General features: G+C 36.3%; 2 protein-coding genes across 3 annotated transcripts in view; both read right to left on the bottom strand.

Moving 5' to 3' along the window:
• Window positions 1–11,301: 11,301 nt before the first annotated feature.
• Window positions 11,302–52,832, bottom strand: LOC138698860 (trypsin alpha-4-like). Its single transcript, XM_069825070.1, has 6 exons — window positions 52,779–52,832; window positions 47,502–47,593; window positions 40,213–40,319; window positions 22,096–22,190; window positions 12,929–13,064; window positions 11,302–12,349 (listed from the first exon to the last, which is right to left on the bottom strand). Exons 1-6 carry the CDS (start codon window positions 52,808–52,810, stop codon window positions 11,951–11,953), a joined length of 861 nt encoding a protein of 286 aa, XP_069681171.1. The 5' UTR covers window positions 52,811–52,832; the 3' UTR covers window positions 11,302–11,950.
• Window positions 52,833–69,797: 16,965 nt separating this feature from the next.
• Window positions 69,798–72,089, bottom strand: part of LOC138698108 (trypsin-7-like) — a 17,913-nt gene continuing 15,621 nt past the window's right edge. For both annotated transcript variants that reach the window (XM_069823838.1, XM_069823839.1), the window contains one exon: window positions 69,798–70,304. In XM_069823838.1, the coding sequence (XP_069679939.1) occupies window positions 69,897–70,304 (408 nt within the window). In that variant the 3' untranslated portion in view covers window positions 69,798–69,896. The remainder of the gene's footprint in view (window positions 70,305–72,089) is intronic.

The raw sequence follows: 72,089 nt of genomic DNA on the forward strand, positions 1-72,089 counted from the left end.
ATAAAGAGTGGTGACAAAACATGCCAAGTCCCCGAATGTGTTGTGTGTGGTAAAAAAAACACAGCATTGCTGCTATGGTTCCCAGTACATTGAAATATTATGTTGACAAAACATTTCTTTCTCTCGAACAAAGATGTCAATATTTTCGTCGGTTATTGAAGCAAAATAAAAGAACAAATGATGCTAATGACGTGGTCCGTACATGTTTCGCAAAAAGTACAGGAAGCTGGCTATAAGAAAGGCGAACTTTTCGTAAAGGCCAAAAAACACAGATAAAACGTAGCTGAAACTTTGTTAAAGAAATTGTGAAAATAATCCTGGGTTCAGAAGCTGCTAGTAAAATTAAAAAAATTCCTCTCTCTGCTGACACAATGAGCCGCCGAATTAGTAACATTTCCAGCCACTGATATCGAAGGCATTATGAAGGAGAAAATAAAGAGCACTCAGAGTTCTCACTTCAGATTGACAAGTCCACCGATATTATCGGTCACGCAAAACTTCTTTCTTACATTCGGTACATTATGATGATGATCAAACTGGACGTATATCAAACACAAATAAATAATTAAATTAACAAAAACAAACAATTTTTTAATATATTTAAAAAAAGGCTGTGGTGGGGACTAGTATCTACTCCACAAACCATCTGTGTCCACAAATGCCCTCATTCTGCGCGGCATAGTGTCCACAAGATTATGGAACAGATTCTTGGCCATCTCCTCCCACGCATCTGGAACTCTGTCCCACAATTCCTCAGGTGTCCGAGGGTGGTTGTTCTGCCCAATTAGAGCGTAGGATTCTTTTGACTGCAGCTCACAAATTTTGAATCGGATTCGTATCTGGTGAATTTGGAGGCCAGTCGACTGGGTCGACATCACGCCTCCTCGTAAACTATCTTTGAATCCGATTGGCGGTGTGTATCGGATGTTTATCCTGCTGGAAGAAAAGTGTTCTTTCTGGATATCGTTTTCGGGCGGAAGGGATCATTACATTTGCCAAAATGTGTTCGTAGACTTCTGCCGTAAACCGCCCGTGGATGCGTTCCAGAAGTTCCAGAATGCCCCATCGTATGACATCCACCCCAAACACGCGACCCTCATGCAACCCGACTTGTTAATTCGTTTCACGAAGCGTTCATCGTATCGGTGCCCATTCATACAATTAACTAGGGCAGTAGTATCGTTGCTATTGGAGACAATTACCTATCGGAGTCCTATCGGAGAGTAGTATACGCAGAATAACGCATCGAACCAGGGCAATGAGTTATTGATTCTGTGCCATCTTCAAGCGTAATGACGAGACAGAACGTTGTATTAACAGATAGCAGTATTGCTTGAAGGAAAGAGGGAGGTTTAATATTTATTAGATTTTGGGCATATTCTAAGAAATATCGCCACATAATTATAGCTTTGCGAGACACATATGATGGCAAATTTGTAATTAAAAAAAGAAGAATGGGGGAGATCGAACCTTGAGCTACTACTATCAACTTATTCAATAGACTAATGCTTTAACGACTTTCGCTACTGTGACTGTTAATATCGGTTCGTCATAATACGTGGTTTTCCTGTTCATGTTCACTCAGGTTGATTTTTTATTTATCAATTTTATTATTATTTCACCCTGATGTATCTAGAATCAACTCGCCATCAGATTTTATTTCATATTTTAGACTCTTAAAAAAAATACAGCAAATTTAAATGGTTTAATTATGTGTTACCTGGTGAACTACGGCTTTGACGAGACGAGCATGCGCAATGTAATGTCTCTGGAACTTAGAAATTGTCATCGGCTCATTCTTTTTGCGACTAAGTCTACATTAATGTCTGTTTTAATAAGCGGTAGACAGTTGTGGAAGTCATGGTTGTTATGAGCACAACACTGTATTTTGCGTCCTGTCAGGTTTGAAATATTTATGGTACTACGCAGTTTTTTTGGTTGTCTGGTGTGTGAAATTGTGTGTTTGCCAGTATTTTGTGAAAAACATGGCTTACTTACAAGATGGCGAATTGGAGGAACTAGTGGGCATTTCACGTAATGATGAGGTTCCTTCAGAATACCAGATAATGCCCCTGAACAAAATCAAGCTCTAAGAGTTGTGCTGGGTTTATCTCGTGACCTGAACAGACATAACATAACTTGCGACAAATTTTTCACCTCCTATGAATTGGGACAAATGCTGTTGAAGACAAATATCACTATAATTGAAACATTACGATAAAACAAGCCTTCCATTCCACCAAAATTATTGCAAACAAAGAGACTCCTAAATTACACGTCAACGTTTGCTTTTACGAAGGACACGACACTTGTATATACATTCCTAAAGAAAACAAATTTTTTGTTGTACAAAGTACTCTGCACAACGACGGGACAGTCAGTGAAGGTACCGAAACAAAACATTAAGTTATGTTGGGCTATAACACTACTAAAGGATCTGTGGTCGCATCTGTATATAGGGTTGACGCTTCTGCTGCCTGTATCTGTGTAATTACTACAGCGAGAAACTCTGGTAGTATGTTAGTAGCTGTTCGTCGTAATCGCGGGTCACGCGAGTGTTTTATCTTCATAACTTCTGATGTGTTATTTCACTGTTTGTGTGTTTCTTCAATACTAGATTCGTCCTCTTGTCGTAATTTTTTGTTACTTGGCCCTTCATTTTCCTCTCGTTGGTCAACATTACTGTTAATATCAGTAGGCATTAGCTGAACATTCATGATATTTTCTGTGCTTGAAATTGTATGTTTACAAGTATCACCTACCTCCGTACTGCGTTGAAGATCATCATCCATTGGAATATCCATCTGTTGAGAAGAAACTGCCTCAGGAGCTGTTGAATCTTGCATTAGGGATGTTTGATTATTTTCGAGTAGAACATTTTCACAATTTATGTGTGTGTGTTGCCGAGCAATGTCACATAATAGTCTATTTTTGTCATGGGGTAGGATGGATAACGAAGTAAATTGTTGTTTACAGTCTTGTTTGAAATGTCCAGGCTCACCACACCGACAACAAATTTGTATTTCCCCTGGATAAGTTAAAGATGATGTGTACATGCCGATTTTCAATAATGCGGGTATCGGAATTTTAATGTCCATCTTTACAGCTTTCACTCCACTATTGACATGTAGGGGATACTGATCATTCCATTTCTCAGATATAATATGATGAATCTGTCCATATTTACTGAGGGTATTACTAATATACGAGGGCTATTCATAAAGAACTTCCGTTTTTTACAAGCCTGTGAATGACGTCACAGAATTGGATTAAAATACGTTTGAAAGTATACACTCTAGTTTATTTTTCCACATAGTTTCCAGTCACATTGAAACATTTGATATAGCGTTTGACGAGCTTTCAAATTCCGCAATTGTAGAATTCGACCGCCTGCGCCTGAAGCCAACCTACGACGCTAGTTTTCAACTCTTTTTCATCGTGAAAGCGCTTCGAGTCAAGCCACGTCTTCATGTGCATGAAGAGACTGGGCTATAGGAAGGATGATCCAATACTTCCCAGTTGAACTCTCGTAGTTTGATCGCAGTACGACGCGCTAGCACTGTATGCGGCCGAACGCTGTCATGCAGGAAAATCACCCCAGAGTTCAAAATGCCACAACGTTTGTTTTGAATGGCCCTTTTCTAAGTTTGTTAGTGTGTTACAGTAACGCTCAGCGTTAATTGTGGCATTCCTCTCCAAGAACTCCACTACCAAAATTCATTTCCTGTCCCAGAAGACAGTTGCCATGAGTTTCCTCGTGGAAAGTGTTTGACGACACTTTGTGGACTTTTTTCGGGAAGTGAGTATGGCCCCACTGCATTGATTGAAGCTTTGTTTCTGCATTCACATACCGCAACCAAGTCTCATCTCCTGTCATAATCTGATCGAGAAAAGGATCACCTTCTCTTTCGTAACGCTCAAGAAAGGACAGTGCTGCTCCCATCCGCTTAGCCTTTTGTTCCTCAGAAAGGACTTAGGCACCCTTCTGGCAGAAAGTTTCCGGTAGCGCAAATCTTCGGTAATCACTTTGTACAGATGAGTACGACTAGTCTGTGGAAAATCCTCACTAAGCTCGACATGGTCAATGTGCGGTTTGCTCTAACCCTTTCGTCAACCAAACGAATCAGATCTGCATTCACGATACTCAGTCGACCACTTCTCTCTTCATCATGGAGATTGGTTCGCCCATGTTTGAATATACAGTACCATTGTCTTACCTCATCTTCACTTATTACGTCTGGTCCATAAACTTCACAAAGTTGGCGATGGATTTCACTAGCTTTACAGTTTTTGGCCTCAAGAAAACTTATTACAGAACGTACCTCACACCTGGAGGGACTTGCGATTGCAGTACACATTTTAACAATACGTGCCTCAGAGAGGAACAAGACATGACCTTGACTCTACCGCTGCTCGAAGCGTTATTGCTTCAAGGTACACTTCACCGCAAGAGCGGCGCCACTTTCTCTGTTGTTACGCGTGCTATATGAAAACGGATGTTACTTTATGAATTGCCCTCGTAATTATGTTGGGTATTTCAGGTGGAAGATTGAAAATTCGCACTGTCGTACTTTGCATATCCGCCGCACTTACAACGATCTGAATTTCTTCTCTCGATTGATATTTGAACATCTTGTCTCCTTTGTGTTCATTCAACAGTTTAGTATATAAAGTCACGGAAACTAATTTCAGATAAATTGCAAAGACTCTGTTATGTAACTGTATGGTATCCACTTGATCTGTATTAACACGCATTGTTTCCACAATCCATCGATGTATTTCATACGCCTATGTTTTTTTTTTTTTACGCGTAGCAGGAAATTTGATTTTTAAATTATTGATTCTCTTATAACATTCCATATTGCATTTTTAATTACTGCAAATCTCAATAAACAATGACTGAAGTGTACCTAATTATGCAGTAAATCACTTTCACTGTTTATACACTATTAGCTGTTCACTCTACTGACTGATACAAAAGTACACTGATGCTAACAGCGAGTACAGAGGATGTTTACAAGAATTCCAACCGCTGTTACAACCAAGTCGAGACTGATTTCTTCAAATCATTCGCTCAGTGCACACATTCCATACTCACTTAACTTCAAACAGTATTCACTAAGATTCCGGTCTCTGGTCAGAAGTTCATAACTCAAGTCTCCATGGCTTGATAGCTTTTCAGAACGAAGATATGCGATTCTTGCATATAAAGAATTGTAACAAATATTGCTTCTTTTGTCGAGATCATTTTTACATTCGCTAACATATTTTACAACGGCGTTCATTACAAAGGCATTCATTTTACATTGAAATGTAGGGAAATGGCAAGAACCAATAAACAAAATTGCAAAACTGAATAATTCGTTAATACAGCGTTCTTTATACAGCAACAACATTTCACTGTATAACGTGCATGATTTCTTCTCCGACGACACTTCGTTACATTTTAACAGCTACACAAACTCACACATTATAAACACTGGTTGAATGAAGAACCAGATATAATTCACGGCGTTTCATCACTCGAGAAAAAATAAGTGTAATGGCGTGCCATGAGCATGGAAATATTTGGAGGCCATTGAAAGGAGAATTGATGCCTATAAGTGTTTGAATTTGATTGTGCGCGTCTTTTCTTCAGATTTGACAGCATGGAACGAAATTACGCATTTTTTGAACATGACTTCATTTTCGTTAATACAGCGAACATTTGCTATAAGACCTCGGTCAAGTGTTCCAAGAGAGAATAATTTGAATTAGTATATAGCTCTCACTACCCCTTAACCCCTTGAAATTTTTATGTTTGGAGTTCAATGGAAGATGAAGTGTACAGGACAGCCCACGTACCTAGATTAGAAGACCTCAAGCATAATATCCATCAGGGGACTGTCTACTTGTCGATGAAAACTCGAGAGATAACTTCAACCATGTAAAGGTGATCCCAAAAATGTATTGTTAAATTGGTTAAATTGAGTGGGTGAATACATTACGTATTATAGCATCAACTCATATAGCCGTGAGGCCAAATAGTTTATCATTGCTAGGCGTATATATATATATATATATATATATATATATATATATATATATATATATATATGAAGACATGGGGGGGAAAGACGATGAATGTCACTTTTTACCATTACAGAGAAAAACAATTTTTAAACTTTGAAACCCTTTTTTTGGAACATTTGTTTGTTAGTTGAAATCTAGTTGTAGTTAACATAAAGTATGTATATTAGACATTGTACTGACCCATTTTTAATTAGTAGTGTATAACCATAAAAACACTGGACACCTTTTTTTCATCTTATGTACATTTGGAAGCGGAAAGAACGATGAAGTTTCATTAACTGCTGGAAAAACAATGAAGATTCATTGTTGTTGAAACAGTTCACAATCATTGCACAAATTAGTTTATATTAATGAGTTAACTAAGTTAAGGTATGACATTTTTCCAGTGAGATAGTAACAGAAGAACTCATTTTAGGTTTATAAGAATCTAAAACAATGAAACCCGTTGGTTATGCTTCATCATTTTTAACATTATTTTCTCAATGAAGTAGATTCTTATAATAGTCTTTCGATGTCTCACTGGAGAGAAGTCTTGAAAGTTCTGAAACACAAAAAGTCAACCACAGAATACAAGAACTGAACTTGGTGAAATATGCCGGTAATAATAAATTTGAGAATTGTTACCTACAGATCTTTCCATTTTAACGGTGGAACCGGTATGATCTTGGTGTAGGCTGGGTCAGGCAAAACGAATTCTCCGTCAGCTAATGCAACCTCCCTTGTCGTCCACTTTCCGGTCATTACTGTAGTTTCCCAGGATTCCATTGTAGCTTTCTGACCTCAAAAAAGGAAGGCGTGGCTTCTCAACTTCAACTCTATTTTCTTCCAGTGGTCTTGAAGGTACAGATAGTTTTGGTTTGTACAAATCTTGAAGAGAAAAGAATATTGTCCATTCTTTGAAAAGAGTTTGGTCACATTCAATTATCTTGAATGAGTTTGGTTTCACCCTGCACTCTCTAATAACGGCATACCAATCATGAGGAACTTCAGTAATTCGTTTCTGTGGAATGAGCGCCATATTTTTGTAGCCCTCCAAATAAGAGTGCCCCCTTTCAGGAAATGTCATTGTGATTTTATCCAAACGACGGCATGTTGTTACCACATAACGAATGTAGCGGAATACTGTGCAATTTTTATTTTGTCCACCGCAAGAGTCGTAGAAAATGTGTAGCTGTTTCACTTGACGTGGAAGAATATTGAAAATATGATGGTGAAGCATGGATACTACTTTATGCGAACCTTTTGTTTGCAATGGTTTGATCATAACAGTAAAATATTGAATCTCCAAATGTCAGAACATGAATATTAAATGGATGAATAGTCAATTGGCGTTTGTAGTACACAATATTGCTTAATATATTTGGAAATGACAAGTTCTTTTGGTAGTCTATGACAAGAGCTTCTTCTGTGGCACTTTTTGAACACATTTATCAGCATTTCCGTTTTCTATCGTAGAAAGTTTGTGCTCTTCTTAAGTGGATCTCCTTTTTAAGACTAATGTCTTTAACAGATTGTTTTCTGGTTGAATACATCGGAATTGTTAGCTTCTGATAAGAGGGACAATTCTTCATGGAGTTGTTTCTCTTGTGCCTTTATTGAATTCCATTAGCTACAAGTGTCTGACCTAGTGTAATCAAAGAAAATTTACTTATTTTTAAAAATGCGTAAGTAACTGTCATTAGAAACAGGTTTGTTTGGATTCATTTCCATATACATTTTTGTAGTTTCTTTGCATTGAGATCCTCTGGTAAATATATTTTGGAAATTTAGTTCAGGGAGTAATGAGAGCGGCGACCTTTGAGGGATTGGATATGTTCATTGATCTTTGATCGTGTTTCATCACTTATAGAGTGAGATCTGTTCTTGTGCTTACCTCTTCCATCAGGACGTACGGTACCATCCCATACGTTGTTAGTTGTTGTTGAATAGTTTGCAGTTGTCGTGGAGTTACACCATGAAGTGCTATGAATCCTTTGTAGCATACACTTTCTTCTTGCCCTACATCACCTCTTTTTATTCGAACTTTATTTATGTGTCCGAATAGTTATGAAGGTCAGATTCGACTTGATCCTTCCGACTCCGTCTTTGTTTGATAAAATTGACTTTTATTAGTCCAGACAAGTGTGAATTCTGAGCATCCCTATCAGATAATCCATTAAAATGTTTTATGATAGTCTGTCTTTCACTTTCACTAATTTTCTCAAAACATTTTAATCTACTACATTCACAGTTCTTCCCAGTCTCATGTGCTTTAATTTCTCATCTTATTAGCCGCATATGATACTCGCCCATGCTTCTGCCTTTTCTTTGGATTCAATTTTCTTTGGGGAGCAGTATCATTACTTGGATCCATAGGAGAAATTGAAATAATAACTATGCACTAGTAAAATAACACGTCTTAAGACTATGAATCTTCCAAGCATACTAAATCTGGTTGGGTGAACTAACACATTGTCGTTTTAAAATTAATTAATTAATGTAACCAACAATGGAACAACTAACGGCAGAAATGTTAAAATAACATCCAGGATTACTAACAATGAAATACGAATATGAAAATGATATTAATTATTCAATAAATTCAAAACACTCATCGTTCTTTCAGCAAAACGCACGACAATCATCATTTTTCCCCGCTTCCTATGTTTTTAAATTTGCTTGTAACTGCTGACTCTTTATTTTTCGAGCAAACTAATATACCTGAAGAAAGTATGAACTTCACCCTTTCTAACAAATGCATAAGTAGAATTTCGATAAAAAGTGACATTCATCATTTTTCCCCCCATGTCTTTATATATATATATATATATATATATATAATCTGTCCTTTAGGCAGACAATGTTAGGCTGAGACATAATTTATAATGCCTTCAGTAAAGAATAGACCGTTCTATGTATGAAATCAAAAATACAGTTAAATACGAAGACCATGGTTATAGAAAGAAAACTAAAGAAGATAATAGTGCGAATTCTAAATGACGCGGAATCGCCAATATTAAACAAAACATTTATAATATTTTGTTAACTATAACTCATCGCAAGTATAATCATGATTCCTTTGAAAAGAAGGTTAAACCGGAAAGCTTGTGCCGTTGATTTAATTGAGTAGGTGTGCACTAGGAAAATGCCATGCATTCCATGGCCAAATTCAACTCATGGCATCATTCACACCAATAATTCTACCATAAATAGTAATTAATTCTGTTTTATAAATAAAGTAAAAGTTGGTATATCATTCGTTTAGGTCAATTGCTACTAAATAATGTTATTTCCAAGACAATATAAAGTTGTCCATTAAAATGAACATTGTGTATAGTGACATATGGAAACTACTAAGGAATGAACTAAGAATATAAATAAATAAGCACTAAAATTCATGCATACTGTAATAAAGTTAAGGTTCAAGTCCTTAAATCATATTAATGAAAATAATTTTTATAGAAATGTTATGTTGTAGGTATAGACAGCAGTCCGGTAATACTTCGTTGCATAATATCTGAGAAGAAAAGTAAACATTGTCGGCAGAGGAGGAGAGAAGTATATTGCTATTCAACCATGGCAAAGGTTTCATTCCACGCTTGATTTGAAATTGGACGGTCTGAAGCGTTCTATCCTCACCCAACTTCAAGACAAGCACGGAATGAGACCTCTGTCAATGGTTGAATAGCAATGCATACATCTCTCCTCCTCTGCCGACAATGTTTACTTCTCCTGTCAGATATTATGGAACGAAGTATAGTTGGAACCTCGTGACATAAATAAGGTACAACTCATGAGCCAAACTATGGAGAAAATGGGGTAGGATACCTTGTTCTTTCCCCTCCACTTTACATACCGTTTACTAGTTTTTCTAACATAGCTTCCTAATCACTAATCAGACTTGTAATGTATGGAACAAATTGTTCTTCCTCTGATACATATCGTCAAGTGATAATAGACAGTGTCAGCCATAATTGAAATCAGAAGTATAGAAATATGCGAGGTTGTGGAATGAGTGTTAACAGTAAACGATTATACAGAGTGCAACTAAAATATGAAAAAACCTTAGGGGCATACTGCTGTCATATAGAAGATTTAAAAAATGTTATGTGAGCACATGTTCGGAAAAGCTTTTTTTCTTTCTTATTACAGCCCCTTTTCTACAACTCTTCTTACATTGTATTATGCAATACATTATAAATAGCATACTGCATAGGAATGTGACTTACAGGAAGTACTCAAAATGGCCCACGTTAGCACAGATACATACATTAACCCGCCATCGCATCGCTGATATATTCGTTGAGAATGTTATATTACCTCGAAGCCTTTCATAATACGGACTCGGATACTATCTATTTCTTGCATTGTGGTTCCATACACAAGCTATTTTAAATTACCCCACGAATAAGAGATAGTGAGTTTAGATTCGGAGAGAGCGGAGGTCAAGGAATTGGTTTTATTATTTATTTTATTGGGTTATTTTACGACGCTTTATCAACATCTAGGTTATTTAGCGTCTGAATGAAATGAAGGTGATAATGCCGATGAAATGAGTCCGAGGTCCAGCACCGAAAGTTACCCAGCATTTGCTCATATTGGGTTGAGGGAAAACCCCGGAAAAAACCTCAACCAGGTAACTTGCCCCGACCGGGAATCGAACCCGGGCCACCTGGTTTCGGGGCCAGACGCGCTGACCGTTACTCCACAGGTGTGGACAAGGAATTGGTCCACAGCAGCTTACACATGACACGGAACTTTTGAGCGGTTTGCCCAGCGCTGTGCAAACCCTGAGCTCAGTGCAACTGTGTTGTTACATACTATTCCTATGATGCCATTCCACACAAAAATAGAATTGCTTGCAGATTATACAATGTACGGAGAGGTGTTGCATATATCAGTGCTAACGAACGCCATTTTGAGACATCCTGTGCTCTATTTTCATTTCATAATGTCTATAACATAAAATGTAAGCAGAGTTGCAGAAAAAGAGTTTTAACAAGGAAATAACACATTTTTCATTCTCTAAATGAGAAGAATATGCCACTAAAGTTTTGACATAGATTTTAATTACACCCTCTTTGTTGTTGAATATAATATTAAAATAACTGCACTATGTTAAATACGTTGAACATTTTTAGCTTTTACAGTCTGTCATAAACATAGAAACAATGAATATTTTCAAGTTATGTAGCCTGTAGCTCCAAATGTAAGGAATCCGATCTGCTATAGCCCATTCGTTATCTCGTGCTTTCGTGCGCCGTAGCTTGCAGTAAGAACCTTGTGATGGGACTAAGTGAGCGTAGAAGCGTAACCAGGGAGGGAAGCTTCCCTGTGCACATTTCTCTTCCACCTGCAGGTGTGTTTCACGAGATACCAAGAACTTTTTCGGGATGGATGTCAATATACCTTAGGCGATTCTTTGGGATCACTCCTAAAGATTCAAGGACTACGAAAACATAGATTAAAAATGTCAGAAAGAGAGTTGTTTGGGAACCAGTAAGAAGTGAGATTGGAGAAAGTCGTCGGCCCTTTTTCAATTAGGACGAATAGTGTGCCAAGCTAAGTTTGAAGTGGATTTTTTGGTTATCATCCAACAACATTTCAGGAAATATTCTAGACTATAAAGTGTATAAAGGTATTGCATTTATCGTAAATAACAATCCCATTGAGAATGTTATTTATATGGGAACACACCAAATCAGTCGTCATTGTCCCTTTTTTTCGTTCTCAAAATATGGAAACGAATCTTAGATCCGAACGTTGGTTTCTTGTTAATTTATGATAAGGTGCAATTAGAAATATACCAACATAATATGAATAATTTAAAATTTGTCAATTAGTCCCTCTCATACGGATACGGATTAATCATATTTTTCGTGCTCATTAAATTTTCAAATTACTTCATATTTATTTGTGACATGACCCAATTTCTTAGGACATAAACGTTAGCGTAGACTCCAGGATAATGTTTTTGTGCACATCCGTAGCCCCAGGAAACAATTCCGACGAGCTTATCTCCGACAACAAGAGGACCACCCGAATCCGCCTGGCATGCGTCTTTCCCTCCATAGGGCGTTCCAGCGCAGATCATTCGGGGAGTAAGACCTCTATAAGCATGAGCACATACATTGAAGTCTAAGATGATGACATCTACATGGTGCAAATGCATAGGGGAAACACCACCTTGTGTGAGGTGTCCCCAACCGCTTACAATGACACAAGTTCCAACACTTGGAGGAGTTGATGTCATGGCAATAGGTTTAATCGATTCAGTAAATTGCCAAGGTTGTGCTACCTGAAACATATAGTAAATAGTATTTCAACACATCATATAGTTACGACATGCATTTGTCATTCACACTGATTTTATAGAACGAATTACCTATGATACAGTTTTGCTAAATACTGACTAATATATCATAAGAAAGTCTCACAAAAGGAACCTAACTAAAATTCAGAATTGAAGAGACTACATTTAGTTGTCTACGTCTAATTTCTCCCCTATCCTCTCGAAAGTGGATTTAATCAATTAATATATAATATCTATATAGTGATAGTTTCCCCTGTCACTTAAGCGTGATCGTACCTAACCAAAATTCTAGCGAATCGCAATCGATTATTGGCAAGAAGGATTAGATTTACGTTCAATCCATTGTTCTTCATTAAGTGTTCACTGCCATAAATTGATTTGTATTATGTTACTCCGTAGTTTTTACAGCATTAGATAACATCATCTGGGAGATTAAATACTTGTATTTGAGCAGAGTTTTTTTTTAAATGCAAGATTTGAGGTCAGAATAAAAGAAAGACCAAATTAATAAAGGTAAATAATGATGATGATGATGACTACCGTTCCTATCTATTTTACTCACACCTTTATCAGAGCGATGTCATAATCGTATGTCTGAAATCTTGGGTGAATAATTATTTTTGAGATTCTTCGTGTAGATCCTCCTCTATTCCAATAGTTGGTGCCCGCACGAACAATCATTTGGTCTGTGATGGTAGCTCTGCAATAACAAGTAAAGAATTTGTTTTAGAAAGTGTACTGCAGAGTAACTGACGAAAATACAATATCTTTAATGACGTGTATTTTTTATTACTTTTCTCCATAATCGTCAGTTAATCTTTGCGTAATATTCATGCCAAGACTTTCACTTTGGCGATTCTGTGCTTTTCATGTGCCATGTCGTTCATTTCCATACATCACATTTAAACAAGGTGACCTACAAATGCACATAAGCTACAGGATTACACTGGTCTTCGTTTTGAAACTTTCTTTCTGTTTTTTTTTTCATTTGATATAGATTATTTTCAGATATTTGTGTTGAATTTGAAAATAATTGCCAATTTCTTCCAACACGTCAGGTTTTCACACAAATCATAAAAATGTGAATAAATGTTAATAAATTATTTACTGCATAGAAATGAAGATGTAGTCTTGTGAAACGTCATGACAATATTATTTTTAAGTCTTACGTTAGAAAAAATTTGGCTACAATTTATTATTAAACATTAACAATAATATTCATAGCTTTCAGATCTTTTTACCTACTTCTGTTTGTCTACTACATTTTTCCTCATACAGCTTACCTACTTCTACATTTTAAATACTTCTCTCTTCATCCTTTAGTTTTCCTATGACAATTTGCCTTCTATACTCTATCCGTACTCTATTTATATCATTTCTCCAAATATGTGCCAAAACTGTTTGTGTTAAAGAATGTACGGTATGTTACCAAGTAACAGATCGATACCAACCTTACTATCATCACTTCAAGAAAGTAAGAAGGAATCGTGTTTGACGCTTCTACCATCATCGCAGTCATTGTGGGCACTAATGGAACGGGAAATTATACTGTAATCCAAAAGTGGTAAACTTCTGTCTTATCAAGGATACTTATGCCACAAACAGAAGAAAAACCTCGCAATTGGCCGAATGTACTAGCACTGCATTGAAAGTAAAAACTGTCGAGGTAGAGCTGTGTCTGAAGTGGTTCCCTCCAGGATTCTAAAACCTACTGAGTGAAGTCATGGATGCAACAAATCAGGAATTAATGTCTTCTAGAAAAATTGTTTCAATAATGAATATACTTGCACTGGGAAATCCTGAAGAATTTCCTTCTAGAACAATAAGTCAATAACTATAAAATGTGTGTCAAGGTGTAATTAAACCTTATCTGCCAGTAAGGTCATCACTAAAACGAACCATGAACAAAAGGAGACTAGCAAATTTACTACCTAACCCGATATCATTGCAGGATTTGTTAGAACTGCCTCAGGGTACACATGTACATTACTAGGTTAAGGTTCCTTCTTTATGAAACGTGAAAGAAAAGCCTTACAAGAGATATCTTGCTGTCAACAGAAGGCTGCAGCGCCTGGCTCAAAATTATGCAGAGTACAAAGAAAATAACAGAATATTATACTACCTACAAGACTTTGGACATAATTTCAGCCTATGGATGCATATCATAAATAAATATTTTAAAACCACTTTCCGCTATCTAATTTTATTGTAAATTATAGTAGTTAACAACAGTACGCAAAGAACAGTAGAGGAAATGTAGTAGGCAAAGTACAATAGATGAAGTGCTATATGTGAAAAGGTTGTGAATAAAGTGCAGTGGATGTAAATTTTCGGGGGCAAGTACAGTACGCGAACAGGCCTGATACGCATTCATAAGCTTAGATCATTTCCTCCTTTTCGACAACCTCGAATGTTTTTTCAGAGCAGTCCCTTTCCAACATTCAGCAATGAACTACAATGTTACCACTCCACTTACCTTGATACCTCATTTCCATTTTATTTTTTAATCTTGGTGAAATCTTTCACCTAGCCCTGACCGAAATCTCCTAAATTATCAGAAAAATAATTTAGATGGGAATGAAGGAAATGTCCTTTGGCACTCATACTGTAACCAATATGTTTGAAACTATATAGCATCAGTCACTTTCACTATGTTAAGTTAATTTGGTCTTTGTTTATTTGCAAGGAAATTAAAAACAACGTTTCTGAACGCATAATTTTAAGTATGTATTTTCCACATGTAGACAATCAAAATAGTTCATTACAACATGTGTCCGGAAATGCTTTATTTCCGAGTTATGGCCTTCACAACATTGAAATTCACCGGAACGTTTTTCTTTCCGCAGGTCGTTGCCGTCAAAGGAGAAATTAAGAGGGCACTCTGACAGTTCATTCCGAGGCGAAGGTTACATTCAGTGCTGTGTAGGCATTAGACTGTGCGACATGTATTAAAAAAAAAAGAGCTGGCAGAGATACACTTCATGTACGGTAAGGCGGACGGAAATGCTGCGCTGGCTCGTCGTTTGTACCAGGAGAGGTACCCCCAGCGACAATGTCCAGAGCGGAAGACATTTGTACGTCTCCATTACTGTCTGTGCGAGTATGGAAAATTTAACTCTCCTGGTTTGGGAAGGGGACGACCAAGATCTACAACTCCAGAAGTACAGGAGGAGATTCTGGAGGGTAGCGTTGCAAGTCAATGTTCCTCATACGACTGTCTGGAGACTGTTGAAAGAGTAGGCTATCAATTGTATCCTTATCATTTGCAACGTGTAAAGGCCCAGTCACCAGCAGACTACCCTGCATGAGTTAGGTTCTGTCAGAGGTTCTTGCAGCAGTGTGGTGTAAATCCGAACTTTCCTGCCTTAGTATTATTTACAGATGAAGCACAGTTCACACGAGATGGCATAACAAATTCCACAATCAGCATGTATGGGCGTATGAAAACCCACGTGCAACTGTTCCATCTCATCACCAGGTGCGGTTCTCCCTCAACATGTGGGCCGGTATCATTGGTGATCGATTAGTTGGACCCCATGTACTTGTAAACAGACTTACGGGGCAGGCGTACACATACTTCCTGGAAAACACCATACCTCATGTTTTGGAAGACAATCCACTGATCAATCGTCAACACATTCACTTCTTGCATGATGGCACTCCTGCACACTTCAGTCGTATGGCTCGCCGGTACTTGGATCGAAGGTTTCCTGATCGATGGATAGGTAGAGGTGGCCCAATTGCTTGGCCTCCACGCTCACCTGATCTGAACCCTCTCGATTTCTACTTGTGGGGCCATTTAAAATCATTGGTTTATTCGTCTCCGGTGCCTGATTTGGAATCCCTTCGGAATCGAATTGTGGCATGTTCTGAGGACATACGCAATACTCCTGGAGTTTGGGATCGTGTTCGCAGGTCAATGAGACATCGATGTGAGGTCTGTATTCAAGCAGGAGGTGGACATTTTGAACATCTTCTGTAATGACAACGACCTGCGGAAAGAAAAACGTTCCGGTGAATTTCAATGTTGTGAAGGCCATAACTCGGAAATGAAGCATTTCCGGACAAATGTTGTAATGAACTATTTTGTTTCTCTACATGTGGGAAAGACATACCTGAAATTATGCCCCGTATTTTTTAAACACCCTATATATATGGTACGTATGTTATGTATGTACAGCATACATGTATGTATGGGGTATAATGAATAGAATTGGGATGAATATGGCAAGGGCAATTACTCCTACTACTTTATAGGCCTACATTTCAGATGCTAAAAACTTACATCTCTGTATTTAACAAAATATTTTCCATGGTGAAATATTGAAGTTTATTATTCTTGCTTTAGATTCATACAACATTTCAGCATAGAAAAATCTTCTTTTATTACAAGTATATATTTGTAACATTTCCGAAAAATGGACATAAGAGGATTTGAAATTTTGCTCCTCTATTATTAATCTTGGGATCTTTTTTAAAATTGCCGTATTTCAGTTTGTAGAAAAACGCCTAGACTTTTACAGTTATACTCTACTTCTCTCATAATATAACTCAGTAAGTCTGAAATCTGACTAGGGTAATATGTAACTAGTGGACGATGTATTCAATGTAGGTGGAAAGGAATTGGCCTCTCTACCCCATTATCTCCTGGTCTAGTTGCCTCAGAAGTGGTGCCTTGTTATCACTTGTGAGGTTCAGACCTGTCTTTGGACAGTTGACTAAACGACAACAACTCGGTAAGTTCACCAGTGATGTTCACCACGCTTTTTCCGTATCGAAGTTCTTAATAATATGCCATATGTATAAATTGCCATTGTTAGTCCTAGATGGCGTTTATTATGTTAGTTCTTCTAGGCACCTCTTTGTTTTAGTTACTAGCTTAGCCTTAGGTGGTGTTTATTATGTTAGTCCTTACCTTTTGTGGCGAGTTATATTACTATGTCCTGTTTCTTCCTCTAGAGTTCGTTGTCTTCCCTCGTATTTTATGAGTTGATATTTTTTTTGTATTTTGGACCGAGAGTTACTATGTGATTGGTTCGTTTGAAAGGCCAACCGTTTTTCATACCCGGCCCGTTGTAGACCGGAGTCGATGAGTCAGTCGCCGAGGACACGTTGGACCGTGAAGGTGGAACCACAGTTTAGTATATACAGTTGCGAAGCTCAATACATAATAAATATGCATACACAGATAGTTGCTGACCATCAGGATCGCTACTATCGCCTCAGCACAGATCCTTTCCTGAGCAGACGATAACGTATGTTCGGGTTTTCTATTTCAGTGTATGGAGCTAAATGAAATATTATATAATAACGTTATTGCGTATCATTGCTAAGTTTCATTCAGAGTAATGTGTCCATAAGCTCCGTTTACTTCATATTCCATAATCTGTTGCAGAAATAATTACAAAACTGTGTTATTTTAATGTGAAGAGAATTTTACATGTTAACAATCTATTTGCATCAACATTTTAAGTTTATAATGGAAGCTATTTTGAGGTTTAATAAAAAAGAATTAATATAATGTTTTTAAATTAGCACATCTGCCGTCCTTGATTGTAGACAGAAAATTTACCATACCATTCCTATGAAATTAGTATACGTACGATTATGTTACTTCGTCTATTAGGAAGTAGATAAATACAATAATTCAGTTTGTGATGTGTCAGTACGTACTCGATTGTAGAATTAAAATGCAGGCAAATTGAATGTGCGGAATATCATACATAATATTATGTTTAATTATAATCTATAATTGCACTATCACCTTTACTTTTTAACTTCGCTCTAGAATATGTCATTAGGAAAGTTCAGGATAACAGACAGGATTTGGAATTGAAAGGGTTACATCAGCTTCTTGTCTATGCGGATGACGTGAATATGTTAGGAAAAAATCCACAAGCGATTAGGGAAAACATGGAAATTGTACTTGAAGCAAGTAAAGGGATAGGTTTGGAAGTAAAACCCGAAAAGACTAAGTATATGATTATGTCTCGTGACCAGGACATTGTACGAAATGGAAATATAAAAATTGGAGGTTTATCTTTCGAAGAGGTGGAAATATTCAAATTTCTTGGAGCAACAGTAAGAAATATAAATGGTACTCAGGAGGAAATTAAACGCAGAATAAATATGGGAAATGCGTGTTATTATTCGGTTGAGGAGCTTTTGTCATCTAGTCTGCTGTCAAAAAATCTGAAATTTAGAATTTATAAAACAGTTATATTACCGGTTGTTTTGTATGGTTATGAAACGTTGATTCTTACTTTGAGAGAGGAACATAGGTTAAGGGTATTTGAGAATAAGGTTCTTAGGAAAATATTTGGGACTAAGAGGGATGAAGTTACAGGAGAATGGAGAAATGCAGAATTTCACGCATTGTATTCTTCACCTTACATAATTAGGAACATTAAATCCAGACGTTTGATATGGGCAGGGCATGTAGCAAATATGGGCGAATCCAGAAATGCATATAGAGTGTTTCTTGGAAGGCCGGAGGGAAAAAGACCTTTGGGGAGGCCGAGACGTAGATGGGAGGATAATATTATAATGGATTTGAGGGAGATGGGATATGATGATAGACAGTGGATTAATCTTGCACAAGATAGGGACCGATGGTGGGCTTATGTGAGGGCGGCAATGAACCTCCGGGTTCCTTAAAAGCCATTTGTAAGTAAGTAAATTGCGAATATAGGAATATAAGTTAAATATAGTAAACATAGCATATAATTTCCATATGGAATAACATAGGCCTATATGTAATGGTAGGGTAATGGAGACCACTAAAATTAGACAGAAAGGGGCAACTCGTACAGTAAACATAACCTATAATATAAACATATCTAAATATCCGTGAGGTGCAACTGAAAATGATTGAATCGTGTATAAATGAATGTACAAGAATTTCGCGATATTTAATCGAAAGAAAGGCAGGTATTACACATACAAAAAACGTAATTTTCACACCAAAAATAATATTACACCTTAACTCGCATGTTAATAATTATGTCTGAAGTGTATCATAACCATTTTTTAAATTTTATTAGTGCAATTACACTACATTTTAGAGAAATATATGTTACTCTTTATGCATTCCAACTAATTTATATGGTTGGAACGCCGCCCTTCGTGATCGGGTTAAGCGAGTCACATGGTCTGCGTTACGGTCTGTATTAGATTACTATGGCAGTGACACAGTCTATTGTTCCTACTACTCACAGCGCTCCAAGCGGCTAGCAATATCGCGAGAAATGCAAAAAATCATCCCAAGCTTCGTAACTGTATATTATACTAAACTGTGGTGGAACCAGAAGCCGCTCCAGTTACGTCGAGCATCAGCTCGAGCTGCTATGAGGACAGTATGGGATTGAGCGCACAGCCGTTCCGGTTGTGGTACATTCGTCGTCTAGAACCAAGTCGCAGTTATACTTGGAAATTTGGACGTTTCCGGCCGACGGTGTCTGTATTTATTCACACTGCAATGGGTATATACCCGGTGGCAGTGGCAACTAATTACACTCAAATAAAGACAATAATAAACACAATTAATAAAAAATACAATTTATAATAATACTAATAATTAATACTAACAATAATAACAATAATAATAATAATAATAATAATAATAATAATAACAGGGAACATCCTAAATTAAATGAAGCACGATCAGTTAAAATAACATTTAAAGTAAATCTAATTTGTACCTTAAACCTATGTTGGAACTAAAACCCACGAGTATGATATGTTCATATCTGCACAAGTACCTTTCAACACTACACTCATTTCCCTGTCACTCACTCATTGTACTGGAACTACGACACATTTCACTGATTCTATACTGATTTCACTAACACTTCAAAAACATTTCACTGTTCAAATACTTTGCACTGCCACTATAAACTATAAAGCTTCACTGACAGGAACACGTTTCACTTACTCAACACACTTCACTGACACAACACACTTTACTGACACAACATAATTCTTCACTGATAGAACACTTCAATAACAAAATATCAATTACACGCTGGGTTTTCCAATAATCAATTTGGATAACTGTTTGGCGCGAGGGACATTACCCGTGCTTCCACGGATTCATCACGAGGAAGTTGTTGGTCCCGTGGTTACAGCGAAACACGGACGTGTGTTCTAGAAGCCCTGTGCCGCCTACTTACTCATTCCTTGAGGACCTGGTAGTGGCGTTCCTACAAGGATGATGTTAAAAGTACTTAATCAGGTTGTGTGAACAGTATTATACTGGAACCAGTGTATGGCCTGTTTTTGGATACACTGTAGAGTTATATTGGTATTATTATACCACGCCACCCTAATCCTCATTTCAGTTTGGTTGATAGGCTTTCCCCTCTACTCACACCCTTTACCATCCGTGAAGGGGAAGATGCTACTGTCTATCTTACTAAAGTTCGACTAATTGACTTTGAACATAGTGAAAATTCTTATTATTGAAAATGTTTAGCGGTAATCTATGTTTCAAAAATCTATACTAAGCGTTTGTATTTCATTTTATTGTTATTTATATCAACTGGGATATTAAAAAGCTACTGACAGCAGACGATAAATGTTTTCTCCACTGCTAGTTGCTACTCTAAGCATACACAACGGGACAATCTACACTGTATCATTCCCCTCAGACTTCATAACAAGAAACTAACATTCCTTAATTTAATTAATTATTAGTTGAAAATATTATAAGAACGACACTAATATATACTGACAGATGTAATTGTCAAACATCTGTGTCACTGTATTTTATATCCACTTATGTACTTTATTTAATATTTTATTTTCTTGTGTGTTCAACTTGGGGTGTGCAGGTATAAGAGGTAACAGCTAGCGGTCTGTTACTGACGTACTCAGGGCAAGTAGAAGGAGAAAGAAATGCCTTCGCATCACCTCAACTTGTATGAAATGTCGTTTAGTATAAACCTGACGTAGTTTTCTGTCCTCTCCCGCAATCCTGTGCAGACTGTTCTCTGCCTGTGCTGCTATATTCGCCAAGTAACTCTATTTCAGATCTACTCCACGTATTTTAATTTAGTACGCCACCAGTACAGTATTTTCGGTTTAGCTATTTCTCTCTTTAACTGTATTTAGCCTTCAGCGCTACATTATACATGCTTGGTTACTTGATGTACTGCTAACGTTTTGTTGCAGTCTAGGTTCAGGTTATATTTCACTAGGTACTAAATTCTTTATTATTATGTAGTTTAAATTTTTAATATATCATGCTCTCTTGTTGTTTTGAAGTCTATTAAAATTGTTAATTGAATGGTTATTTACCTGTTGTTATGAGGTAACCAGAAACCTTGCTACTAGTGATCCTTTACTCTCTATCCTTCCGGTAGTTTCCCAAGGCACGCATTCTGACAGTTCACAATATAGTAGGCCTACACTTTAAAGTTTGGAGTTACAGTTTTCTGGGTATTACGTGACATCCTTGAATTTACTTCATATAATAAATTAGAATTTATTATATTTATGATCACATTATATTAATAATAAGGATTTAAAAGGAATTTTATTTCTAAAATTGTAGTAGGCCTACTGTAGAAGAAGGGTTAAATTCTCTTATTTTCAAAGTATAATTAAATCCTATTGAAGCTGTCAAAATTTTATCTAAATTGGTTCTCTCTTATTGCAAAAGTAAATACATATGACAATTACATTGAGGTTATTAGTCTTTGAGTAGAAGTCCGAACAGAAATTCTACTTACATGTTCATGCAGTGAGCTGCTGTTACTACCCACAAGTTGTTGAGAATTGACCCACTACAATACGGCCGGTCTAGGTTAGCGAGTATTAGTGCTGCCTGAAAGTGGTGCATCAAGTTATTAATATAATGACAAGTCTCACATTGTCATTATTGTTAAAATTATAAACCCTTGCTAATATCTCAGGTGAGATTAATTTATTGCATAACATAAAAACAATCATAACACAGTTGCAGCAAGAAAACTTAAAATACTTTTGTTCCACATCAGATTCTACATTATCCTTTGTATAAAAGTTGAAGTTAAACTTCGCATGATGCCACCAAAAAAAAAAAAAAAAAAAACGAGGGAATAAAGAAACAATGAAGAGGTTGCTCGTCTTGTAGCGATGGACCGATGGACGTGTGGCAAGAAGATGCGACGATGCAAGTCTTGATTTCCTAATCAAAGACTCTATAGTAGCTGAGCTGCAATCTATTATAGAGAGCAACAAAGCTGTTATTATCAAATTGAAAGAGTCACTAGAGGATTGGGAAATTGGAGTCTCAACTGTCGAAAAATACCGACGAACTGCATCAATATTAACGCCGGCAATGCCTTCGTATCTCCGGTGTGAAGGAAAAAGCAGCTGAACATACCGATAAAATTGCCATCGAGGTAGCTGAGAAAATCGGTGTAGAGTTGGAGTTGGCTGACATCGACAGGAGTCATCGTGTGAGCGTTAGGAGGAAGGACAAACCGCTACCTGTAATTGTTAAGTTTATAAGTTACCGGAAGCGTAGTGAGATTTTTCGAAACAAGAAATTCTTGAAACAAACTGGTGTGACCGTTTGCGAGGATCTCACTAAAATACGACGTAAACTGTCGATAGATTACATCGCGAAATATGAATTTGGAAATGTGTGCACTATAAACGAAGTCATTATTGTGGAAGATTGATTAAGAAAAAATAAGAGTGACACGTTAAGATGATATTCCAAGGCACCAGAGTGTGTATATGCGTGTGCTGTGCTCATTTACTAATTACGTAAGCAAAGTATAATTACAATTAGTCTAAAACTTCTTTCCTTTTTTTTTTGTCTGCTTTTACTAAGTTTTGCTCCTTGTAAGTTATATGATATTCATTCTGTAAGTCTAAATTACTTATTCATACCTCCAGTATTGCCTTACTTACTTACATACAAATGGCTTTTAAGGAACCCGAAGGTTCATTGCCGCCCTCACATAAGGCCGCCATCGGTCCCCATCCTGTGCAAGATTAATCCAGTCTCTATCATCACACCCCACCTCCCTGAAATCCATTTTAATATTATCCTCCCATCTACGTCTCGGCCTCCAGTATTGCCTATTCATCTTTATTTATTTCAGCTTAATTCTAGCTCCGTTATTAATTAAAAGGAAATCTTTACTTGAGCAACTTCATATTTTATATATAACATTTTTTTTCATAAGTTGGAAACCCTGATTCTTGACAGTAATAATCCGGTACAATGACCTTCATTAACTCCATTCCCCTATACCTGCTGACCAGAACCCTCTCTCTCACCCTGAAGCATTCAACATTTTACCAACAATATTTTCCAAGAACTCTTCACTCCTTCACTCAGGTAGCCCATATTAACGCTCAGAGTATGGTTTCACACTTGGACGAAATTCAATCCATATTCTCGATTCAGAATTTGCATGCTCTTCTCATCTCTGAATTTTGGCTAAAGCCTACACTTTCCGCAGCGACATTACACCTAGGTAGTTATACGCTATTAAGAAATGACCGTTAAAAAAAACAGAGGGCAGCGTTACTGCATATGTTAGATCATATCTCAGCCCCAAAATAATATACACATCTCCTGGCGAGTATGCCGGAAAGCCTCAAATGTTATTTGTAGAAGACTCAGCAAGCCTTCAGAAATGTTTTATTTGTGTAATTTACCAACTCTCGAAGATTAACGATATTGAAGAAATCGTGAGATTGTTGTTGGAATTCATCACATATTATGAACATGTTTTAACCCATTTATGTCCACTGCTCCAGTAATGGGGCGTTGTATATTTTAGTTTCCCACTGTTCACGAAGACTTTTCTTTTGTCTTAACTGTTTCGAGACGTTAAGTTGGTACTAGTGAAGAAGGACAATGAACAGTTTATACAAGCTGAGCCTCCAGTTCTAGACAGATCACAAACAAAGATTGAGGTTTTATGAGAAGATGGCATCTACAAAATTATGAGTAATTTCTTATGTACAGTTATTGATAATGTGCTTCAAATTTATAGTAAACTCTTGCCAAATAATGCAAGTCGAATATGCATTCATCATATTATTTCAGTCTACTTCAGTTTCTTTCTATTACATGTTATAATATTATACCGCTCCAGAAATGGGGTACTGGGTACGATCGGTTATTGTGGTGTACATAAGTGTTTTTGTCTCCTTTCAGACTCACTGTAGACGAAATTAATGCTATTGTGGAGGAAGATAGTAACATCCTGGATGCTGATATATTTATTAACTCTACTGAGATAACCGTTTTGAAGAAGTTCTACGATATTTCCAAATATGTGATGGTGGGAAAATAGACAAAAATTACAAATTTGCTAAGCTGAGGCCACTGTAGTCGCTTATAATGAGCGCTGGTTGCAGTTCTTTCCAGGAGAAACCAATCTCAGCGTCGATGAAGCAGTGATACCATATTTTGGGCGTGACAGTTGGAAACAACATATTCAAGGTAAACCCATAAGATCTGGCTATAAGTCATGGTACTTGTGTACACGTCTTGATTGCCTCATTCAATCTGAATCGTACAAAGGGGCTTCTACTGGCAAGATAATTCTTGAACTCTGTATGGGTGGGTCTGTTGTGATGGATCTTCCTGCTGATTTGTCAGAAGAAAAATCTTATTTCTTATATATGAATAATTTATTTACTTCATTGCCATTTTTCAGAACTGAAATCGCATAGAAAAGGCTATTCTGAAAATTATAGAGGCCATGAAAAAACTTCCGCGTGGTTCACATGGCCAAGTGACAGATGATATATCAGAAGTCATTCTGGTGCGTTATTACGATAATAGTATCGTGACAGTTACATCCACAAGCACAGGCACAGAACCCATGGGAGAAGCAAGACGTTGGAATGTAGTCCAGAAAAAGGTCACAATTCCACAGTCTACCTATATTGTGAACTATAATCTGTTTATGGGCGGAGTAGACAGGATGGATCAAAATATACCTTACAGAATAATATTCCAAGCAAGAAATGATATTGGCCTCTCATTGCTTCCGTCTTCAACGCCACCATGAACAATGCTTGGCAGTCGTATCGTTTAAAACCAAAGGATAAAGAGAATGTTATGGATTTTCTGTCCACGCGATGCATTATAAAAACATATTTAACGCGTACTTCAAGACTAGATTACGTCACCACTCACTGGAAAATGACGGGTTCCTAATGACGCCCACCTCGATGGTCGTAATCACATGACTGAAAGAAGTGAAACTCAAGTAAGATGTGCAGTGTCACAAGAAATGTAATTTAGACTGTCACATTCTTTGCTTTCAAAAATTCCAATACCTACGTAAGTTGCAAACTATTAATATTAGAGAAGAAAAATTCGCTCCGGCGCTGGGGATCGAACCCGGGTCCTTGTTTCTACGTACCCAGCGCTCTCACCATTGAGCTACGCCGAAGTCCAATCCATAGCACCGGATCGAATCCCTCTCTTACAATGTTTCTTTCTTTCCCTTTGTGGCCTGACTTCAAGTTGGGCATATATGTTGACATTTTATATTAAGTCAAATGCTATTATACAAGAAGCACACTCAGTTGAGTGACTTAGTGGCCGGGAGTCCACAGTAATATGCACAGTAATCTGTACAGTTATATGCACTGTCCCTCGAAGAATCTACGTAAAGATTTTTTATTTTTTGGGCCTACAGGATACATCTGTTATGGTAACAATTAATATTAGAGGAAAAAAATTCGTTCCGGCGCCGGGGATCAAACCCAGGCCCTTGGTTTTATGTACCAAGCGCTCTCACCATTGAGATACACCGAAGTCCAATCCACAGCACCATAACAGATGTATTCTGTAGGACAAAAAAATAACAGTCTTTACGTAGATTCTTCGAGTAACAGTGCATATAACTGTACAAATTACCGTGGATTCCCGGCCAACAAACCACTCAACAGAGTGCGCTTCTTGTATAATAGCATTTGACTTAATACAAGACATCAACATATATGCCCAACATGGAGTCAGACAACAAAGGGGAAAAACACTGGAGGAGAAGGATTCGATCCGGAGCTACGGATTGGACTTCAGCGTAGCTCAACTGTGAGAGTGCTTAGTACATAGAACCAAGGACACGAGTTCGATCCCCGGCGCCGGAGCGAATTTTTCTCCTCTAATATTAATTGTTACCATACCAGATGTATCTGTAGGACCAAAAAAAAAATCTTTACGTAGATTGCAAACTATGACTATTATATGAACTAAGTGTTAAATAAGAATTAAGTGAATGGCTGAAATAGGATTAGGTTTGTTTGTAATGTAGAATTGTTTATAATTTTCTTACATAGGAGCTATAATACATGAAAAAGAGCTCAACAACATCTTTTTACAAAACATACCAATTATCAAAACATCCATCCCATTCATACCCAGTGTCCCATTTATGGGACGATGGTTTTCTTCAAACTGGCTAAGTTAAATTTGTTTTGAGTAATTTTCTCTTTAGTTATTAAGTCTAATGATTACAATATTAAAGTATTTCTCAAAACTGCAAAAAATAATAATAATAATAATAATAATAATAATAATTTGAGCATAAATTTATGGGTGACTTTAACACAAATTCGTTAGACTCTGATTCGAACTACACGAGACATCTACTGGCTATTTTCCAGGTCCTTGATCTGGCATTCTTTCCCCTTGAATCCATCCAAATACCTATTCTTCTGAACCCCTATTAGACTTAGTTATTACGAAAAATACAGACAAAGTACAAAAATATGATCAATGTGCGGCTTCGGGAATTTCGTACCACGACGTTATTTATTTATGATCAAGGATAAGTGGAACGAAGAAAAATTCTCTCCGGCACCGGTACTTGAACGCTGGTTTTCAGCCCTACGTGCTGAGGCTGTATCCACTAAGCCAAACCAGATTCCCATCCCGGTGTCGGATCGAATCCTCCCAGTTTAATTTCCACCTCTTGGGTTCCCTCTAGTGGCCTACCCTCATGCACTGCGTCACAGATGTATGAAAGTGGCACAATGTCCACACATATGCAAAGGTGCAATCGTTATGAGTGACTAAGTGGCCGGGATCCGACGGAGTAAGCGCGGTCTTAAATCACTAAGTGAATATTATTTTTTTCGCATATCATATATTATTACGATGTACCGAAGTACATATGATACTTCCGCGCAGAAATTCTACGTCATCATATGATCAAGGATGAGTGGAAAGGAGAAAAATTCTCTCGGGCACCGGGATTTAAACCCGGGTTTTCAACTCTACGTGCTGATGCTCTATACACTAAGCCACACCGGATTCCCATCCCGATGTCGGATCGAATACTCTCAGTTTAAGTTCCACTTCTTGGGTTCCCTCTTCCAAACTGTTGACAACCATAAGGACAATTTATTTAGGAAATCCCAGGACTGAGGTAAACAGTGCGCCAGTTTTTCTTCACGAACTAAATGATCATTTTGCTACAGTACTTACATACTTACTGGCTTTTAAGGAACCCGGAGGTTAATTGCCGCCCTCACATAAGCCCGCCATTGGTCCCTATCCTGAGCATTGTAATCCAGCCTCTCCCATCATATCCCACCTCCCTTAAATCCATTTTAATATTATCCTCCCATCTACGTCTACGTCTCGGCCTCCCCAAAGGTCTTTTTCCCTCCGGCCTCCCAACTAACAATTTATATGCATTTCTGGATACGCCCATACGTTGTACATGCCCTGCCCATCTCAAACCTCTGGATTTAATGTTTCTAATTATGTCACGTGAAGAATACAATGCGTGCAGCTCTGCGTTGTATAACTTTCTCCATTCTCCTGTAACTTCATCCCTCTCAGCCCCAAATATTTTCCTAAGAACCTTATTCTCAAACACCCTTAATTTCTGTTCCTCTCTTAAAGTGAGAGTCCAAGTTTCACAGCCATACGGAACAACCGATAATATAACTGTTTTATAAATTCTAACTTTAAGATTTTTTGACAGCAGACTAGATGACAAAAGCTTCTCAACCGAATAATAACAGGGATTTCCAATATTATTTTATTCTGTGTTTAATTTCCTCCCGAGTTCTATTTATATTTGTTACTGTTGCTCCAAGATATTTGCATTTTTCCACCTCTTCGAAGGATAAATCTCCAATTTTTATATTTCCATTTCGTACATTATTCTGGTCACGAGACATAATGATATACATAGTCTTTTCGGGATTTAGTTCCAAACCTATCGCTTTACATCCTTCAAGTAGAATTTCCGCGTTTTCCCTAATCGTTTGTGGATTTTCTCCTAACATATTCACGTCATCCGCATAAACAAGAAGCTGATGTAACCCGTTCAATTCCAAATCCTCTGTGTTATCCTGAACTTTCCTAATGACATATTCTAGAGCGAAGTTAAAAAGTAAAGGTGATAGTATTTTGCTACAGTACAGTCAATAACCTTGGATATGGATACGGTCGACAAACAGCAGATAGTTCACGAATTACAACTAACTCCAATTGCGAACAGAGAAATAATTTTCTTTACATATGTCGCAGAAACTGAAGTAAGGACCGGCAATAAAACGTATTACCTCTAAAGCTGAAGGTGCGGATAATGTTGGCGTAATGTTATTGAAGAAAATATTGGACATAATACTGCCGATATTAACACAGTATTCAACGCCTCACTCATAACTTCTACTTACCCGAATCTCTGGAAGAAAGCCTTTATCCGTCCGATCCCCAAAATTAAAACCCCATTATGTGCAAATGATTTCCGTCCTACCTGCTCTATCAAAAGCTCTGGAACTTATTGTTCACAAACAACTAATGAACTATCTAACTGAACATACCTTACTGGACGAATACCAATCCGGGCTCAAAAATAGACATAGTAAGACTACAGAACTATTAAAAGTGAATGAGAATATAGCCTACGTGAAGCAATGTATGAACGTAAATTAACATTACTGACATTACTTGACTTCAATAAGGCACTTGATACGGTAGACACGGATCTTCTATTATGTAAACAAAAAATTCTGAATCTTTCTGAAAGTTCCGGTGCTTGGTTTGAATCCTACCTTAGTAACATAAACAATGCGTCAATGCAAGCTACTATTCTGCAAAATCGCGCGTCGTGAAACCTGGAATTCAACAAGGATCAGTGCTCGGACATTTACTCTTCATGATTTATATTAATGACGTGACTAAAATGATAAAGCACTGCAGTTACCATAATGTATGCTGACTACTTACAAATTTATTTGGATTTCCATCCTGACGAGACTAGTGACGCAGTAAATAAAATAAACGAAGACTTGAATTCGTGGGCACACAAATTTGGTTTAAGGTTAAATCCAGAGAAATCGCAAGCAATCGTAATGAGACATAATCGTCTACGTAGCACTCTTGATAGTAGTGCTAGACTACATTCAACATTGAATGGAATTATTGTTATATACAGTGAAACAGTTAAAAATCTTGGCATTTTTATGGATAGCGATTTAAATTGGAACACTGAAGTAACACACACTTACAAAAAATATTTCTTCAATTTTATTTCTTGTTTCATATGAAAGAATTTCTACCACTTGGTCTAAAAAGAATCTTATTCAGACGCTTGTAATGTCCCATTTTGTTTATTGCGATTCCTTGTTAACTAATGCAATTTCACTCTTGGCCGAGAGACTAAAACTTGTTCATAATGTGAGCATACGATTCATCTGCAAGTCCACACCTGTGCAGTAACCGTTAGCGCGTCTGGCTGCGAAACCAGGTGACCCGGGTTCGATTCCTGGTCGGGGCAAGTTACCTGGTTGAGGTTTTTCCGGGGTTTTCCCTCAACCCAATATGAGCAAATGCTGGTTAACATTCGGTGTTGGACCCCGGACTCTTTTCACCGGCATTATCACCTTCATCTCATTCAGACGCTAAATAACCTAGATGTTGATAAAGCGTCGTAAAATAACCTACTAAGAAAATCATCTGCAATACTCGTAAATTTGACAATATATCATCTCCCCTCCAGTTATTTTCATGGGTGTGTCTGAAGGAAGGAAGAACAATATATTCACTGTATATGGTAGGCCTATTTAGAATCATGTATATTTCTACTTCGAATTATCTGCTAACGCGCTTCCAATTTCTTACAACTCTTCGAAACCGGCATCAAGCAATTCTTTCTATTTCTCATAACAGAACGTCTTTATACTCATCCTCCTACGCTGTAGAATACCTCGCCCTTGGAATTCGTTACATAATGACGTCAGGGACTACCGGACTTTATCATAATTCAAACTTATAATGAAAAATTTTGTCTTATTGAATGTTTTTTAGGTATTGCTAGAAGTTTTGATTTACGTGTTTCTTTTTCACTCTAAATTAAAATTGCAAGTTTCATGTATTTGTTAGTTAATTAGTTAGGATATAATTAATTACGATACTTAATCATTCATCTAAAGTTTGTGTGACTGCAACCTGTGTGTATTTTTGTGTGGATTTACTTTGTTTATACTGTGATTTTTTTCTTTTTATTTATATTATTGTATTTGTATTTTTGGAAGAAGAGAAGGAATGATGGCCTTAACTACACCAGAATAAATTCTTCTTCTTCTTCTTCTTCTTCTCCCTTCAAGGATTAGGTGATATCACCAGTTCCGGTCTCTATCGTCCAGCTACCTCTTGCGAGGTCTACCCAGATCCCTTTTCGCGATCGGGCGATAATTCATTATCTTCTTTGGTAACCTATTCTCTGCCATTCTGTCAACATGATCTTTCCATTTTGTTTTATTTTCTTCTACCATGTCGTATACTGACAAAATATTGAGGTCTGATCTTATTGTTTCATTTTTTTTATTTTATCGGCTTTAGTGCATCTTCTTACGTATCTCATAAACTTCATCTCTTTATTAAATAAATAAATGAACGAATGAATGAATGAATGAATGAATGAATGAATGAATGAATGAATGAATGAATGAATGAATGGATGAATGATTAGATAGATAGATAAATAAATAAATAATTAAATAAATAAATAGATGCTTTCTATAACAGCCAGCACTCTCTTCAGTTTGTGGAGTAACTCATGTAATCTTACATTGTTGTAATTATTATTTCTATCTCAAATTTTATTTTCAGTGATACTTAATATTTAAAATTTCTTTCCAGTTGTCATATACTACTTTCAATTACACACTATTACCACTGCTATATGTTCTTTAGTCAACTGACCGAAGACAGATTTGAATCTCACAAGTGATACCAAGAAGGCACCACTTATGAGACAACTAGGCCAGGAGATAATGGGGTAATGTGGCCAGTTCCTTTCCCCCTCACTACTATATATGCATTAAAATTAATTTCAGTATAGTGAATCATTTTCTTCCTTTTTGAGTTAATGACAAAGTCGCGGTTTCAAGAACCGACATTGTTTTATAAAACCTTATTAGAATATTATGCACATAGATGAAAATGTGGACACAATCACCCTTGGTGAACTAGAGGTTACACTTTAAGGAATTAAAAAATGGAAGTCACCAGGATCAAATGAGAGTAGTATTGAGTTTATCAAGTATTCTTCTTTTGCTTGGTTATTAAAGTTACTTGAATTCATAAATATAGAAAATTGTCATATACCTGACGAATGCGATAGTCCCAATTTATAAAAGAAGAAATACGTAAGAATTTGATAATTTTCGGGATAGAAGTTTATTTAATTAATACTTATTTAAAACTATTATCAAAGAACCTATTAGTAATAGTGAAAATTGCATTAACAATTGCATAACAAGCCTTTAAAAATTGAAGCCCTATCTTCCGTTCCGTCCTCTTATGTGACTATTATATCGAAAGTATACATTATCAAATAACTATATTACTTTATTTAAATATCATTCACCAAGAGAAGCAAGCTTATAGGTGGCTTATACTTATTGAGGTAATAGGCAGAAAAGTATAGAAGATAAACTTGCGAATTCTAAATGAGGTAGTACAGCAAGTGGACAGATTCAAATACTTGGGTGTACTGTAAGCAGTAACATGAGCTGCTGCATAGGAAGTCAAAAGGAAGTTAGCAATGGTAAAGGAAGCTTTTAATAGAAAAAGGAGCATCTTGTGCGGACCTCTGGAAAAAGAACTAAGGAAGAGACTAGTGAAGTGCTTTGTATGGAGTGTGGCATTGTATAAGGCAGAAACATGGAAGTTATGACGAAGTGAAAAGAAGCGAATAGAAGCATTTTAAATGTGGATAGGGAGAAGAATGGAACGTGTGAAGTGGACAGATAGAATAAGGAATGCAGCTATATTGGAAAGAGTGGGTGAAGAAGGAATGATGCTGAAACTGATGAGGAACAGGAAACTGAATTGGTTGACTAACTGACCGAGAAGAAACTGCCTACTGAAGGATGCACTTGAAGGAATGGTGAACGGGAGAAGAGTTTGGGGCAGGAGAATTTATCAGATGTATACGCCATAAAGTTATATGGATCATGTGAGGAGACAAAGAGGAAGGCAGAAAATAGGAACGATTGGAGAAAGCTTGTTTTGCAGTGAAAGACCTTCCTCTGGGCAGAACACTAAATGAAGTGAAAATATATGTACTGATACAATAATTTACATATACAACATACGTAAAAGTGAAAACAAAATAAGTGAGCAAGAGGAACAATAGAAAGAAAGAAGAATAGATAGGGCTAATATATGCTGGAATGTGATATTGCAGTTAATATTAATGCCAATAATATACAATTATTTTAAAATTAGTTAAGCTCGATTTTGAATTCTAGACGTACAATTTATTAATTTGTTCAACACCATGCTTAGCTGAAACGAACCATAAATATAACCATGACACAGCAATTCTTTCCGCAATCAACATGTTCAAGTAATAATAATAATAATAATAATAATAATAATAATAATAATAATAATAATAATAATAATACGGGGTAGGATTGTCTGAATAGAAATCTGTTGTAACTTTGTACACAATGTTATTATTCGTATTCCAGCTACCTTTAAGCTGGAATGAGGTTGCCTGATTCGAAGTATATGTGACGTCACAGCGCAGGTACAGGTACGTTCGTATATAAAATAGTTACGCATCCACTGCCCTCTTCTGGACGCAGTCATAGTGAGTAGTCTTATCGATCACTGCTCTTACTAATCGCATTATTTAAATAACTACATCTTTGTGGCTAATTGAAGGTTCATTGCAGAGGTAAAATGGCTTAGGTAAGACGCTCAAGCGTAGTTGAGGATTTTGAACATATGCTTTCACTGTCAATATAGACAACATTACATATAAATTGCATAAAATAAACGTAAAAGTGACAAAAAAACAGTGCACTGAAAGACACGGCAATACCTAAAGGCGCAGAAAGTGTGTTGAACGTGATCCAAAAGAACCAGTACCATCACAATCTAAAAAGTATGAAGATATAAACTCGACGTTTAGCATGGATTTGTGTAGTCTACCATGATGTTCATTGCCAATATCCAAATAATTAATTAATTAAATGATCTACAATTCAGGAAATTTCCAGAAAAGTAGCCTACATCCTACATCGAAAATTAGTGGTTTTCCATGATAGGCGACATATAGGGGAGACCCGGGCGAAACGAATAACCCGGGCAAAGAAAATGGTCCATATTTCTTAGAAACGCCAATAGTTAGCGCTTTCTGAAGATTTTGCTACTGGAACTGACTTGTCGTCATTCTAGCTAGTAAGAGAAGAAGTCAGCGTGTGTTTGAAGAAAATTGACTGTTTTCTTAAAATATTTCAAGGTAAGAGAAACAAATGTACAACAGACAATACTGCAGAAACTTTTTGTTATGTGATAGTAATATATAGGCGATACGATTACTTCTAAAGTGCCGTACTGTCGAAGAAGATTATTGACGTTTATGTTTGCATAATCTTAAAAGAAAAGCGAAATGGAGTCTGCGTGCAAAGTCAATAGGGCAAAGTGGATAACTATCCCCTTTGCCCTGCCACCTTTATTTCACTATATAAATCTTAGCTGTATTTTTGTATGTATTTGTCTATTGTAAGAAAGCATGTTAGATTATTTTACATAGTGGAGGCATTAAGTCACAGTAATTACATTATAAATCAGTAACAATGATCTTAATTTTTACTTTAAAAGGTCGTAATGTGTTTTCATATGGTTTAATTTTTCAAGAGGAAGACGGAACAAGCCAAATTGTCTGAAGAAACCATGAAGAAAGCACTTGTAGAAATAAAAACTTCCAATAAATGTTTCTGCTATCTGGCCATACAACCATAATGTGTTTGTTGATGAAGATTTTGCTCTAGATCAACTTACAGATCGGCCACTTGAGATAGAAATCAGCGAAACGACAACTGGCTCAGATTTAACAAATTCTGCGGTGCCAGCTTCTTCAGCGGTGGAAGAAACAGTTAATGTTCACTCAGAATCAACCACCTCTGTGATGTCGTTATCTTCAGAGATTGAAGGAATATTCAATACATCAATTACACTCAGATTTTCAGTTCCTGTTACACGAAAACCCTCAACATCGTCAGCAAGAGAATCCAAGTCAGTTCTTTTGATTTAGACCAGTGCCAAAAGTGGATGCTCGAAAGATACGAGGTAAACGAAGAAAATTTCAGCGCTCTGAAGTTCTTAGATCTATACCGATTAAAAACGTTGAAAGAGAACTAACTTATGGGCAGGAGGAAAAACAGAAGAAATTCAAGTCTTCAGTGCCAGTGAAACGCCGACTTGTTCAAATTTGTATTTTGTACTAATCTAACGTGCTGTAACGGGCTGTAAATAACACTTCCTATCGTCTAATATAACTAATTAACATCGTGTTTATGTGTTGATTTAATTTTATTATCAGTGAATAAAAATTAAATAGAAATTTGAAAATGTTATAGGGATATTCACTTTGCCCGGGTTATTTATTCGCTTTGCCCGTGTACCCGGGCAAAGCGAATAATTAACTATATTTTTTTCTTAAATCATATCACTGTGCGTAGATACGAGAAACGAATTGCTGTTTTTTATATATGTGGACAAAATGTGTCACAACCAATGTCATGAAGATTTTACTTCGGGAACACCAAAATATAGCCTGTGCATTGTTTATTCTTATCTTATCCGCTTTGCCCGGGTTTCCCCTACAATATCCTAATGAAACACGAAAAAAAGCCAGACAATAGGAATATCTTGTCCTACCTCATGCATCAATAACGTCATGTGCTGTTGAAAAAATTTAGTGCAATATAAAATAATTCATTGTAAAAATCACGACGACAATGAACATCACGACTCAAGCATATGTTTATTAGTATAGTTTCAGAATGTCGGGAGTTGTCTGTACTCCACGTACACGCAGCGATGACCTGTTTGTTTATATCCTTATCTGTTGCATTACCTGTTTCGGTGTACTATATACCCAATGTGTCTTTAACTTCAGTCTTTACACAGCTGGAATACGGATCCTAGTTATTATCAGGCTTCGGCTTAGGGACACAGAGTAACCAGTATGAGGTTTAGAGTACACAGAGTCTAAATGACGTCATGACCCGTGTGCAGTCACTCGACTGCAACAGCACAGGTGGGTTCATAATGTGCATTACCGTTGTATGTAGGCCTATTCCTGCTTGGCTGCGGTACGTGTAACAGGCTTCGGCGTAGGGACACCTGATTGAAGGTTACAACTCACGTTAATACTTTAATGGTAGACATTTATTGTCTACACTAGGAATGTACTGTATATACTGCATTTGTACAGGGTGAAATATATTTTGTGCCTTACTATGACGAACTGTTTACATGTTGAGACACGAAGTAACGGCGCGCTCCATCACCCACTCCACTCGACCAACACAACACTATCAACCGTGCGTTCTGAACTTCATGCGTTTCTGTGCCCAGGACCGAAGCCTGGTTATTACATTCAAAATATAAGCAATACTTTAACTATCTGTTATTCCCCTTTGAGGGGAGGGGTACGGTCTAGGGACTGCACTCACAAGCATATAGCTTGAGTGAGCTCATTTTACTTTCCAGAATGCAATGCTGTGCATACCCCAATGCTCCGCGTGCTGCAGATTCCCACGTGGGCTAATCTCGAACTCTCCTACAACCTACAGAATCCCTTCACCTTTCCACGTAAACTTCACCGCAGCCTCTCAATCTCTGTACCACGAGTTACAATGAGCCCGAGGGGAGAGTCCACGGTACATAACACTACCATCAGCAACAATGACCACATATCACAGGGTTCAAGTTCGGTGGCGGTTCAGCCCACTGTACAATGTAGGGAAGCCTTAATATGGAAAAGAAACAGAGATTATAATGAATAAAGAGGGGAAGTGTAATGTTCATATCGAAATGAGTCCGCGGTTCGACGCCAAAAGTTACCAGCAATTCTATTTCAATTAGTTGAGAGGAGATCTTGGAAAAACATTGACAGAAAACTTGTTCCAACCAGAATTCGAATTCTGGTCCTTTCGTTTCACGGTTAGACATTGACATTGGACAGATCAAATTGGCCCAGAGGGTGGGGGAGGACAATCGGCATTAATGGAAGTATATATGTCAGTGCTATGTACTCGTCGCCTATACCACCAAGGAAATGCCTTTGCCACTTATTTCTGTTAGAGACTCAATAAACCCTAGTGCGATAGTGCGGCTGGAAGGATTCGAACAATAGAGAACACTCACGACCCCAATGGAAACGAACCAGCAACTTCACGCCTTTGCAGCGTTATACATTAGACCGCGACGACGCTATTGCGCGCACCAGGCAAAGTTAAACACAACCCACTGTCATTACTACTACCATCATTAACTTCTAAAAAATTCAACTGTGTTGATCCGTTCCGTCCTTGGTGAACAAAGTAAACTCAAGTTGGATGTTTACAAGTGAATCGGTCGGAGCTAAAAGTCATTATGTCAAAAAATCCAATTTTTATGTTTTTATTTAATTAGAGGTTTAAAAATAAGCTGCAGCAGACGGTGGAGAAAAGAATTTTGTCAGACTTCTCCTTATGCTAGTAATCACTATTCATACCAGGGCATACGGAGGAGAAAAGCATTTTGTCACTGACAACATGCCTTTCAGCGCCGGACATTGTGAGCTGTGTGGTAGCACTGAGGTAATACGACTCGCACTTCTTATGATTTCACGTGAAATATATTACCTCACTCAACAATGAACATATTCTTTTTAAATTTCAATACTTATTCTCTTCGTTATATTGTGTGTTATAGTTTATGTTTGTGTGGTGATTTTGTGAGAAATGTCTCCAAAAAGGAAAAGAAATTAATCTAGTCACAAAAGAAATGTTGTTAAAAATGCTATTGTTAAAGGCTTGGCTGATGTAAATTAATGGTGGACAATAAGTAAATGAAAACAGGAGAAAACTTCAAGTTAGTGCAAATATAATATCACAAATTATGTCATTTAATTTCGTACTACAGAACTTATGAAAAATAGATCCGATTTTGATGTTTTGAATCATTTCAGTGAAGATGAAAAAAAGAACTATATTCTGGGAAGTTTAATATTTACAAAATAAAAAGCACGCCATGATAAGAATATGCATATCCTTAACAGCCAAAGGAAGATTTAATACTATAACACAGATTTCCTAAACACGGGCATTCTTATCTGTCATGTGGCAGAAATTTCGGCAAAAAAAAAAAAAATTAACAAGTTTGATAGAGCGCACAAACCCCAAGAATATGTAGAACTTTCAGCAAATAGCAAGAAGTAAGTTGCAATTCATGTTTTGGACCAAGCTGAAATATTAAATTTCGATACCTGGTGGCCTAAACTATTCAAGAAAATCGCTATCTCTAATGCAACTAAATTACTTGAAAGAAACAAAAGCAAGTATTCCCTCTTGCATATTTTTAACAATTTGTACATGGCGTTAAAAAAAAGTATCCAATATTTCAGGAGGTGCTAGTATGCATCAGAACAAGAAAATAATGTCTAATAAACATGGGTCCTACAACACATACTTTCTGAGATCTGAAAACTTGTTCATGAGAGGTGCTCAGTGTGGTGTCCATTCATGGCAATGCATTCCTCTGCCCTTCGGCGTAAGGAATCACTCACTCTTTGAAATTTATTTTAATACGTTAATAAGAAAGTCCTGATAACCATCCCCAGTTAATTTCTGTGACAGCACGTATGACTTCATTAATCTGTCACCAAGAACGCCTGTCCATACGGTGATTGAGAATCGGTGCTGATGCCTTGTTTCTTCAACTGAATGGAGATTTTCATCTGGGCACACATTCTGATTATGGAAATTCACAACACCATCTCTGCTGAACCCCGCTCAATTCCGCAACCAGAATTTTGTTTTCAGAATTCCTTGCAACGTATTGTTATTCCATGCCAGGGTGTCAATTACGGTATGATTATCTGGTAGTCTGCTGTATTGTACGGCAGAGAAATGCATTGCGATGAATGAACGTCACATTGAGCATCTCCTATTAACAACTCAGAAAGTATGTGTTGTACGAATCATGTCTACTAGACATTATTTTCTTGTTTTTATGCATACTATCACCTCCTAAAGTATTGGATTCTTTTTTTAACACTCTGTATATTTCAGATTTTACAGTTTCTTCAATGAAATGCATTCTCTCTGAGAAAGTCAGAGTTAAACATTCTTTGTACAAAGTTTCAAGATAAAACATATTATAATGGAAAAGTGCGAACCAATTCTAAAAAAGATACAGGATATTAAAATATTAGTTAAATGTGTGAAACCTAAGGCACAGACTTTAATAAAAAATTCTGAAATAGCCTGCAGGAGATACTACCGCCAGGGGAGGAGATGATAACTGATCAGTAATGGATAGAGAATATAACATGTAAGGTATTTGCACAGCTTTGTTTGTGCTAATTTTTTAAATAATTCTATTTAAATAACCTGTGTTGAGGACTTTTTATACAACTAAACCTATTATTATCTAGTGGGTATTTGTTTTTAATTTTGAGCACCTATAGTTCAAAAATTGAATTATTAGGTTTTGTATTAGTACTGGATAAACACAGCAGACTACTTCCTAACTCTATTTCATATTCAATAACCATATTTCGGTGAAGAAAAATAGAGTTATATAAAATTTCAAACTGATTCCATTACTGGAAATCAATTTCCGTGCTAAAAGGTATTATGTCAGTTTTATATAATAGGCCTAATTATTTGTAAATGATTAAAGAACTCTAAATAATTATCCATTATTGAAAACGATGTGTCTGTTGGTACTTTACAATACTGAATGAGTGAAAAATGTGTACAAAAAAAATCTTTCGAAGATATAACATGTTTTCCTTCTCCGGAAAAGTTGTAAAAACTACATAATGCCTTTTAGCTCTGACCGATTCAAGTGTAAATGTACTGAATGCTTTCGATGACCATAATATCACTATTACTATCACTGTCACTATCGTCATATCACTATCACTATCGTTATACCAGTATCACTATCATTATCATAACAATAACATTCATCAGTATCAACAAGATAACATAAAAAGATTGTCAGTTCCGTTATTTTAGGACGAAGTTAAACTGATGACATACAGCATCGCTTAAGGCAGTTCGACAGAAGTACAAAAACACATAAGCATATTAAAAAATTATATTCAAGTTATTTTATTTAAATAATTAATTTATATATGATATCTTATATTAATAAAAATCGAATTACCAACACACTGTTATAATTGCTGGTTGATCATCTAAGTCTAACTATGTATTATTGGGTGGATTGCGTGCTGTTCTTTAGGCCTACATTTCTAACTCAATAGCGAAATGTAGCCAATAGGATTTCTGTCTAGAGTTTTGTCCAGAACAGCAATATCATTAGAATATTAACATTACAATACCTGGTATGGATGTTCTTTAATGTCCGCCTCACATCCTCCAACTATCCTTGCATATTTACGTCTACATATGTTGGGACATATCGTCTGTTGAGGAATTGTTTCTCTACCTGTAAAAAACTGAATATTAAATGACAGGAAATTTTTTTTTTCAATTATTACACAATAATTTTATACAAAATTAATACATATTATGTACAATACATTTATTTAATTTCTGTGGAGATCTCGGTCCTTGCAGTCATGATGCTAAAGTTTTGGTACCTCAAATCGGCCAAATTTTGATCTCCATGACTGGTGATCGTCGTTGCACTACTTATTTGCGTCAGGCTTAAGTATTGCTATTCAACGCGGAAATGCAATGAGCGTTTTAGGTAGCTACTCTTACCGAATCCAGGCCTTTGTATCAATTCTTTCTCTTGTAAAATTTATTAAGTATTCTGTGTGTAAATATTTGTATTTTAGCTTTATACATGTGTAATAGATTGTATATTAGTTTATATAACTCCATCATATACACTGTAAATCTTATGTCACAAATAAAATTCATGCAATTTCCATGAAATTAAGATATCATATCTGTTTATGAATGTCTAGATTAAAATTTTGAAATGTTAGTCATCAGGATATAATTTTATAATTTGATCTAATTATTGTAATTGCTCCTTCTTCAACAATTACTATCATTATCAGCAGCATCTCAATTAATGTGTGGCTTGTTAATAATTATTAAACAATTGTTAAGATTTCAAATATAAGATTATTTATTTGTGAAGATGACTTTGGATATTGCAATCACGTGTTGAGATTAAACATGTTAGACGTTTACGAACGGTTTTATACTATATGAGATCACTTCGCTCTAGCCTTAAATATCGTATTCTGTACAAGTCGTATAGAAATCTAAGGAACAAATGCGGACGCAGAATCATTAAATGACTGTTGCTCAAATTTTAACTTAAAAACACAAGGAATGTCATATGCAACCAACTCGTAATAATAGTAACTCATCATAGCTTTGTAGGTTCATTACTTTCGACTAACACTAACAAAGAAACAAAAGAAAATGACATCATACGTGTTTTCTTTACACCATAACTGTAATTCGACTGATGTAAGAAAACATGTACTACCGATATCAATTTATCACCTGCCATAATAGTGAAAAATGGTAGCGTTAAAACAAGTAATTCTAAAAAAAGATAGCCTGTAATTATATTAAGAATCATGTATGTACGACTTGAGGGTTTCCCGGCGTTTGATGTACAATATCTCTTCTCGGGTTCTCAGCCAGGTGAGTTGGAGATTTGCTTCTAACCTTTCGATCGAAAAAATCGAAAAATCGAAGGAGAATTGGGAGGAAAATTTAAAAGGTACGCAAAACGCGTCCTTGCAAGGGGTTGGGGGCTGTACAAAACAAAATATGTGAGCTCCAAGCCTGTTGGCCACTAGTCTCACTCCGGGTTACGCTGCTCCCCTGAAGGAGCTCTAGAAAATTTTGAAGGGGAAGCCGAAATTGGACGTAACCTCTTAGGTGCCACATACGCGAGGGGGGCTGAGATTGATCAATTGATCACGGAACGGGGCGAGGAGGAGTTGGCTGGTGTTTGCCGTTAGGATGGCAAGACGCCGTCATCTGTTGTTCGATGACAAAGCAGGTGAAGGCCGTCGGAAGAAGCGCCGTGAAATCTAATCTGCAATTTGAGAGGTCCCTGTCCTTTCAATTTGCGACTTATTGAGTGACCTCGTATGTTCAATAGACTATTAATATTATCTGAACTAGGGCATACATAATTTATAATAAAGGTGGAGTATATATGGGGAAGGGCATATAGGTCCGTGGCCCATTTCTTATAGGGCTCATCCCGACATTTGTCTTACGCCTGAGGAAAACCACGGATTACCTTAGGCAGGATGAGTTGCCTCATATAAGAGACTAGCCAATTTGGCTATTATGTAGGAGGTCATGAGCCTTGTTGATTTGTCTCAATTTCGAGACCAGCCATTTGGCTATATGATGGCTCAATTGCGAAGAGGGGGGAGAGATGTAATTGTTAATTAGGGAGATTCATGGGGATATGAGTGCAGGTCCGTGGCCCATTTCTTTTAGGGCTCATCCCGACATTTGTCTTAGCGCCTTAGGAAAACCACGGAAAAACCTTAGGCAGGATGAGTTGTCTCAATATCAGAGACTAGCCAGTTGGCTCTTAGGTTGAATGACTCTATGAATCGATGGATATATACTAGCCAATTGGCTCTATTAGATTTCCATCGATCAACAAAAGTAGATAATGTTATGGAGGGATTTTGTTTAGCCCAGTTAAGACAAGGTCATTTTACAGCGGTTGCACTATCCAAGGAGTCTCATGGAGTTGAGTCGTGGCTACCAAAACCTGGGAGTAACGCCAGCCTCCCTGTCCTCCTGTCTCAATAGTATAGCTAATGGACCTGTCTGGTGTCTACGCCGTAACCTAGGATCATACTGGCCGAGGCCAGATATGAGCGGGTTGGGGTTAGCACGAGCTTCCGCATACAGGTTCCTAGCCAGTCGAGCAATGAACTCGTCTATGGTTGGCAACTCTAGTTCATCATGGAACTTTCTTCTCGAGGCGACTCGGGGGAGATGGGTAATGAGTCGAATCACCTGGTTTTGGACAACTTGGAGTTTACGGAGATGGGACACTGCCGCAAACCCCCATGCGGGTGCGGCATAGGTAATGACAGAGCGAATGAGGGCCTTATACATGGTAAGTCCTACCCTCAGGTTGTCAGGAGTTAAGGCCGCCAGAATGGGATAGTGTCTATCAGCCCGTTGGCCTTACGAAGAAGGGATTGGATGTGATCTCGGAAATTGAGATGAGAGTCCATAATGATCCCTAAATATTTAATTTGGTTCATCCACGGTATTTCTCGTCCGAAAAGTGTGGGTGGTGGTGGTATGTCTTCGAGCCTCGCTCTTAGTGAAAAGAGTATGGCCTGACATTTCTCTACATTGACCTTGATTCTCCAGTCGTGGAACCACGGCTGGAGGTGATCTAAGATCGACTGTAATCTACGGGACGCTAATCTATAGGTTTTGCCCATCGCCAAGAGGGCAGTGTCGTCTGCATAGATATACAGATGACTACTTCTGCCGTGGATATAGCGAAACGGGAGGTCATTGATGAATATATTGAAAAGTATGGGCCCGATAATGGAACCCTGTGGGACTCCTGCGTGAATTTCACGGGGGGTGGAGAAACTAGTGCCTACACGGGTTTTGAATGTACGACCTCGGAGGTAGTTAGAAATGAGGCGTATCATTCCATCTGGGACTCCCATGCCCAGTAACTTAACGAGGAGTCCCTCATGCCAAACCTTGTCGAATGCTCGCTCGATGTCCAGGTAAGCTGCAGCTACTACACGCTTCGTGCTCATAGCCCAGGTAATGTCCTCCGTCATGCGGAGTGCCTGGAGTGTAGTGGAACGACCAGGGTGAAAACCGAATTGCTCGTTCCTGATTTGGGGCAATACTACTTCAGTGAGGCGTCTATGTATGACCCGCTCCGCCAGTTTGCTGAGACAACTGAGGAGACTAATAGGCCTATAGTTGCTTGGATTCGTCTTATCCTTTCCGGGCTTTGGAAAGAGAACTACGTGAGCTTCTTTCCAGGGAATCGGATAGTGACCGGAAGCCAAGATGTTATTAATTATCTCTGCTATGCGGTTCATAGCTGACCTTGGGAGATGCTGCAATATAATTCCTTGGATACCGTCGGCTCCTGCGGCCTTATGAGGGCCGAGGCGACGAATGAAATGGGCGACCTCGTGGGTGTTAGTAGGTCGTATCCCATTTTCCGGCTCCCTGCTAAGGAGGTCTCGAACCGATTCCTCAACAGCTCTGATATAGGGCAAGTTTAAATTTTGTTCCACGGGTTGAAAAGTGGTCTCTAGAACGTCTGCCAGTGCGGTAGCCTTCTCCTCAGGAGTAAAGGCCGTGACATCTGGACCGACTACTAATGGGTGAATAGATTGAGACGGATTGGACAGAGCTCGAGATACACGCCAGACATCTGACATGTTTCTGCTGTCCATCGTCTCAACCTTGGATTTCCAAGCATCCACGACCGTTTCGTGGACCGCCTCACTGATCCGCCTGCGCAAGCGGTTCATTTCTATTCTATGTTGATCTAACCTAGTACGCTTCCACAATGTTCTTGCTCTATTGCGGGCGATCTTTAGGTCTCTAATATAGGCTGGGAGCTGCATCCGTCCCGGTTGTGAAGACCGTTTCGGTATTGCAGCAACCATTGCCTTCTTTATGCACTCCGTCAGGTCGCTAACTGACCTATCTATCCCTGCCGGAGTGACTTCAGGGGGGAGTGGTGGAAGCGTAGCGGCTACCTGGTCTTGAAAGAACACCCAGTCTGCCGCCTTGTAGTTGAATTTCTCAGCGGTTGGGGAGAGTTCGACTGGGTGCATGATCTCCATTATCACCGGTAGGTGGTCGGACGGAAGATCATCCAGGGTTGTTAGTCTCGCTCTAGTTGTGAGACCTTTCACCAGAGCGATGTCTAATATGTCAGGCAGTTGATTTGCAGCATCCGGTACGTGTGTGGGTTCCCTAGGGGCCATCACGACGTATCCGTTTCCTGTAGAATTAAGAAAAAGCCTATCGCCCTGCCGATTGGGGCGTTGACAGTTCCAGCTAGCGTGCTTCGCATTGAGGTCGCCGGCGACTACGAATCTATCGGATAGACTTGTCACTATATCTAAATCGCGTCCATCTAGTATGCCCGGAGGACTGTAGGCAGCCATAAGCAGAAAGGGGAGTCTGCCTATGTAGGCTCTAATAGCCACTGCCTCTAATGCCGCTAGCTGGGGAAGGAGATACTCACAGTGCGCAATCGTAGAACGAACGAACACCGCTACACCTCCGCCTCTTCTACCCGCTCTACCTTTCGATGGTGTCTAGTCGGTATATATGCAATAGTAGGGCTTCCCGCTGCGGGCCAATCAGGAGCTAGATCCTAGTCCCGACTGCCAGGCGCATTCTGATTGGTGGAAGCGGTAGCCAATCAGGAGCTAGTTGCTGGTCCCGACTGTCTGCCGTATGCTGGTGGTATAAGCGTATTGATGGCAGGTTTCCATGCTGTATTCAGCTGTAGACCCCCGTCTCTGTTGAAATTATTGCGATCTAGCTGGATTTCGATGGCTTCCTTGATAACCAAGTCCAAGCAACCTGATGTCTTGTCCAAGATGGTGGTGGCGGGAAGCCCTACTATTGCATTTATACCGACTGGACATGGTCTCACATCACTTCATTCAATGAAGAAGATGGCAGAGCTAGCCATCGAAAGCTTGGAAGCAAATCTCCAACTCACCTGGCTGAGAATCCGAGAAGAATCCTGTAGTATTTGAATTCAATTAAAAAAATCTGGGGTATTACTTTAACAGGTACACAATTGGGTACTACTTCATAGTGTTCTTTTACGTTTACAATTTTTTTCGTCTGTAGTTAATTCGTTTATAAAAATACTATAGAGCAGCGGTGACCAAAGCGGGTGTCGTGATTACATCGTGTAATCAGAGACGTTCAAACGGGTACGAGGAGTTTCCTGTATATTGCTGTGTGTTTCATTCACGTACTGAAGGTAAGCACGGTATCATTTCGATCTACAAACTCTGTCTCTACAAGCAGTAAGAGGTGGTTTCGTAAAGATTGAGAAGGAGAACTTTTTTGTTGTTCTGTCGGACAAAATGTAATTTGTTTACTTTGCTCAACGGTTCAATTATAAATATATAGAAACATTAATGCCACGCTGAATAGTGTATTATTATTATTTTTATTATTACTATTATTATTATTATTATTATTATTATTATTATTATTGACCGCTAAATATGTGTTTATATAATTCTTCTGTATATGCCTGAATATTCATGTTTTTAGATCTTCTCCCTAGATGGATATAATTTTATTATTAGGTTTTATTTAAATTTTAATCTTATTAGTTTTTAGATGAGGGTCACTATTTATTAGTTATTCATTTAATAATAATATTGAAGAAAAACTGATTCAATATTATGTGCCAACGAACTGTTAAACGCCGGGAATTGACATAGCCAGGAAGAGAAATATGAGATAAGTAAATGTTGGGAAGTCAGCTACCTATGGGGTTTGAAATATCTCGTGCTCTAAAGCCTTTTAATAGAACATAATTTCCCAAAAGAGTAATGATTAAAATAGCTTAAATAACTTGTCTCTAAGAAGTTTTTAATTTTGAAAAACTACGAATTTCTCGACTAAGTAATGAGAGAAGAATTTTGAAAATTCCTGATTATATTCAAGAGGAAGGTTAAAAAAAAGAAGCAAGAAAAATCGTATATTATTCACTGGCTCTTGATGACAGCAGGGACATTACTGAAACAGCAAAGCTTGAGATTTTTATCCGCAGGATTGATCAAGATGTTAGTACAGGAACCACCACTGTTTGTAGTTTTCATGCCAACTACCTTTCCTCCGTCTCCTTACTTCATAGGCCTGTCGCAGCTCGAGTTTTGGTCACCGCTGCTGTAGAGAGATGTAACATTATTCTCTTGCAACAGAACTAGGAACTGACACAAAGATACCCTGAGTTTTTAAATGGTGATTAAGTTGACTGCATGAAAAATACCTTCATGCAAATAATGACATTGTAATGCGACCAAGAAATTTAGCAAAGCGATTATTACTCGACCGAGGCGAGTGGAGACGCGGGCGTAATGTGAACTATCGCGATGACGCTATACGAACTTGACAGAAGTACAAGTGGCGCTCCGGGGTGCAGGATTCCAGTCGAGTAATACCTCATGACGTTACATTGCGGCTACATAAAGCTGAGGCAACAGAAATCCACATTTTACTGAGATGAAGAAAATGTCCAGTCCACAAACTCAAGTTCTTAAAATATTGATATTCGCATGTATTTGAAATCCATCAATAAAAAAGTTAACCCAAATTAAGCATATCTTTGGAACTTCTTTTAACATTCTCTCAAATACAAAGTCATAATAATAACATAGGCCTTAATTTTTAAAATTCTTATGTTTATGAATGTCACAATATTCATGTAAGTTTATCGTGCAATTACTTATATGTTGAAGTTTCTTTTTGTTTGAATTCTATTCCAATTCAAGCGATACTAATATTGAAAGATTAATCTCTATGTGAATGAGAAAAAAGAAACTCAATTAGAAAACTTGATTAAGACAGGGACTTTAAAAATTACTGCTAATGTTGCATTATAATATGAATAAATCATACCACGTACCAAACCAACAACAATAGACGTAATGAAGTAGGCCTAACACTAGTGTTGTCACGCGCAGCATGTCCATTGTCCATGTAATATCTATGTTGTTTCTGAAAAATTGGAGACCTTATTATTCTCGAGAATATATAGTTACAAACATTAAGCTATATTTCCCTCTAGGTATAGGCTACACTATAAAGCTGCAGGTAGCTGGGCAATAATTTATTAAGAATAGTTTTTGATCCTATTGCTTCGTTTATTTACACGATAAAAATTTACAAAATGGATATGGAACGAAAGCTCATATCTTCTGCCGTCCCAACTGCATCTCACATGCACCGAACAGTGAAACAGCTGTGGCAAAAAGAATCCGAGAAATAGCTTTGAAGACTCAACAATAATAGGCCTATATGGGTGAGATTGAGAGACTATCTTATTTGCGTAGGTCAGGTTACAATTCCTCCAAACCAAGTCTAAATTTAAATCAAACTCATTTTCGAAGCCTAAGGAAAATCTCTTTAAATGTACCTGAACATGTATTTATTCTCTCTACTTATTCATTAGGTATTAACAATAATTTTTTCTACGAAATTCAATAGCCTATGTTACCTAATTAAAATTCCATATTAATATGTACTAATACAATATTGCATACTGGGTACTTTTTTTCGGGAGATTGGCTATTCAGGAAATTGGATTCGGGATTTTGTACATTAATCGGAATCCGAGAAAACCCAATGTAAACCTCTTCTTAACAACACAGCATTGTTATTCTCCCTATTTTAAATCCCATTGAAGTTAAAGTTATGAGTGCAATATGAACTTAATTTCTTTATTCAAGGCTAACAGCGAGGCTAACAGAATTAAATGAAATAATTGAAAATTAAGGTATATTTTAAGTTGAATACTCTGTAAGCTAGTGACCAGTTGAACTGTTGCCTTTAAGTGTGTATTTTATTATTCGTAATGACGAATTTTGTCGTAAGGGAGAATTCCCACCACACACAAGTATGAATTCGTGGAACAGTGATTGTTTTTGAAGAGTTAGAATGAAGTAGTAATGTTTGTCTCCTTCAGATAAGGTAAAACAACCGTTATACTGTCATTTTTTTATTTGTACAAAAACAGAAACAAATTTTTATAACTTCATATTCCACTTTGTAACAACACCTGTACTACTATGTCCTGCACTACTTTTTCCTCTCTACCTTCAAAATGGACGAAATTACCTCTTCCAGTACAATATAAAGACAAAAAATAAAACCATGAACATAATCTATTTTCTAATATAGTTTAGACCATATGGATAAACGATATGAAATTCGATTACATGAGCACAATTTAATTACAAATCCCAGTAAAGAGAAAGTTTAAATTTTAAGATCTAGGCTACAATAGTGACATCTAATAGCCCCAAATATTATTTTATATTTGCGTCATAACCAACGAGATTTCAACAGATTTCAGGCTTCTTTGTAATACAGGATTCCATACGCGTGTTAATAATATTGTAATGTAAAAAATAGTTTACTGCAATTTATGTCTTCAAACAAGTAAGTGTAAAAGGTGTGCTATTACAAAACAATGATTTTAACGGTAATAGCGTTATATTTGCTTGAGAATCGTGGTTAGGAACCGTACTTTCTCCTAGGAGGCTACAAGTTTAAGAATTTCTGGATTTTTTAAGTAGACGACTCGTGTGCATCTAGCAAGTGAAGTACTTAACTGACGGCTCAAGCGACTCTTGTTTCGTCAAGTGTGACAGAAAAAACATGAACCACTTTAACAATTATACTAATGTATACAATTTAAATGATTAACATTATATACACTAGAATATGCTATTTTTACTTTGTGCAATATAATAAAGAATGTAAGCGTACATTGATCAAAAATTATTTACAGTATATACACTAGAATACTTTATTTTTTATTATTTACACTATAATAAATCAATAATGTATGCCTACATTGATCAAACATTATTTACACTATGTACACTGGAATACTCATTTTTTACTATTTTCACTATAATAAAGAATGTAAGCCTACATTGATACAACATTATTTTCACTCTTAAGCTAATGCGCAGTGTTTTGTATTGTAATGCAAGGTATTTTATTTCACCCTACTTATTTTGTAAATTGTATATAATAGTGTAAATAATGTTTGATCAATGTAAGTCTTCATTCTTTATGATAGTGTATATAGTGAAAATAGTGTATTCTAGCATACATAACGTAAAGGGCAGTCAGGCGTTAAATACTTTCAAAAGCCCTTTGTCAGAAAGACTGCTCTTCGTCTATAGAATATTATCTTTCTTCAAATAATACTTTTGTAGAACATGGTATAGCAGTGTTCCTTCATTATGTTAATCATTCTTTCGAACCAATTTGTCTTATTTAATACTAAATTTTAAGTGCTTAACTCTTAGAATGGCATATAAGTATACATATCTCAATTTTGCTCTTACTGTCATTATTATTATTATTATTATTATTATTATTAATATTGTTATTATTATTGTTATTATTATCATCTTTATCATTTTTATCATCATTATTATCATTATTATTAGAGCTATTATTATTATAAACATTACCTTTATTATTATTATTATTATTATTATTATTATTATTATTATTATTATTATTATTATTATTACTCCGTTGTTTCCTGTGTTGAAGTTATTTATTCTTCCTATTGTATTTTTTATACTGGTTGAGTGGAAGAGAAGGTGCTCTGTCTTTAACTCTGCCAGTACCAGTAAAAATGAATCAAATGAATTAACAAATAATTCAAATTATAAGAAAGGTCATGGTACTATCAGTCATTCCCGCTAGAATGCATTTTCAACAGTCTCCGAAGCCTAGTTTTGGACAGACAGACAGATAGACGGACGGACGGATAGATAGACAGACAGACAGATAGGTATATAGGTAGGTAGATAGATAGATAGATGGATGGATGGATGGATGGATGGATGGATGGACGGACGGACGGACGGAAAGAAAGATAGATAGATAGATAGATAGATAGATAGATAGATAGATAGATAGATAGATAGATAGATAGATAGATAGATAGATAGATAGATAGATAGATAGATAGATAGATAGATAGATAGATAGATAGATAGATAGATAGATAGATAGATAGATAGATAGATAGATAGATAGATAGATAGATAGATAGATAGATAGATAGATAGATAGATAGATAGATAGATAGATAGATAGATAGATAGATAGATAGATAGATAGATAGATAGATAGATAGATAGATAGATAGATAGATAGATAGATAGATAGATAGATAGATAGATAGATAGATAGATAATTTCGAGGGAAAAATTGTTCCGGAGTCGGGTATCGAACCCAGGACCTTTGGTTTAACGTACCAACGCTCTACCACTGAGCTACTCGGGAACTCTAACCGACACCGATCCAATTTTTCCCTCTATATCCACAGACCTCAAAGTGGGCTGACAACCGTCAAGCAACCAACTTCGAGTGCACACTAACTCCGTGTGACTTAAATTGTGGCTTTCTGTTAACGAACAGTGACGTGTATTATGCAAATCAAGATTTCAGGTATAACTCCCTGTAAAGTTGATTTGAATAATTTCGAGGGAAAAATTGTTCCGGAGTCGGGTATCGATGATTTGCAGATAGATAGATAGATAGATAGATAGATAGATAGATAGATAGATAGATAGATAGATAGATAGATAGATAGATAGATAGATAGATAGATAGATAGATAGATAGATAGGTAGGTAGGTAGGTAGGTAGGTAGGTAGGTAGGTAGGTAGGTAGGTAGGTAGATAGGTAGATAGGTAGATAGGTAGATAGATAGGTAGGTAGATAGGTAGGTAGATAGGTAGGTAGATAGGTAGGTAGATAGGTAGGTAGATAGATAGATAGATAGATAGATAGATAGATAGATAGATAGATAGATAGATAGATAGATAGATAGATAGATAGATAGATAGATAGATAGATAGATAGATAGATAGATAGATAGATAGATAGATAGATAGATAGATAGATAGATAGATAGATAGATAGATAGATAGATAGATAGATAGATAGATAGATAGATAGATAGATAGATAGATAGATAGATAGATAGATAGATAGATAGATAGATAGATAGATAGATAGATAGATAGATAGATAGATAGATAGATAGATAGATAGATAGATAGATAGATAGATAGATAGATAGATAGATAGATAGATAGATAGATAGATAGATAGATAGATAGATAGATAGATAGATAGATAGATAGATAGATAGATAGATAGATAGATAGATAGATAGATAGATAGATAGATAGATAGATAGATAGATAGATAGATAGATAGATAGATAGATAGATAGATAGATAGATAGATAGATAGATAGATAGATAGATAGATAGATAGATAGATAGATAGATAGATAGATAGATAGATAGATAGATAGATAGATAGATAGATAGATAGATAGATAGATAGATAGATAGATAGATAGATAGATAGATAGATAGATAGATAGATAGATAGATAGATAGATAGATAGATAGATAGATAGATAGATAGATAGATAGATAGATAGATAGATAGATAGATAGATAGATAGATAGATAGATAGATAGATAGATAGATAGATAGATAGATAGATTTATTTAGTAATATTATACATACCGATGTAGTATATTATCATAATTTTCTCTTAAATCCAATGCCAGAGTCCTCTCACCGTACGTGCTTTGCACGTAAAACAAGACCTACTTTGTAGGTCTAACCCCGCTCACCTATGATTAGATCCAACCACTCTCCAAAAGAACACACAGATTAAAATGAAAATGGTACAAACAAAACACATATAATATATCCTAACTTAAAACAGGCATAGTGAATAGTACATCATCTGCAGCACTAACAAAATGTGTTTCCTGTTAGTACCTGTGCCACGCACCAAACATGATGTCGCGCCAGTATAGACTATGAACAACTAACCTTATATCCGTACGTCCTGGGGCAGAATACGGTCCCTAATCATGAAAGAGGAGGTTATGGTACTCGTTTAGTACCTTCATATCTAAATAAAATGTATAACTTAAAATGGACGAAAAGTTATATTGGTTACAATTACTCTATTTGTCGGTCCCTACATATAGAACATACTTTATAAACATTAAAAACTTGAGGTAGGCCTACATTACTTATTGTAAGTAAAGTAATAATTAGAAATGTGAAATATATGGATCCTACTTAACAATAAAGAAATTCAACTGTATCTATTCACCTATTTCCTGTACACAGCAATGTGCACCACATGAATGAGAGATGCAGAAAAGGAGATTTTCCCTCAAGAGCAAATTATTATTGAGCAACAAACGAGAAAAATAATTATGAGTACAAGTCTACAATTAATATTAAAACATGAGCGTAATTGAAGTTTCAATCACGTGAAATAACTTTGATAAGCTAATGCAATATAAGATCTTAATTGTTACTACCGCAAAAAATATGCATTATTTCCTTTAATGCCCTGTAAAACTAGGCTAATAAACTACTTAAAATTTAATTCTGTAACATAATGAAGATACACATGTATTTTCAAATGCATTAATTAATTTGAGCAGTAATAGGATATTAAGATAATTCTTTTCTTATTAGTAGAAATGAAGGCTTAGAGCCGTAGCGGGCCAAGCGCCATTTATTAAAAATGAAGAAACAAGGGTTAAAGTTAAGTAAATACTATAATTTAATGAAGATTGACCTATCATTTAATTTTAGTGTGCATACTTCATCTTACTTGCTATATGTTTTGTTAAATTATGGTAATCACTTAATTTTAACTCTTGTTTTCTCCGATTTTAATAAATGGCGCTTGGCCCACTGTGGCTCTGAACCTTTCAAATATTCTCGGTAGAATTAAATTATTGCTTGGAATATCTTACAATTTCGGATAGAACGTAGAACGTATATCTGAATCTGTTTTTTTTCAGTAATAGACCCAATGTTTCCGTTGTTTCTCAGTACCTTGGTATCACTGTATTAAAAGTACAATATAGTGATGGACAAATCTTCTTATACTAAAATAAATATAGCCTGTATATACTCTGTGTAATGTGAGCTAGTAGCACTCATTTCAATGTCAATGTGCGTAAGTTGCTAAATGAAAGGTTCCGTGACAGATAGATAGGGAGAGGTGAACGAATTCCTTGGCCTCCACCCTCTCCGGACCTAAACCCATGAGAATTTTACTTATGATAGCATTTGAAAGATCTTGTTTATGAAACCCCGGGGCAAGTTATACAGAGTATTCGCGCCCTTATTGTGGAAGGCTGCCAAACAATACATTCTCCAGGGATACATCAGCGTCTCCGGGATGCAATGCAACGGCGGGTTGATGTATGTATTTGTGCTAATGGAGAACATTTTGAACAGTTCTTATAACGCAAAGTTTCATGTAATATTTTCTTGTGTGTTTCACATGACATGTACGCAGAGTTGTAGAAAATCAGCTCTAACAGGGAAATGAAGCGGTTTCGTACCAATGTTTGTATAATATAATCATATTTTCATCCTGTGGATGTGAAAAATATTTCCATAAAGTTTTGACATACCTTTTTGTTACATCTTGTATTATTATACACCAAATATTATATCAATATTACAACAATGGAAATATCTCGAAACGTGAATCGAAATAATGATAATAATAATAATAATAATAATAATAATAATAATAATAATAATAATAATACTTTATTACCAGAACAATGGTACATATTGATTTCTTATAATATAATAACTCTGTAGCACTCCCAGAAAGAGTAAGTTACATACTCGTGCTCAGAGAGCATATGGCTAATATGCCATTAAAATTAAATAAATTACACTTTTTGTTTTCAATTTGATTCAGTTAGATCTAGTACACTAAAAAGCGTATTTACTAAACTAAACGTCATTACTACCGCTACGATCAAGCAATTTACTAAAGAACTATACATTGTGACTTGACTTGTTGATTTTTCTGATTCTCTTCTGCCCTTCAACCTTTATTGAAGTGTCAATATTGAGAGTCTTAACATTGCCTTACTTATGGCTTTTAAGAAACCCGGAGGTTCATTGCCGACCTCACATAAGTCCATAATTGGTCCCTATCATAAGCAAGATTAATCCAGTCTTTATCATCATATCCCACCTCCCTCAAATCCATTTTAATGTTATCTTCCCATCTACGTCTCGACCTCCCCAAAGGTCTTTTTCCCGCCGGCCTCCCAACTAACACTTATATGCATTTCTGGATTCGCCCATACTTGCTATATGCCCTGTCCATCTCAAACGTCTGGATTTAATGTTCCTAATTATGTCAGGTGAAGAATACAATGCGTGCAGTTCTGTGTTGTGTAACTTTCTCCATTCTCCTGTAACTTCATCCCTCTTAGCCCCAAATATTTTCCTAAGAAACCTATTCTCAAACACCCTTAATCTCTGTTCCTCTCTCAAAGTGAGAGACCAAGTTTCAAAAACATACATACATACCCTTAATCTCTGTTCCTCTCTCAAAGTGAGAGACCAAGTTTCAAAAACATACAGAACAACCGGTAATACGAGGTGTTAAAAAAGTATCCAATATTTTAGGAGGTGCTAGTATCCATCAAAACAAGAAAATAATGTCTAATAAACATTTGTCCTACAATACATACTTTCTGAGATATGTATACTTGCTCATAGGAGGTGCTCAATGTGACGTCATTCATGGCAATGCATTCCTCTGCCCTTCGCCGTAAGGAATCACGTACTTTTTGAAATTGACCTGGTTGTTCTTGATAACCAAAAATCTAGGGGATTTAGGTTTAGGAAACGAGCAGGCCAAGGTGTGGGCTCTCCCCAATCAATCCAGCGGTCCTGAAATGTCAGCGTCAGGTGTTCACGCTCATTGCGGAAAAAATGTGCTGGTGTGCCATCATGCATGAACCACATCTGTAGTCTTTGCTGACATAGCACATACTCCAGCAAGGTAAGCAATACATTAATAAGAAAGTCCCGATAACGAACCCCACTTAATCTCTGTGGTAGCACTTATAGCCTTTAATCTATCGCCAAGAACGCCTGCTCTGATGTTGATTGAGAATCGATGTTGATTCTTTGTTTCTTGAACTGCATGGGGATTTTCATCAGCCTACACATGCCGATTACGCAAATTCACAACACCATCTCTGCTCAACGCCGCTCATATCTGCAACCAGACTTTTGTTTTCAGTATTCCTTGCGACGTATCATTCCATGCCAGGGATGTGTCAATTACTGTATGATTATCTGGTTGTCTGCTGTATTGTAGGGCAGAGAAAAACATTGTCATGAATGGACGTCACATTGAGCACCTCCTATGAACAAGTGTTCAGATCTCAGAAAGAATGTGTTGTAGGACCCATGTTTATTAGGGCTAGACTTTTTTCTTTTTTTCATGCATACTATCTCCTCCTAAATTATTGGATACTTTTTTTAACACTCTGTATAACTGTTTTATAAATTCTAACTTCAGATTTTTTAGAGCAGACTAGATTATAAAAGCTTCTCAACCGAATATTAAGAGGCATTTCCCACATTTAGTCTGTGTTTAATTTCCTTCCGAGTGTTACTTATATTTGTTACTGTTGCGCCAAGATATTTCAATTTTTCCACCTCTTCGAAGAATAAATCTCCAATTTTTATATTTCCATTTCGTACAATATTATCATAATCATATACTTTGTCTTTTCAGGATTCATTTCCAAGCCTATCGCGTACAGCTACAACAAAAATTTCCGTGTTTTCCCTAATCGTCTGTGGATTTTCTCCTATATTGACGTCATCCACATAGACAAGAAGTTGATATAAGCCGTTCAATTCCAAACCCTCTCTGTTATCCTGAACTTTCCTAATGGTATATTCTAGAGCGAAGGTAAAAGGTAAAGGTGATGGTGCATCTCCTTGCTTTAGGCCGCAGTGAATTGGTAAAGCATCCGTCAGAATTTGCCTATACGGAATCCGCTGTACGTTTCACTGAGACACATTGTAATTAATTGAACTAGTTTCTTCGGAATACCAAACTCTATAAGAATATGAAGTAACATTTTTCTCTTAACGAGTCATACGCCTATTTGAAATTTATGAATAACTGATGTACTGTGCCCTTATGCTCCCATTTTTCTTCAATGTCTGTCGAATAAAAAAATTTGATAAATAGTCGATTGATTACATGTAAAACCACACTGATGATCGCCAAATATTTCATCTACATACAGAGTTAATCTTCTCAAAAGAATATTGGACAAAATTTTGTACGACGTTAACTAAAGTGATATTCCTCGAAAGTTACTACAGGTATAGTCTTGTTCCCCTTCTTAAAAATGGGTACAATTATGGACTCCTTCCATTATTCTGGTACAATTTCAATTTCTCAAATAGCAAGTACAAGCTTACAAATTTCGCTAGATAATGCGCTCCACTCTCTTGTATTAATTCTGCTGAAATTTGATCGACACCTGGAGAATGTACTTTTTCAGATTTTCTATCGAAATTTCGACTTGAAAGAGTGTAGTTTCGAATATAAACGGCTCAGCAGTTTGTATTTGAAATTCATCCAGAAAATTTCTATCTGACGTATGTAGCTTACGTTTAGTAGTTGTCCATGATACTTTTTTCATCTGTTCAGTATTGAATGAGAGTTTGCTAGCAAGTCACCATTCTTAATCTTGATCACGTTTACCCTTGCCTGATATCCGTTCTTAAAATCCTTAATGTCCTTATATAAATCTCTAATGTTTTTTTTTTCTTACTATTTGTTTCTACCCCATTCAGTTTCTTCTTCAAGTAGGCCTAATATCTCCTTTTATTCCTTAGTGTACGACATGCTTCCCGTCTTTAATTGAAATGATTATCTCTATTCGCCTCAATTGGATACTACAAGAATTTCAATTTTGCCTCACGTAAAAACTGCTCTGTGTAAATAATAAAAATAATTTATACTCTCTTAAACCAGTAAATGAAGTCAAACAATTCTATTTTACGAGTATAGAGAATACATTTTGTACGTAGGACTAGCCCAAAACTTAAAAGTACTGTGTATTCTTATTTGTGTACATACTGAATGATGAAAAACGAAGTATAGACGTCAATATTATCCGTAAATGACAAAGAACTGAATTATTATGAAACATGCAACACATAATAACAAAATGTCAACTTCGTGATATCTGTTTTATTTTTTACTTTGAAAATATAATTTAGTATGTAAAATAACTGTCCTGATTCTGTCAGAAAGCAGACATGGAAAGGATGTCGTCCACAATTGTCACTGTTATCTACGAAGTTATAAAAATGAACAACGACCTTCTTGATGCGATATCTATACGAAATGGGGTTTCTCCATTATCGATAACAACAGCTATTTGATAGGCATCTCATCTCACGCTGTACTTTCCATTCGTTGAAACTAACCAACAGATGATATGTTATAAATGCGTCGTAAATATAATGCATGCGTTAAGTATTCCTCCGTGAAATAATATGTCTGTGTCACAATTCTCAACCATGCCTTCATATTATAAGTTTCTAAATTATTCAGTTTTTCATAACAAAAATTACTCGAGTTCATATTTTATATTATTGAATTGTCAGGAAAGACATCATATTATACACACGGAATTATTTATTCACGAAAGTGTGAAAATGAATTTTAGTTTTCTATATTATCTATGTACTATAAAAGGGATTCAATTATAATATAACAGAGTAAGGTCGCGATACGATCAACGTTCATTCGCTCTACGTGACGTAGCGTTGAAGTTAGCAGGCCTACAAGTTTGGCAAATACAAGTTAAATGCATCCAATTAATTACTACCAAGACGGTGTTGGCTAGATATTGTCAAGATCTGGCTTCAATGTACGGAAGCTAAACGTTAGCAAATCACGAAACTGAAACCGTGTGACAAAGACGTGGTTCCTTTCTATCTCTTCTATTATTAGCGTTTAAGCAAACAGTGTGCTCAACCCCAGAAACAAAATCCACTTCGGATCTCTCGAAATTTCGCTATATTCCGCTACGGTTGTGGGTGCTGAAAAAACATGGAATCAGAAAATAATATGTTAAGCGATCACATTATAGATTTTATTGTGTTTTCCGATATAATTTACGGTGTTAGAATATAAAAACAATGAATTACATTCATTTTACTTTAAATCTATTCACAAATGCTTACACTTTCATAAAGGTGTAGCAAATAAAAATATAAGTAATGACCAGGACAAGGGATTTGGAGCACTATAAGGTAATGTTGAAACGTAGCATATACGAGTAGAGCCCAAAGTATAGTGAACTGGAACCGAGCATTGACAAAGCAGAAGTACAGTTCAGTCATCGAAAATTACACGCAATTTATAACAAAATTATTTGAGAACAAATGAATGTATTACATAATTTAAAGAAATATATTGGCATACATATATAGGCCAATAAACATTTCATTTCGAAATAAATAACTGAATTCACTTGCTTTTTTAAAGGACATGTCACTAATTTCCATGGTGTGAAAATTAAGAAAATTATTAAGAAATAAATAATTAATATATTAAGAGTTCTCAAAATATCACATAGGTAGGCCTACATTATTAACAATCAGAAAAAATACCAATTTTTAAGCCTCTTAATAAACACAGTTTTTTGTTGGTTTCCCTAAATTTATATTAATTGAAGGGTTCAGAGCCATAGTGGGCTAAGCGGCATTTATTAAAAACGGAGAAAACAAGGGTTAAAGTTAAGTGAATACCATAGTTTAATGAAGATTGACATATCATTTAGTTTTAATTTGTATACTTTACATTATTTGCTATATGTTTCCATTGACTTATGGTAATAAGTTCATTTTAACCCTTGTTTTCTGCGGTTTTAGTAAATGGCAATTGGCCCACTATGATTCTGAACCCTTCAATTGACTGATGCCCTTAAAGAACATGGAGATACATCGCAAAAGTTACAACATTACACATTACATATAAACAAACCTAAACCTTGCAGTCTTTGTGTGATTTTTATACAACACAGTGAATATCATTTTCACATTTTCCATTGAGAATGGCACGTGGTTACATGAAAGAAAAAAACTTAGGCCTGCACATGGAAAAACTGCTTTGAACGTTGGCTGACACAGTTGCAACATACTTGAAATTGGGATGTCACTTAAATGTACAGCTTCAATGGCGTCATTAGGATATGTGTTCGATAACACATTTGAAATTTCACTAAGTGTGCTATATCTATTATTCGGTCTATACAGATCCAGAACGTCGACCGACACATTTTCAGACGATTTTTGTCGCGCGTATAATTTTATTTATATACTACACGACAAATTAAAATGAAGTATAGGGTGGTCGACAGACGAAGAATCAATGCCTCCACCATAATATTGAGTTGCAGCGAGTGACGTCATCTAATGATACGCGGGTGGGGGATTTAGGGCATGAATGGCGGACCGTGCAGCAGCCGAGGCAGTGTAATCCGAGTCCCAATATTCAATTTGCCATCATAAGAACATTTGTGTTTATACTCTTTACATGGCGCTGGCGCTTTATGTTAAATTCCTAGAATCTTGCATATAACGTTTACAAAATTTGGAGAATTGTTTATTGTTTTAAATAATAAACAGATCATCAAATTCTGAAATACGTACTCTTAATTTTGTATACACTGTACTTGTTCTATTATTCGGCATATCTCTGCAAGAAATGTGTACGAACTGCTGACTGGCACACTTGAACACAACTGCCCTGTTTACTTGTTTACACTCGGAACAAATACTGTGCAGGTCCTGAAATAATTTCGCAATAATTTGCGTATAATTTTCATTGACTGAACTGTACTCCTGCTTGATCAGTGCAGTAGCTCGGTTCAAGTTCACAATAACTTTGGCTCTATAAACAATATTTCACCATTACTTTATTTTTCTTCAAATATCTTGCCCTGGTAATGACTTTTTTATTGAAATATTTATTATCTAAAACACACTATAAATTTTAATACACTTATAACATATTGTTATATAATATTACCTTAGGGACACTGGAACTCAGTTTTAAAACTTTTACAATTTTAATCACATTTCTTTCATTTTTGAAACGGTTTATTAGATGCATTGAGAATAATGTATGTACAAATTTTCATTTCAATCGGACTCCTAATTTAGAAATTAATTTTGTTTTATTATGCAAATTAGTGATGTAATCAAAATGTCTCATATGTGTTACACTTAAGTGAAACGAGTTCAGAAATTTCTCTTATGGACTCTGATTCACGAACAAAATGTATCGCTGAGAAATTCAAGATATCTAGGGTGCCTTTAGGCATAATACCTTTTTGAATATCAGACATTTAATTACTCAAATTTTGCTTACTGTACGTAATATGTTTAGCTCTTAATTTTCAAGATGTTTAAGTTTTCACAAGGTTATATCTGAGATAATTGATGCATGGACACATACGAATTTTTTTTAATTTGGTGAAAACTGCATGAACATGAAGCATTTTGAACATCTAAACACGTAGCTTCGAGAAAAATTCAAATTTGCGAAAGAATGCAATACAAACATAAGGAGCAGGTCTACATAAAGTCTCTACTGAAACTGAAGAAAGACGTAGAGTCAAAAAGATCTCTTATTATCAACTTCCTAAGTGCTCAAGAAATATTTAGGTAAAAGAAAGAAACAGAAAAATGAATTTTTGTAGAAGCTCAATCCTAGTGTTCCTTAAAGTTGAATACATGTAGGACTGAAAGTAAAATATTCTATTGTATTTTTTTACATACAGACCCTAGAATACACAACGCACTTTAAATTCTTATTATTATGTTATTAGCACATAGTTCAACTTCTGAAAAAATATTTCATGTCCTCCTGCAGATGTAAGCACCTGTATGTATAATACCGTACTTTTTTGTATATAATATAAAGATCATTAATCATATTTCTCCCCAGATGAATCCTGTGAAGTTGATGGACTAATCGTATCGTACATTTGTTGGTTGAAATTTCTGATATGATTATAATCTATTGTATAGGTTTCATAGCATCCATTATTAATCTGCACATCTGATTTTATTCTCAGTAAAGTATTGGCAGGTGACACTACTTTTTTTTTTGTTATAGTTGGAAATACAGTGATATTTTCAATTTCTTCGTATGATTACAAGATATAGCACCATAACTTACGGAACGTTACAGTTAGCAAAATATTCTAAAAAAAGGAATAACATTCATTTGCGAGGTTTCAGGAAAAATATACAAATTTACGCTGCTAACAAGATTTTTTTTTTAAATTCCTCTACACTAAGGGAGAATTTCCATTATCGCCGTTAAGTCTCCTGAAAATCCAAATTCTTCTACGCGTAGCGGAATTCAGCTACAGTTGGGCACTCTGTAGTTCCTTGGCGCTACATTCGTTTAGGGGTCCAGTCCGACCAGTCGGATGCTAGCCTCACGTCCATATCCCGAAGCAGAGGTGGACAATCATTCAACCGGAATGAAGGTATCGTGTGGTTAGCACAATGATCACCCCAGCCGTTATAGCTGTCTTTCGTAACAAGTAGGATTAATAAGAATATTGTTCTGATAATTGTTCACATTATAATTCTTGATGTGCTCTTCAAGTGCATCACGATAATGGGTGGGCATGGGTCTCATAAACTGGCCGAAATTTCATGAGAAAATTTCTTCACCAATGAAGACTCGCACCTGTCGACCTGGTTGGCAAGTTGGTATAGCGCTGGCCTTCTATGCCCACGGTTGCGGGTTCGATCCCGGGCCAGGTCGATGGCATTTAAGTGTGCTTAAATGCGACAGGCTCATGTCAGTAGATTTACTGGCATGTAAAAGAACTCCTGTGGGACAAAATTCCGGCACATCCGGCGACGCTGATATAAACTCTGCAGTTGCGAGCGTCGTTAAATAAAACATAATATTTATTTTAAGACTCGCACCAGTGGAGATTCCGTAACGCGGAGTCATAGGCAAGATGCCTTTGCCCACGACGATACGGCGCGGGACTAAGATAATTAGATATCATAAAATAATTTGGGGGATAGAGAAATGTAAACAAGACAAAGACCGTGGTTATCGGAAGAAAAATAAACAAGATAAACGTGCGAATTCGAAATGAAGTCGTAAAACAAGTGAACACATATCATATTTGGGCTTTACTACAAGTAGTAACATGAGTTGCTTCCAGGAAGTCAAAAAGAGGCTAGCAATGTCAAAAGAATCTTTTAACAGAAAAAGAAACATCTTCTGCTGACCTCTGGATAAAGGAGTAAGGAAGAGACTGGTGAAGTGCTTTGTGTGGCGTGTGACATAGTTTGCGGCAGAAACATGGACATTGTCGTTTTTGTGGTATCGACTCTAATCTATCTTCCTCCCCATATCTTCTTATTATGTCCCCAATTGTGCTTCTTGGTTTATTTAATAATATTTTATTGATTTCTCTTTCAGATTTCCCCTTTACATGATGGAAAATTACGAGTTGTCTCTATTCAAATTGTTGTATTCTTACCTTTATGCCCCATACTGTAGCGGCAGTTCAAAACACATGCAGGCAGAAAAGCAAGCATAGAAACACTATACCTAATGATGCAGCTCAGGTAAACAAATGAAGTGGCCGAATATTGAAGTGACGCGTTCTTGTGCTCGTTAATAGAAACATATTTTTAATTCACTTGTATAATGGTCTGAAAATTTGTGTATATAATTACTATTAAATATCAATACATCGTTTTGATTTTTTTTATTTTATACTTGTTCCAGTTTCTATTGAATAATTAAGACAACAAAACCTGAAAATAGGGTCTGGCCGAATATTACAGACAGTATCTGTACGTTATGCTGCTCTGCTGTATGGTGGACTGACTGTGTTTGTGTGTGCGAGGTTTTTATGTTCTGTGCCGCTATTTTGGTGAATTGTGAACTATGTGTAAATAGATAAGAATGTTCTCCCCGGAAATTTCTTTCTCGTTAATATTATGCAGATTGATCCATCTTTATAAGTTTCTGTTGATTTTAATATATCCAGTTTGTAATCTTTATTTTGTATATGTAATATTCTTTTGTTTATTTCTATTTGTGACAAGAATGTTTATTATTATAAATATTTTCATTGAATGCTATTTGAATGTGTTGTAAAATCTATGTTCTTTATATCCTGTATTATTAAATGTTTTTTGGCCTAAGTAGAGTCACATTCTGGGATGTCGCATGTAAGTTTATAATTATGCACCTGAGAAGTCAAATTTGTTATCATTATCAGAATAAAGTATTTTGAAGAAACAATTTTTCAATTTTATACGCTATTTTGTTTCTAAATTTCTTAAATGTGCTTGTAACCTGATATGTGAATTCATTTGGATACCCGAAAATAATATAAAAATCGCTATTTATGATTTGGGAGAGGGTAGTATTTTTGTTTAGTTTTTACGTTTTACAAGGTTAATCATTTGATTGACTATTTATGGTGTACATATTGTTTCTTCTTTAATTTTGTACATAATATTCAATTTTTCTTTATATTTTGTGCGTTTTTGGGAAAAGAAAATTGTACCAGAACAATGGAAGGAATCCATAATCGTACCTATCTTTAAGAAGGGAGACAGGACTAACTGTAGTAACTTTCGAGGAATATCACTTTTGTTGACGTCGTACAAAATTTTGTCCAATATTCTTTTGAGAAGATTAACTCCATATGTAGATGAAATTATTGAAGATCGTGTGGTTGTAGGCGTAATAGACCAACTATTGACCAGATATTTTGTATTTGACAGATAATGGAGAAAAAATGGGAGTATAAAGGCACAGTGTATCACTTACTCATAGATTTCAGAAAGGCATATGACTTGGTTAAGAGAGGAGTTTTATATGATATATATTTTTTTAATTTGGTTTTCCCAAGAAACTAGTTCGATTAATTAAAATATGTCTCAGTGAAACGTACAGCAGAGTTCGTATAGGTCAGTTTCTGTCAGATGCCTTTCCAATTCACTGTGGGCTAAAACAAGGACATGCACTATCACCTTTACTTTTTAACTTTGCTCTAGAGTATGCCATTAGGAAATTCCAGGATAACAGACAGGATTTGGAATTCAACGGGTTACATCAGCTGCTTGTCTATGCGGATGACGTGAATATGTTAAGAGAAAATCCACAAACGATTAGGGAAAACACGGGAATTTTACTGGAAGCAAGTAAAGAGATAGGTTTGGAAGTAAATCCCGAAAAGACAAAGTATATGATCATATTTCGTGATCAGACAGAATATTGTACGAAGTGGAAGTATAAAAACTGGAAATTTATCTTCCGAAGAGGTGGAGAAGTTCAAATATCTTGGAGCAACAGTAACAAATATAAATGACACTCGGGAGGAAATTAAACACAGAATAAATATGGGAAATGCCTGTTATTATTCGGTTGAGAAGCTTTTATCATCCAGTCTGCTGTCAAAAAATCTGAAAGTTAGAATTTATAAAACAGTTATATTACAGGTTGTTCTTTAAGGTTGTGAAACTTGGACTTTCACTTTGAGAGAGGAACATGGGTTAAGGGTGTTTGAGCATAAGGTGCTTAGGAAAATATTTGGGGCTGAGAGGGATGAACTTACAGGAGAGTGGAGAAAGTTAAACAACACAGAACTGCACGCATTGTATTCTTCACCTGATATAATTGGGAAACATTAAATCCAGAAGTTTGAGATGGGCTGGGCATGTAGCACGTATGGGCGAATCCAGAAATGCACCTACTGTTAGTTGGGAGGCCGGAAGGATAAATACCTTTGGGGAGGTCGAGACGTAGATGGGAAGATAATATTAAAATGGATTTGAGGGAGGTGGGATATGATGATAGAGAATGAATTAATCTTGCTTAGGATAGGGACCAATGACGAGCTTATGTGAGGGCGGCAATGAACCTCCGGGTTCCTTAAAAGCCAGTAAGTAAGTAAGTAAGTAAGTAAGTAAGTAAGTAAGTAAGTAAGTAAGTAAGTAAGTATTTTGTGCGTTAAACTGTCAAAATGGCAAAAGTAATGAATTTTATGCAGAATTATAATTAGTTGAATTTACCAATATTGAAAGTTTCTAATCTGAACAATTTAATAATTTAAACTATAGCTATTAATTTCCTGTATTACAACAGTGCTACAACAGTGCTATACAAGTGAAGAAAATTTGTTCTGACGAATATCTAGAAAGTTCAGCTCCTTGGGGAAGATAATGATAAGCCTAACCATCAATTCCATTAATTCTCGGAAAATGAACTGGAAAGTTTGAGATTTGCTACATCTTTTGTTACAAACATGTTGTATGAATTTAGTTATGGGTTCACACAATTTCTGAACATAAAGCTTGTTTACTCTTGCTAGAAAAAACAACTTTAGAAGCACGCTGAAATATAAAATATATAATTGTGATTTACCATTATCTAGCTTGCTACGTTTGGAAAAATAATTTTGTACACATATAATAAATAACATTAAATTGTTTTATTGAAAACATATTTTAGGAAGCAAACTGAGTTCTGTTCATCATAATGACGGTTTTCATCATAGATTTATAATGAAATTTCAAGAATTTAAGTTATTTTCTGATTGATAATAACTTTTTACTCAACCTTGTCTTCAACCAGTTTTGATGGATGTGTTATACGGCAGTAGAGATAACTAGTCATCATAATTTCCTTTATACTAACGGAGATCATTAACTTGATCTTCTGAGGCAGAGTATTAAGATCCAGTGCCGTTTTGGCCTGATAAATTCTTTGGCATTTCATTGGACACTGGCATGAAGTACCTATTGCTGATCTTTTCATGTATAAATTTGCAACCTTCACATAATTGTCACCACTATTTTATTTTTTTTTCTGTCATTCTTCTTTCAGTTACCAACACGCGTTACATTTTACGTTTCAGAGGCGACTTTTGAATATCTCTATTCAGGTTTTCTAATTATCTCATAAATTTTCACAGAAAAATTAAATAAAAATAATAATATTATAACTTGTTGTTTGATAACATATTGGAATTTTCAGCAAATGTGCAGGTAATCAGCAAAGTTGGTACCATAGATACCACTACTTAGTCATCGATATGTTGAAATTAGAGAACATAGCAATTCTCTTGAAAATGCTGATTACTTAGTTGAAAAGTTTGCATGGATTATAATGCTATCTTTCATGTAGTAAAAATGCATTCAAATAAATTCATGTGGAATATGAGAATAATACTCCATATCAATAGCCAAGAAATGATATCTCGTATCTACAAAAATAGCTATTTAGTTTAACTACATTATTATCTACATTAATTAGACTATATTATCATGTTCAGAAAATTGAATAGTTAACTTATATTTTGTCATCCAGTAGAAGATCTTACAAAGCATATATATATATATATATATATATATATAAAGTTTGTCTATGTAGGAAAAATTGGCTTTAAAGTATTTATTCGCCTATTCAGCAGAGGTGAGCGATCATCCAACCAGTAGAGAGGAACGTATGTTCTGCACAATAATTTTCCAACAGTTATACCTGGCTTACGAAACCGGATTTCGCTACTCACTGTAGCTCACCAAATTCATTATGATACTGGATGGGAACGGACATGTACAATGGCTGAAATATCGTCTCTCATGAAGACTCGAACAATCTCTCATTCCGTTACGCGAGCCCAAGAGCAAAACAGCTTACATCACGCAGGTACGACATAGGAATTAACCAAGATAACCACCAAGGAAAATAACAATATTTGGTATCGGTATGGAATTCCTAATATCAAATGATGACTTTGCATCAGACATCAGATATGAGCATCATGTTTTTCATTCGGTTGTTTAACGACGCCCTATGAAATTCGTGATAGCGAGATGGTATTTGGCGAGATAAGGCTGAGGTTTCGCCAGGAAGTACTTTACACTAGCTTTACAGTTATGGAAACCTCGGAAAAGTCCATTCATGTAATCAGCCCAAACGGGAATCGTACCCCCACGACCGAGCGGAGCTCCGAAACAGCAGGCAAACGCGTACCATGTGAGCTACACAATTTACAATTCATGTTGATTTTCAGATAAGCCAATATACATATGCTTATACCAAACTATAAAATAGCAGTCTTTGTGATTTACGTACAATAAACATAAAAAACAAGTTATATTTTGTAACATTTGTTTTAAATTTATTTATAGGTGCAAACGTTTTCGCCCTTTGCATCATCAGGCAATACATAAATATATCAAATATAAAATATTAACATTATTGTATTTGTGGAAATGTGTATTATACAACTGCGAATTAGACGATGAAATAAAAGTGGTTTGTTGCCTTCATATCATCAATATTATATTAAAAGCGACTTGTCTATGTGTAATATAACATTGTATTGAAAGTCAATGAGCATTGATAATAAAAATTTGTTAAAATCATTAGATGCTGATATGATGGGAAGATTATGTAAAAATGTATTTAAAACTGCCGTAAATGGTGACAATTAAAGTCATATTTGTAAAAAATTAATAATAATCCAACGTATTACTGAATGTCTAGTCTAACTGGTAGACATTTCAATTTGACCACGTAGGGGAAACCCGGGCAAAGCGGATAAGCTAAGAATAAACAATGCCACAGGCTATATTTTGGTGCTCCAGAACTAAAAACTTCATGACAATGGTTGTAACACATGTTGTCCACATAAATAAAAAACAGCAATTCGTTTCCCGTACCTACGGACAGTGATATGAATTCAGAAAGAAAATACAGTTAATTATTCGCTTTGCTCGGGTAACCAGGCAAAGTGAATATCCCTATACAATTTTCACATTTCTATTTAATTTTTATTCACTGATAATAAAATTAAATCAACACATAAGCACGATGTTAATGAATCGTATTAGACGATAAGAAATATTATTACAGCCCTTTACAGCACGTTAGATGAGTACAAAATACAAATTTGAACAAGTCGACGTATCACTGGCACTGAAGACTTGGATTTCTTCTGCTTTTGGTCCTGCCCATAAGTTACATCCCTTTCAACGTTTTTAATCGGTATAGTTGTAAGAATTTCACAGGGCTGACATTTTCTTCGTTTACCTCTTATCTTTCGAGCATCAACTTTTGGCACAGGTCTAAATCTAAAGAAGTGACTTGGGTTTTAATGTAACCGGAACTGAAAAAATGAGTGTAATTCATGTATTGAATATTTCTTCAAACTCTGAAGATGCCGACATCACAGAGGTGGTTGATTCTGAGTGAGCATTAACTGTTTCTTCAGCCTCTGAAGAAGCTGGTACCGCATAATTTGTTAAATCTCAGCCAACTGTCGTTTCGCTGATTTATGTCTCAAGTGGATGATCTGTAAGTTGATCTGGAGCAGAATCTTTATCAACAAAAACATTATGGTTGTATGGGCAGATAGAAGAATCAGTGACTGGAAGATTTTATTTCTTCAAGTGCTTTTTTCATGGCTTATTCAGACCATTTGGCTTGTTCCGTCTTCCGTTTGAAAAATTAAACCATCTAGAAACACATTACGATCTTTTCAAGTAAAAATTAAGATCAGTGTTGCTGATTTATAATTAATTAGTGTGACTTAATGCCTCCAGTATGTAAAATGATCTAACACGCTTTATTACAATAGAAAAATACATATAAAAATACAGCTAACATTTATGTAGTCAAATAAAGGTGGCAGGGCAAAGCGGGTAAGTTATCCACTTTGCCCTATTCACTTTGCCCGCAGATGCCACTTCGCTTTTCATTTAAGGTTATACAAATATAAATGTCAATAATCTTCTTCGTAAGCACAGCACTTTAGAAGTAATCGTATCGCCTATATATTAATATAACATAACAAAGAGTTACTGCAGCGTTGTATGTTGTACTTACGTTTATCTTACCTTGAAATATTTTAAGAAAACAGTCAATTTTCTTCAAACGCTGACTCCTCTCTCACTAGCTATAATGACCACAAGTTACTTCCAGCAGCAAACTCGGGTTAGGATTCTTCCCCAACATAGCAGAAAGCGCTACCTTTAGGCGTTTGGAAGAAATAGGCATTATTCTCTTTGCCGGGGTTGTTCGTTTTGCCCGGGTCTCCCCTATAGTGCCCTTGAACAGCTTGGGCACCTATAGGCCTATCGGCACCAAATCTTGACGCCAATAAAAAACAGTTTCTTTCTTCGAAATAACAATAAAACTTTACTCTAACCGCTGTTGTTATGATAAACTATTAATAGGCCTATGTAAATTATGTGAACTTCTTTATTCTTCCCAAATAGTACAAGACATCTTGGTAATTCGTCAGATTGTTACGATGGAAGAAAAGCCTAAAGGAAAAAGTGTTCATTGAACGCCGGTGACCGAAGTAACCCAGCTCTTGAAAACGGCAACGTCAGCGTACACACCCGGGTAGCCGGGCTGTGCACATCCGCTGCCCCAGGACACGACACCGACGAGCTCCCCTTCCGCAACCAGCGGCCCGCCGGAATCGCCCTCGCAGGCGTCCTTTCCTCCATCAGGTACACCAGCGCAGATCATACGCGTCGTTATGCCGCCATACAACCAGTAGTCACTGTTACACTCCTCGAAGTCCACTATGTTGACCTGCACCTGCTGAAGCTGATAAGGGACTTCTCCATCCTCAGCAAGTCTGCCCCATCCTGTGACGACGACTGAAGTTCCCGTTGCAGGCGCCGTGGAGGTTAATGAAATAGGCTGCACAGAGTCGCTGTATTCGAACGGCTCTTTCACCTAAGGAATATACAGTGTTTATTTAAATTTTAGCACTACATTAGTGTGAAAATAGTGGTCCATGTTTCGAATACTACATGGATGTTGGAGTGCAATCAATGTAATATCCTGTTCTGTCTTAAGAGGAGGCTTGGTGCCATATTCATCCCACATCACAAAAAGGACCAGGCATTTGTTTTTCCTATTATGATCTGTCTCTAATGAGAGCTAATTTTAGAAGGACATTTGTTAAAAATATATTTCCACATGAGACGTTTAGTTGAAAAATCAGATACATCACTAAAACATAATTTTTCAGTATGAAGGAAAAATATTTGCAAAGAACCAAGGATTAGCAACCAATACTATTATTTCATCATAGAAATCCATGTGATGTATCTGGCTTTGGAGCATAACAGTCCTATAGCAGTTGTAGAATCATACGAAGATGTGAAATATAACATTAACTCATTTTCGGAAAAAGTGGTGTATCTGATTTTGCAACTACACGCCTCACATATGGATTTTGAAATGGAATTTCAACGTTATATCGTGGGAATTACATTAGATGTATAAGGAAAACATTGTTATATTGGAAATCATATATTTCGATAATTTTGTGGAAATATGTATAAACGTTTTCAGTTGCTTATGTAACCTGCTATCTTTCTGTATTTATTATTTTTATTTACTTTTTATTTTTATTTATTTATTTAGAAAGCTATAATTTATAAAACAGTTACATACAGTTTTTCTGTACGACTGTGAAATTTTGACTCTCATTTTGGGACAGGAACATAGGTTAAGGGTGTTCGAGAATGAGGTGTTTAGGAAAATATTTGGGACAAATTATTAGCCAGTGGATAGGTTCAGCCAACAAAAATGTCTTCTGTGCGTGCATCGTTTAAGAACTGTTCCAGTATTACCTCTTGTGGTTAGGTGATACATATTATGCGAGTTTTGATGAAGTAAGGAAAAGACCGAAGAGTGTGAAGTGTTTCACAGCGTAGGGATTCAGTTAGAAGTAAAAAATGAATAAAGTTATAGTGAATATGATATTAATGATAAGGGTTCGACGTGTGTTGAAGTGGCGAATATGATCCTTCACCTCGAAGGAATGTGTGAAAATCGAGGAACGGCAACAAATGGACAATGGAATTACGTTCTGAAACACGTCCGTTACACCTGTCTAAATGGAAGGAACATGCTCAAAATTTCGTCAGTGAAATGGATACTAGGGTAATCTTGTAATATCGAAAGTGATAAGAATCAGTAAATGAACTCACTAATTAAGATAAAAACATAAAACTGTTGAGGTAGGCTATATATCCAAAAATCTTTACAAAAAAGTTACGTATGGAATAAAAGTTTCTGCTACTTTAAGATTTACATCCTTGGCTCTAAAAAAGTGAACATTTGAAAAGTAGCTATATACGATCCTATAAGTTAGGAAACTCGATAAACAAATTCATCAAGGTATTGAACTGTTAACGATGTATGATAAAAACAAAAGCTGAAACTTGGCAGAGGAGTTTGATCCTAAGGCAACTTTTGGTTATACGAGTATTTATACCCTAATTGTACACATAGGTCCATCACAAGGGACTACAGCAAAGTGGACGAACAATTGTTAGATCTTCGAGGGTATTGTTACTTTACGGTTTAAATTACCAAAGCACCAGGTAAATATGATATAAAATTGCTACATGATATGATGCAAAGTCTTAATACTTGATCAAGTATATATCATGGTGGAAAAAGTAAAAATTGTACAACAAATCGCTGCCGATACAATATTTAAAATAA

Source organism: Periplaneta americana, chromosome 4 (assembly GCF_040183065.1).
Source record: "Periplaneta americana isolate PAMFEO1 chromosome 4, P.americana_PAMFEO1_priV1, whole genome shotgun sequence".
NCBI lineage: Eukaryota > Metazoa > Arthropoda > Insecta > Blattodea > Blattidae > Periplaneta > Periplaneta americana.

Coding starts and splice junctions, on each gene's coding strand:
- LOC138698860 (XM_069825070.1), bottom strand. CDS start 52,810: ATGTGGTGCACATTGCTGTGTACAGGAAATAG. Junction 47,594..52,778: donor TTGCTGTGTACAGGAAATAG/GTGAATAGATAC, acceptor CCAATTTTTCAG/AAACAACATAGATATTACAT. Junction 12,350..12,928: donor ATGACATCGCTCTGATAAAG/GTGTGAGTAAAA, acceptor TATATGTTTCAG/GTAGCACAACCTTGGCAATT.